This window comes from Camellia sinensis, chromosome 5 (assembly GCF_055761805.1).
Source record: "Camellia sinensis isolate YWXY chromosome 5, ASM5576180v1, whole genome shotgun sequence".
Lineage (NCBI taxonomy): Eukaryota > Viridiplantae > Streptophyta > Magnoliopsida > Ericales > Theaceae > Camellia > Camellia sinensis.
This window is the reverse complement of record NC_138965.1, coordinates 174,147,338-174,219,426: the sequence shown is the minus strand read 5'-3', so window position 1 is coordinate 174,219,426 and position 72,089 is coordinate 174,147,338. Positions and strand designations below refer to the sequence as shown.

Sequence of the window (72,089 nt, the reverse complement as noted above, 5' to 3'; positions counted from 1 at the left end):
CTTGTGCATGGGTGCAAATCCACTTTGTGCATACTTTGTGTATGGGTACAGATCCACTATGTGCTCGGGTGCAAGTCCAACCTGTGCATTAGTGCAAATACACATGCATGTGTGCAAGTTTAATAAGTGCATGGGTGCCACTTCCACCGCTGGAAATTGGGTTTTTAGCGGCATTTAAAAAACGCCGCTATAGATATCAAAAACGCCGCTAATTGTTTTTGTGACGTTTATTACCAAACGTCGAAGATGCGGCCGTCGCTATAACTTGATGACGCTTTAAAAGCGTCGCTATATTTATTATAGGCGGCGTTTTAAAAAACGCTGCTAAATATGCTGCATAACGGTACATTGACGTCACGCAATATTTAGCGACGTTTTGAAAACGTCGTGGTAGATCTTTTTATTTTAAAAATATAACCGTCGACATCATCTATAGTGACGTTTGAAAACGCCATCATAGCTTCAATTTTTTTTTTTTTTTAAATTGTGCTAATTCTGTGAAATTTAACTAAAACAAATTACCTATAATAAAGATGAAAAAATATTCAATATATTAACTAAATTTAGGTAAACATAATACTAGATCAATTCATGCTTCTCAATAAACAAAAATATTTCAATTCCAAGATGAAATAAAGTTAAACTAGTGCCTAGTGATAAGTTGAAAGTTATTACAAAACAAATCAACACAAAAAAAAAAGGGGAAAAAAAAGATCAATCATGTACCCTTTACAGCTCGGCACAAAACAAATTGGCACAAAAAAAATCAAGATATTTAAATTGCATGGATGAATGTCTAGCATAAAAAGAAGGGGGGGGGGGGGAATCAACTGTATGCTATACAATACAATTGCAAGACTAATCATGTACTCTTCACAGCACTGGGAAGCAATTTACAGCACTGGTAAGCAAGTTGAAGGCTTCATCCTCTTCTTCCAACTTCTTTTCCTGTTGACAAAAAAAAAATCCCCGGACTTAGTAAGAACTGATGGTGATAAAATAGTATCCAAATTCACATGTTTTGAGTTCCTATGCTGCCTTGACAAATTCAAAACCACCTTGAAGTGAACAAAAATAGTGCACTCAAAAGAAATGTATGTAAATAAACCTTTACCAGTACAATTGATGGCAAAGGATGATCTAGGATAGAGTGTTTCAGCATTTCCATCTTTTATCTTGAGGGTTAAAAATCATACAATAAGGATACTCTTATGCAATCTGAGAATGAGAACACAAATCAAACCATACATATATATATTATATGGAAAATCTAAAATCAGTTATCTGGATGCTGCTGTAAAATATTCTCACAAGCATATGGATTTTTAATAAGTCATGGACGAGGCAGAGAATATGGATTTTTACATTTAATTTTTCCCTTTTCCAATTTGCATTTATGTTAAAATGTTCACATAGATGGTTCAGGGAATATGAAGTAAATATAGAAAAACATGGAACCAAAGGCTGGATATTCACTTCAGAGACTTGAGTTGAAATCAATCAGAAAATCTGTCTATTGTTTTTTTTTTTCTGTTTTTCTTAGCAAGAAACTAGATCTTATCATAAAAAATGGACATCATAAAAAAACAAAGAAGGCATACCCCTAAGATAGAATTACGTGAAATTGGTCTTCAAAATGTCATAGATTACCCAAAAGGAACTAGCTAGAAAACTCACAGCCCAGACTCATATGACTAAGATTTTCAGCAGAATATTCAATCAACAAGTTGTTCTTTCTCTAAGCCCCCAAAGTTGACTTTATTCCAGGAAAATCAATTCACTGTGATGGAAGCATACCTTCTCACATCAAGAGCAACAAACGGAATAAGCCGTTCTGAAAGAAGCTGTGCAATGATCCGAAAGAAACACAGCATAACTACTCTTAGACAAAACATGATAAACATACATCCGTACATAAACTGCTATCTTTTTTTTTCCTTCTTTTTTTTTTTTTTTTTTTTTGGGGGGGGGGGGTAAGAATCCATAAATAAACTACATTAATAATAGATCCACCATAACAAATGATTTGAGGGGGCACTTACCAATCAGTCATATTAAAAGAAAGGGACTCGTTTGACAAAATTTTCTGCATGATCAAAAGATCCTCTCTAAAACTGCATCATCCAAGAGGGATGGTCAAATGGTCTTAAATTTTGAGCAAGAAACGAGGTCACAATAGCACCTGAGATAATTCTCCTGTATATGTAAAAGGAAAGCTCCATTAACGCAAATCCAGGTCACAACAGATATCATTCCAAGTTTAAATATGCACCCACCCATAAACATAAAAAAACACTTTAGTCGGGTTAGTTGCAAGGCAGAATTTCTGATGCGTTAAATAATAATTTTATTATCCACACAGACAAAAAAACATACACAAAGTCCCATGCAATGGTTGTCATGACAAATTTGAAAGAAGAAAACAACAAGATATATACGAATTAGCAACCAAAACATAATTCAGCTAAAACACAATACAGAACAACATTGGAAAGGATGACTTGGCATGTTTTTCGAAAAGTTGAAAACCACTCAACTGAAAAATAATCCTGCAAACTGGAATTTTAAAGAAACCTGATAGTGAGAAAAGAGACAAGTTAGAGAGAAAAATGTTCTATGGGCTGGTGGCATTTTAAAGAAGGAAAAATGTTCTATGGGCTGGTGACCAATTAACAAGTAAACAAACCTGATAGTGAAGAGTTAAATGCTCTACGGGAGAACTTCCCTTGATTTTGCACAGAGCCTAACAACCTGGTTTAATTAAAAAAAATTAAAAATCTCACATCAATGAAAAACGAAAAATCAAATATCTCAAACGGAAAATCAACATTTGTCCTCATGTTAAAAAAATACATGAATAGACTAATGTTGATTGGGAAGATGATTGTCTGAACGATAGACCAAAAGTTATACCACACAAATAAAGCCAAAAGATCAATGGCTCAAGTAAAAATACTTGTAGAAGGAAAGCATTAAAAACCCTTGGAATACAACCCTCTCTTTTTCAGGGGGTGAAGCAAAAGGCAATAAAAAAAAAATTAACAAGGAAAACTCTCAACCAAACACACTGAGGAACAGCAAGTTGTTGTCAACAAAAGAAATGCCATCAAATCAATATTTTGGGTGGTCTTTCTTATTCTTTCCCTTATTTGGAAAAAAACATTAAGGAGCCACCAAAAAAAAAAAAACATTCACACACAAATCATTTAAACAACATTAAGGAGCCACCAAAATAGGATGCCCCTCTATTTGAGACAAAATAGGAATCTGGGCATTTAAGCCAACTTGATATTCATAATCTCATATGCAATAACCACATTCACACACAAATCCTTTTCCTACCAAAGATCAACTCCACTCATATAGCTGTCTATGTTGAGCACAATCAAACCCCTCAGCATCCTGGAGGAAAAGTTAAAAGGAAAAAATTTAAAAATATGAAATAACAATAGTAATAATAATTTAAAACAACAATAACAATAAAGATCTTAGGTTATTTGAGTTGAAGTACCTTTGGGATTGGGATGTCTTTCCCATCAACTTCAAGCTAAACTTGCCATGGTAAGTCAGCACAAGTTCTGTCCATTATATCCCTTGCACCTTCTTTCAATTAGCAAATCAAAATTGTGTGTGCAAATCAAGGGAGCACACATGATGTATTTATCTAATAAAGGTTTCAAAACATATTTAGAGTATATAAGTAGTGTTATGAAGAATGTAAAACATTGTTATTATGAAAAGATTCAAAACACAAGACATGAAGGATTCAAGAAGTGTCAATAAAGTGTCCGATATTATGCACTTTTATTCTTCTTTTATCTCTTATCCTAGCTATGTTGTAACTCATCAACAATTTCTCCTGCTCCTCAAAAGTCCATGGGAATGGAGTTGATGCTCCCACATCCATGGCATGAGTAGTTAAAGCAAGTGAATGATTTGAAATTATTAGAATCTCATGGTTCAATGGAAGCTTCCCATCAATACCAAGGTCAAGATAACTGCATAGCTCTTGAAGTCGTGCATCCAACCCCTTAAGGGCTGCAAGTTTCCCAGTCACCTGCAACGGACAAAGAGAACAAAGTTTATTTTATCTTTCTTCTTCTTCTCCTTTGTCTTCAATAGTCCAATTGAAAAGGAAACCAGAACAGTAAAGAAAGAATACCTCTATTGCAAGGGTGCTAATGGTTGTATCCTTCACATCCCTCAGCAAGTGCTCAACCCTGTTGAATAAAGAAGCCAGTAGAAATTAAAGATGAAGCTGATACAAAAACAAGATAATATGCACATATATCATACATGTGAATTTTTTAGAGGCACTAAGTAAGTTGGCAACTTGGCATCTTCTTTAAAATCAACAAAGAATGAGAGTAGATGCTCAGAAAAAAGAAAAAGAAGATGCAGGAGAGAGAAAGAGAGAGAGCATCTATTTCAGGTTTCTATCCCAAGTGGCATACCAATTTCCTCAATTTCATGAGCGGCAATTTCTGAAGGCACATGCACAAATACCTTCTAGACCAAACATGGATAGTTTTTTTTCAAGGACAGAATTGAGAGATATGGTGGATGAAAATTAATCGACTTAGGCATTTAAACATGGATAGTTTTTTTTCTTTTCCCTAATGTAAGAGTGGATTAAGCAGTTATAACTCAATTTATAGCTCTTCCTAGACCAAACATTGGACCTCATACTTTAAATCCTATTAACTATTAGGTACTTCAAATAAAGTTAGTGGGCATTAAATCACACCACTTGGGGTAACATTGGCAAACTAATTCTTAATTCTGTGCAGCTAATAGACTGCTTCCAGAAAATAATAGTAGCATAGAAAAGTTTTCTTTGTCCATGATGACCAAATGGGAAGAAAAACCAAAGTAAAATTCATTGAGCCAAACAATAAATAGCAGTATCAGCCACAATAACAGACATTACTTGGAGAGGAGATTGTTGATGGTGGAAAAACTGGCAAAACTGCAGAAGGTACACAAAAAATTAGCATAGCATTTTGCATCAATCATTCAAGGACAAGGACACTACAGAACAACATTCTCTCTAACAAGAAACCTGATGGGAGTGAATAGTCAAAACGAGCCATTGTCTGGAACAGGTCCAGATAAGCCATTGTCACATGATCACTACATCTAGAAAATAATGTAACATTAGCAGTCCACTGAAAATGAAGGATATATTTGTGTATAAAATACCAGAACCTCTGGAATTTACCTCATTTCCTATTTCCCGTAGATATCTAATAAAATTCTGGAACCAATTTTTATACCCGGACACGTAACTGCAAATTCAACAGAAAGCAGGAGAGAGGTTAATGAAACCAAGTCAGGCTACAAAAGACCTATCAGAGTTATAGTTGATGTTATAACTCCACACATCAAACAACAGCTAAGTTAGAAAGCTGACCAAGTCACGTACACGACTACAATTTACTGTTAAATGACCTTAAGCTACCAATGTAATTGGAGAAACAAACAAATTATAACTAAACCCCATACTAGAGCACAGTGCCAGACTTCCATTATAAGAAACAAATCCAATTTAAGCAATCCTAATCTATAGATCCCACCAAGATTTTTGCACAAAATGTTACAAACTTTACAGCTTTATTCCAAATCTAATCCACACCATAGATTCAACTTTGGATTAACAAAACAGTACATACACAAAGATTCTTGTATAAACTAATCCAGAAGTAGAATAGATACTCACGCAAAGGGATAGGGCTCAACAAAGAGAGCAGTTTAGCGAGGCCTGGAAATAACACATGGATATAAAGAGAACAGGAATATGCGACGTATTTATAAAACGTTGTTAAATATTAATAAACGTGGCGTTTAAAAAAACGCCGTTAAAAAAACGCCGCTTAAACCCATTTTAGAAATCACTTATCTTTTCATTATAACATGTTAACAGTGAAGAGCTTAGTTTCAACAATTAAAACTCATACTGCTTGACTAAAGTAGAGAGCACATATGAGTAGGCTTGAAAGAGTACAAACCTGTAATAGTTCAAGACTTCAAAAAATATGGTTTTGTTAATTAAATATTTATTATATGACTTGAATTATTGTCACACATGGATATAAAGAGAACAGGAGACAGTAAACTTTGAGGTAATTTGAACCACAGACAGTAGACTTGAATTAAATAGTACTAATTTCGTAGTATGCAAGTTCAACATGTGGCCATTGAAACTTCAAAATGTGGGTCTGCTTCTTACATAGTTCATTTACTTTAGTACTATTTACCCTTCAGAAATAATTATTTTCTTTGGCACTCCTTTTTAATCATGCAATGTATTGTGCTAGTTTGAAAATGAATTGACTCTATTAGCATGTTTTAATCATGCAGGGGGGGTCCAAACGAACCTATATTCACAAGGCCTCTTGTGTTTTGATGTGGGATGATGGGATCATAACACAAGCTCCTTTAAAAAGACGTTTAAATAAGAAAATGGAATTTGATGCATCAAATTGCACTGGCCATTACAACATACAAACAAAAGATTGCCCTGTAACATAAAGTCATTGCCCAAATAACTTAAAACAGGACAAATATCCAAATAGGTTTGATTATTGATGTCCTATAGTGGCCTTATATGAGTTAATTGACTCATTTCATAAACAAAGATCATCTCCACATCATTACTCTTCACTCTTCAGAATCCTTTGAATTGTAATATGGATGTTTGATCAACTTTAAAAATGGAGGGCCAATTCAAAAAAAAAAAAAACTTCGAAGATGGAAGGGGCATCAATTTAAGCCATTAAATCTGCAAATGGCTCTCTTTGAGACAATTCAAGAACACCAAGAAAAGGGAAAAAAAAATATAAAAAAGAAAAGGAATAGCCAATCTTTGACCAAAATTACATGCTTCAAATATTGTATGTTCACTAAATCAAACGTACAACAGAAAAAAATGTATCCAATCCTTGACATATACACACAAATTTCACATGCACAAACAAAATACATACAAAACACTGATGATCATGGAAGAGAGAGAGAGAGAGAGAGAGAGAGAGAGAGAGAGAGAGGGTACCTCTTTATTCAAAATTATGATGCTGCTCTTCTCACAGAGATTGAAGGCCCTAAAGAACAAAATCCACAAAAATATCAAAACGCCAACCCCCCAAAAAAGAAACGAGAAAGAAAACAAAAGAAGAAACAACAATTGAAAAAATAAATAAATAAATAAATAAAAATTATAATCTTGAGTCACGTATCGATTTTTTCTTTTAACTGGAATCATAGATCGATCAATTTCAATTTCATAGTTCTTGGTTACAATTTCAATTTCAATAACCAAATCGAGAGAGACGGAAGGAAGAGCATGTGAGAGACAGAGAAATCGGTACCTCGCTGGTGCAGATGGTGGTGGCGGTGGAGCTTCGAAATCAAAATCGAAATCAGAGATTCAGATGAAATCGAAATCAGAGAAATCGAGCCGGTGCAGACGGTGCTGGCGGTGGAGATTCGAAATCGAAATCGCTCAGAATCTCAAAGATGAATCTGTGAGAATGATAAGGGCTTAGAGAGGGTTGAAAGAGGCGAGATTTGAAGCCGTGAGGATTCCAAATAAGATGAACTTCGAAATCAAAATCGAAATAGCCAAGATGAATCACCGAGACTGTATCATTCTGAGATGAATTGATCCATTGAGATGAATCGATTCATTGAAAGGGTTGAGAGAGAGAGAGAGAGCGAACCAGAGAGTGATTGAGTAAAAGATTAGGGCCACAAAATGAGTGATTGAGAGATTAGGGCTTCAGAGGCTCGCCCATTTAAGGGAGAAAGAGAGAGGACATTTGAAGGCGCTTTTAAGACGCCTTCTGTTATTGAAACGGTACCGTTTTAATATTTTTAAAAAATGACGTTTAAAAAACGCCGTCGAATATTATAAAACATGGCGTTTAATAAAACGCCGTCAAATAAACGTCGTCAAAACCCACATTTCCTGTAGTGTTCGCTATGTGCATGGGTACATCGGGAGCAAGTTCAACTTGTGCATGGGTGGAGTCATACTAATACAATAAAAATTTAGACTACTTAATTATTATAAAGATAAACTACTTACTTATTATAAAGGTAAACTATTAATATATTCTAATAGTTAGATTTAATTCTCATCAAGTCTTATTGAAATAAGTTTTAGTAAAATCGTCGTTTTTTGTGATAATTTTTTGCATATGTCATTAAAAATTAATAATTAGTGACTTTTTATTCCCGATTTATAAATTGTCGCTAAAACTTACAATTAGTGACCTTTTTCTATAACGAATTTTTTAAACTATCGTTGAAAGTTAAAAATTAATGACTTTTCTTGTGATAATTTTTTTAAACTGTCACTAAAATTTAGTGACATTTTTTATGAATTTTTTTTTAACTATCACTGAAAATTAATAGTTAGTGATTTTTTTTAATAGTGTTTGATAAAAAAACGTCATTAATTAACATAGAACCTATTAGATAATAAGTTCATTCATTATGACCTACGCATAAGTCCCTCTAATTTATTTATTTTTTATTTCTAGATTTTGAAAAAATTACTATATTTCAATAATTAAAAATTTACTGTACTAGTATGACTTCAACCAATGTAAAGAGTGGATTTGCACACGAGCACCAATTGGTCTATGTACATTTGGAGACTGAAAATAATATATTCTATTTAAGTAGTTTTATTATTTTTATTTCATTTAAACTTTAATCATACATCTCATTTTAATTGTTTAAATATTTTAAAATAATGTAATTTTTTAGTTATTTTAAAAAAATTTATTAAACATATATAATATTAATTTTGCTTGAAAGATATCATCGATATTTTCTCGAGGGTATTAATTTTATTAAAATTAAATTTATATTTTACAAGATATACATATTTATCTAAATAAACAAAAACAAAAACAAAAAAAAAAAGTGTTTGCATTGCCACGTTAATGACTTTGGAGCAATGAATAATTCCTGTCCACTGTGGGGTGCCAAAACAAAGAAAGTAAAATATGAAAAGAATATTAATAGTTAAAAAGTATATCATGGTTTTCAAAATTGGATCGGACCGGCTGGTTGAACGGTTTGACCCGTCGATCAGTCCTTTGTCCGGTTTGGGTCTATGGTAGAGCCGTTCTCTATAAAGAACTAGAGTATTTTTTGAAATTCAATTAGATTCGCGATTAAACCGCCGAACTAGTTGACTCTGTCACAATTCGAAAGAACCAGTCCGGCTATGTTGATGTTTTCACTACAAGAAATGTCACTTTTGGCTACCAAAATATTGGTCGCCAAAAGTCCAAAATTTGGTCGGTGAAATAATTTTGCGACTAAGAAGTTTTGTCGCCAAGTTCGTCGTCTATACCCTGTCGGCGATAGTATTGGCGACTAAAATTTATTTGGTCGCCGAAAGTGTAACATTTGCCTACTAAATTTATTTTAGTCGGCAAATGTTAGCTTTCGGCCACTAAAACCATTAGTCGCCGAATGTGACTTTTGGTTAATACCATTCGTGTGGTCGGGGAAGGTGTGACTTTTTGCTACGAAAGAATTAGTCACTGAAACTTAACATTTGGCTATGAATCCGTAGTTAGTCGGCAATCGTGGCATTTCGGCCACTAATGTTTTAGTCACTAAAAGTTGTAAATGGAAATTTTAACCAGCTATTAATTACTTTTTGCTACCAAATGTTTTAGTCGCCAATTTTTTTTGCTACTAAATTATTGGTCACCAAAAAATACCAACTACGTATTTGGCTACCAAAATATTTGGTGGCCAAATATTTTCTTTTTTTTTTTTTCCAAAAAAAATTCTAAACAACCTACATCCATGTTTAATACAACTTGTACGTACATAATACAGGATTCAATACAACCCATATAACCCAATATAACCCATCAACGCTAAATATATTATCAACCATTCAAGCATTCAACAACGTGCACACATTCTAGTTCCAACCATCCAAAACATTAAAAATAAACGTCCAATTCTATATATAATACAAATTCCATACGAACCAAGTCTAATCCAACGTCAAAACTGACATGTCCTAACTTAAACTTGTTTGTCAGAATCTATGTTTTACATACATATTTAAGAAAATTATATGAACAAAATAAATACTAGACTAGGCACAAGTGCAAAAAAATAGTGAATGGTTTCGATTTTTCTCAGCATTATCAAACCAAAGAATCTTTGTGAATCATGGCAGCGCAGCCATCATTGTCCGTTTTGCAGCCTCACGCTTCATCTCTGCTACTTTGCCACTGCCACGGAAGTACATGTAAACATCCTGCAATATTGGGACAAGGGACTGTAAGCATAAATTTCAGAACATAAACCTTACACTTTAAATCATTTACCATGTGTATTATCAAGAAATCAAGACAAAATGACATACCTGAATCCATTGATGAACGGTTAAACGGAAGCGTGATTATCAATGAACTTTTGTTATTGATTATGTTATTGCCTTCTAATCATTTCCCCTTTGGTGCCTTATGTTTCTCCTTGAGAGGATTTAGGAAAAAAATGGCAGTGTTCTTATTTCCACCTGGGAAGGAATGTGGACCATAACCTTTTAAAGGTTGTAATTGGTTTTCAAAACTGAAAGGTTGTGGAAGTTCAAAAGGAATGAAAACCAACTTTAACCATTATTGGTTTTAATTTCTATTTATTGGTTTTCAAAACTGAAAGGTTGTGGAAGTTCAAAAGGAATGAAAACCAACTTTAACCAATATGTTTTAATTTCTATTTCTGCCCCTCATAGAAATAGAAATTATACAACTAGTATCTACACATTAGATCCATAACACATATACCCTTAAGCCTATTAACTAAATTGAATCACTTAAATTGTAGGCTTCTTATAAATGATAACACCACATTTAATTATGTGGTCCCATTGAGACATTATCTAACAATCTCCCACTGGACCACATATGTATCCTGAAAAATGTGCTTAACTTTAGTGAGCTCAGAAATTTGTTATCATAACTTGAGGGTATCCAAACAATCTTGTCCATTAAGTATATTAATATAGGATCAAAGCGGTCTTCGTTACATCAATCGTAACTCGACCCACCAATGGTCACGTATACTAATACAGCTAAATGACATAGATCAATCATGGATGCGTAGCATGGAAATTACATGTGATGTGATCCATACATGCCTATTTCCAACTGGTCCTACTTAACTTTATTGAGATCAATACTTCACAATACGTAACAGAGCGTAATAAACTGAATATTTCATTTCTGCAGAAATTAATCTAATTACATAGATAAAACTCAAGGCTAACATAAAGCAGTAATATAAATACAAACTCCCACTCAACCAGAATGTTCTCAAATAGAACAACACCCATCTGAGCAGTGTGCTCATGAAAGACCTTGGGTGGTAGTCTCTTTGTAAGTGGATCCGCTATTATGGAGTTTGTCCCAATGTGCTCTATGGAAATCTGTCCACTCTGCACTCTTTCTTTTACAACTAGGAACTTGATATCAATATGCTTTGATTTTGTCGAGCTCCTGTTGTTATTGGAATATAAAACTGCAGACTTATTGTCACAATATAACTTAAGTGGTCTTGCAGTGTTTATATTCTTCATTCATGGCTTCTATCCACTTATGAGAGTTGGAACTTTCCATGGCTTGACGAAAGTTGATTGGATCATCTTTCGACATTCCATTTTCTACCTCATGTTCCTGGAGATATACAATATAATCATCTGAAAATGCAAATCTCCTTTCTCTGGTGGATCGCCTTAATGGCACAGATTCTTGAGGTTGAGGTTGTAGAGTTTGTTCCTCAGGAACAATTACTTCATCTTGAATGGGGGTTTGAACTATATTATCTTGAACAACATTGTCTGCTTGAGGATCCGAAATTACTTCTCGAGCAATGACAGGTATAGGAACCTGTGATTGGTCAAAAGTAGTAGTAGGAAGTGGGATTACTCCTGCTTCCTCCTCAAAGACAATGTCTCTAACTGGATTTCTCCCCCCAAACTCAACATCCTCAAAAAATGTTGCAATTACCTCATGTTCACATTAAGTTACCAAACAGATAATCTCTAAATAAATTAATTTAATGACAACATCTCAAGATACCTAGCACAACATTAATACCAAGTCTTTGGGTAGTGATATTAACTGTAAGTGGTATTCTTGTTGTAATGATCAAATATTGACAATAAGTTATGTCAAATAACAAATCTATCTTTTGATGGATTTATTATTCGCATTAGGTTTTCTTGACAATTAGCACATGTTTATCACCACAAAATGTGTGTGTAATTCTGCCAAGTCTTAATCATGTCTTTGGACCGATAAATACCCGCATGAGATACACAGACATGAACTTCAAAACATTCCATATAAAACAATCTAGACAAGAGAGGTCACTTTTGTGACATGTTGTTTGAATTGACTTATATTGAGAGTGTTAGAAAATTAAATTTCTGTAGACGTTGTATGAAATTACATTAAATTTAAAGATTTCTAAATTTGTGACCCCGTATATGTTATATAATCTGCAGCAATTCCAATTATATATATACATATATAAATAGAATTGACGGGTCCAAAACAAATAGTTTTTTTTTTTTATGATGTTCAAAATTAAACCGATCAAATCGCAAGATATATCTATATATATATATATAAATACATGATGTTCATCCATTTGAGAGAAGAAAAAAAAACTGCCCACCGAATCATTTTACAATTCCAGAAAACAGATTGTCATTTTCACAGAACAAAACAGAAAAAAACAGAATTTACATCCATAAGAAAATTCAGAATCTGATTCCAGGAAACTAAATAGAATGAATAAAGCATATCAATTCTGATAAGACACATGATATGCATGCTCTGATACCAATTGTAAGCATAAATTTCAGAACATAAACCTTACACTTTGGATCATTTACCATGTGTATTATCAAGAAATCAAGACAAAATGACATACCTGAATCCATTGATGAACGGTTAAACGGAAGCGTGATTATCAATGAACTTTTGTTATTGATTATGTTATTGCCTTCTAATCCTTTCCCCTTTGGTGCCTTATGTTTCTCCTTGAGAGGATTTAGGAAAAAAATGGCAGTGTTCTTATTTCCACCTGGGAAGGAATAGGGACCATAACCTTTTAAAGGTTGTAATTGGTTTTCAAAACTGAAAGGTTGTGGAAATTCAAAAAGAATGAAAACCAACTTTAACCATTATTGGTTTTAATTTCTATTTATTGGTTTTCAAAACTGAAAGGTTGTGGAAGTTCAAAAGGAATGAAAACCAACTTTAACCAATATGTTTTAATTTCTATTTCTGCCCCTCATAGAAATAGAAATTATACAACTAGTATCTACACATTAGATCCATAACACATATACCCTTAAGCCTATTAACTAAATTGAATCACTTAAATTGTAGGCTTCTTATAAATGATAACACCATATTTAATTATGTGGTCCCATTGAGACATTATCTAACAGGGACAACAAAGCTCAAGAGAAAGTACAGAAGGAAGGAAAGTGAGAGGAGAGGAGAGAAATTGAAGTCATAATTCTTGAAAGCATTCATTCACCCTGCTTCCCAATAATTAAATTTTTTAAGCTTATTTCTGACCTGTAGATGTCCCAGAGCGTATTGTGCACGGGGTTCTGCCATAGAAGCTTCAAAGTCGATGTAAAAGAGATAATCAAAATACCTATCATTAGAAACAAGTTATTTGTACAAATTTCATAGTATAGACTTTGTAAACACAAATTCTAAGTTAATGAAAAACTCTGAACAGACGGAACTTTTATATATAGAACTCCAATCTGAAATAATATGCCATTGGCAATTCGGACTTTACAAACCAACCTGATGATTTTTTTTAGGTTAAAGTGATTGGATTGAAATCAGCCACATTAGATTCAATTCATAAAAGGAAATGAAACTATCAACACCAAGCATCTAGCTTACCTTCTATTTATACAAATATTTTTCTGAGAGGGTTGGCAGGCCTCCAAAGCGTCGTCTATATGATTCTCTTATCAAAACATCAAATATTTTATGAAACTCACATGATAGCATATTTGGCTTCCAAGAAAAAATTAACCAAGTTAAATACAAGTAAAGTCTCACTAGGGTTTGTAGGGTTTATACTTTCTCACGTCCCCAAACAATGAAAAGATTTAAATTCAAGATTCATCCTTCATTTTCCCAACATTCTTTTAGCAACAAAGGAAAGAAGTTCAAGAGAATGACACAAACAATTTTACGCCACTATGAAACATTCTGCAATTAATCTGTTTTGCTTCTTATAGCATTTACCCTAAAAAGATGTGGCCTTCTTTGTCCTTCTTGGGACTTTCGATCAGATTTTTGGTCAAGTTTCAAACTGCAAGTTGGACGTTTTGGAAAATTTGTCAAATTCTAATCCCATAATATTAACCAATGATGCCATGACTGGTTTTACATTTTTCCTTATAGCAAGTAATCACTAATCAATTGTTTCTTCTTCGGTTCTTCATTGTTTAACATTCCATAAATTTTAAATTAAACCAGCAATTTCTCACATTGCATTCATCATTTTTGCAACCAATCAAATACATGAATGTTTGTACAAGTGTCCATGAAACTCCAATGTTGCAAAATTTGTTTTAAAGGAGAATAATACTCACCTTGCACTGCCTTTGTTGGAATCATCAACAACCCTTAGCGGATGCTTTTTCTGTGGCTGGCTTTCAATCTGAACTTGCATTTGAAAGACAAGGCAATGTCCAAACCTTTTCACAAAAAAGAGTAACAGAGTAAAACAGATCAATTCAGCAAAACAGAGCAAAATTTGTTAGAATACCATGGTGCACAGAGTCAGCAAATAAATCACAATTTCAAGTTTAACCATTGCTTCAGAATAGATATAGATAGATATCAATCTAAGGGGCAAAACAGGGGGAGAAAAAGCGAGCCTTCTATAGCAAAGCAATTCCTATATATATATATATATATATATATATATTAGTTTGATAAAGTGAAGCTAGTTCCACTAAATTACATTAGACATGAGATCTCAAGAACATCAAGCAAGGTTTTAAAAAGCAGCCGCAACCGTTACGTAACGCCGTTACGTAACGGTTTTGGAGGTTACCGCCACCCGTTACGGCCGCTTTTGCAGTGTGATTGAGATTCACAGGTGTATCGGCCGTAGCGGCTGCCGTAGCGGTCGTAACGGTGCCGTAACAGCCTGTTACGCACCGTTACGTAATGGTTCCAAATTGTTTCTTCCGAAAAAACACAAAAAAAAAAAGCTGAAAATGGGGAAAGAGGGATAGAGAGAAGAAGAAGATAAAGAGAGAAAATGGAGGAGCAAGAGATAGAGAGAGAAGAGGGAAGATGAAGAACATGTTATTGATTGTTGAAACTATAAGACCTATGCTATTCTATTCAGCTGCTATCACTAAACCATTTTATTTGTGTGTGTCTATCTATATATTGTTTGAAAATAATAATAATAATAAGTGTGGTTATTATCTATTTGGTTTGGTTAAAATATGTATATATATATATATATATATATATTTAGGCTCTTATTTATTCTCTTACTTTTGTCATTATTTATCTTATATATAATAGTTAGTGATTGATTTTTTATATAATATAAAGTCATTAATTATTAAAATAAAATGTAAAAAACTCAGTTTATAGTGATTTAAAAATATGAAATATATTACATCATACTTAAAAATTTACAAAAATTGATCAATATTTATTTTTAACCCAATAAATATGATCATGGAAAAAAAATATGCGTATCGGTAAGTTTTTTTCAAATTGTGCAAAAAATAAAAAAATTCACGGTTCCGGTTACCGCAACCGTTACACTACGGCCTTTACACCCCGCAACCGCAACCGCGTCACCGCCACCGTTACGGCGACTGCAACCGCTTTTCAGAACCTTGACATCAAGACACCCATCCAATGCAGAAAGAACCGAAACATATTTATAAAGGAGTTTTCCAAATTGTATCCCATGAAAAGGTGTCCTTTTATTACCTATATTGAAAATAAAATAATATTGCACTCCTCCTTCCCACCCTCTTCTTTCTCTCTCCATCGTTTGTGAGGCAACCCAAAGTGATCCACTTTCAGCTAGTTCAACCATTCTGTCCACATTCTTTCACAAATGAAAAGTAAATTAACTAGCCACTTCAAACTATTTGTGGTTACAAGCCCACTCCATATATAATTTTTAAAAAAATTGTGCCATATTATATAGATATAAATATTAGAGATTGATGTCAAATACAACTTATCTGTGTTAAAGTATAATAAATATTGTGTAATTAGAAAGAAGTATAATAAATTTGAATCGTATTCTTTAGTCCCTTTGAGATTGAGATTTGTATTTTGAGAAGTTGTATCTCAATTGGGAACGAACTTTCTTTCTTGCCAAAAGCTAATTTCTTACAAAGTTTCTTATTAATTACGAGAACAAAAAATAAATAAATAAATATAGCATCTTACAACATGCTAATATCAAACTCATTATCACTACTACAAAAATAGTTAAAGATCACACTTTGACAAAAAAAAAGATCTCACTTTTGTTGGAAGTGTGATAAAAAAATTAGATTGATATTTTAATCACACTTAATTTGATTGAGTGTGATAATATTTATTTTTTATGTCACTTTTCAATTAAGTGTGATTATATATATATGTTTTAATCACACCTTCTAATTAAAAGTGTGATTATATATACACAACAACTTTTTAATCACACTTTTTAAACAAGTGTGATTATATATATATTTTTTAATCACACATTCTAATTAAAGTGTGATTATATATACACTATTACTTTTTAATCACACTTTTTAAACAAGTGTGATTATATATATATTTTTTAATCACACATTCTAATTAAAGTGTGATTATTTATATATTTTTTAATCACACATTCTAATTAAAGTGTGATTATATATACACTACTACTTTTTAATCACACTTTTTAAATAAGTGTGATTATATATATTATTTTTAATCACACCTTCTAATTAAAGTGTGATTATATCACTACTACAAAAATAGTTAAAGATCACACTTTGACAAATAAAAATATCTCACTTTTATTGAAAGTGTGATAAAAAAAAATTAAATTGATATTTTAATAATACTTAATTTGATTGAATGTAATAATATTTATTTTTTATTTCATTTTTAAATTAAATGTGATTATATATATTTTTTATTCACACCTTTTAATTAATGTGATTGTAGATTGTTTTGAATATATTGTTTTTATATAATAATATATCCCAAACTGGTGCCTTTTTTTCTTCCATTACTCTCAGCTAGAGCTGGGCATTGGGTTATCTGACCCGTCCAAACCGCCCTACCCAATCTGATCCGCACATATATGGGCGGTTTCACAAATACATTAGAGTCGGATGCAATTTGAATTTTAGCTGATTTTCAGGTTGTGGGCGGATTGCGGGTTTGAACCGCACCCGCCCAACCCGCCCCGCATTAACAATTTTTTTATTTTATTTTAAATATTTCAAATTTGGACCGTCTTTTTTTTTGGGTGAATAATCTGGACCGTTCGACCTTTCATCTTCTTCTACACCCAAACAAACAAAAACCCTAATGAATCTAATCTCTCAAACTCAAAACACAGCGCAGCTCTCACTCTCTCTCTCATCTCATCAGTCCCTCTCTCGTTTTTCATCTGGACCGATCAACCTCGCAAGAGATCGACTTTCTCTCATCGCAAGATCGACTGATCGACTCACTCTCTCATCGCACCAATCGACCTCGTAAGATCGAATCTTTCTCCAGCAACTCTTATGTATGCGTCTCTCTCTCTCTCTCTCTCTCTCTCTCTCTCTGACTTTTTGTGGGCATTCAGATCTATGTCTCTCTGACTCTATTTTTTTTTTTTTTGTTCATCAAATGAATCAATGGCTATTGTGTAAATTCTTGATCTAGGAAGAAAAAGAGATTCTGAAGTGTTGTTAGGTCTGTAAAAACATGAATCTTGAGATTGTGATTGTGATTGTGATTTTCATACACTGTAAAAACATGAATCCTCTGATACTGGTTCTGGCTATAGCTGCTGGAAGCAGACATCTATAATTCCAAATCTTGAATTTGAATGCTTTGATACTGATATTCATGAAGATTTGTATAAGCTTATTAAAATAAGAAGAATATTTCTTATTAACTGTTTCTTGAAGCCTGAACTCCAGTGTATTTGCTTCTTTTCTTGTGGTTTCTGGATAACCAAACAGACCATGGATAAGTTTGGGAGATGTTATTTGATTGGTTAGTAAAAGGGTGCTGAAGAAGTAATGTCGTTTTTATTAGTTTCCTGAAAATGATGGCGCATGCTTGTTATTCAAAACAAACTATAAATAAATATATAAATAAATGAGAAAAAAAAAATTGGCCTTTATTTTCTTTTGTTTATTATCTTTAGATTTTGCTTTTGCCTACAATTTGAGTCCAATTTGTTTCTAAATGTGTTTACTTTTTCCTTATCTATTATATGGTGGAAAGCCTGAGGGAATTTGATTTGTTCCCTTGCTTTGTTTGATTTCAGAAAACAGATTGGGAAAAGAAATTGAAAATTCGAATTTAAGATTTCCTCATTATTGAAGACCTTAGAAAACCTCAATCCTCTCTCAAATAACTCTAATGGTAATCTTTTATATGGCTAAGTATTTTAACAGGACATAACTAAATAGAACCTATAATGCAAAATTTCCTTGGTTTTGGTGATTCCGTTGTTTTTCTTATTTTCCTCATAAATGGCTGACATCATAGCCGCTGCAACAACTCAAACATTACTTCAGATTTCATTTTTTTCCGTTGAGAAAACTCAAGAAAAACAGGGATGGGAAGAATAATATTTCTAAAAGATAGATGTTAAATCTCACCAGTGGGAGGCAAAATATTCTTCAACAAAATGAAGATAGCCTCTTCAGGACTGAGCTTAATCCTCTTTCGCACCACATACACAAACTGACTGATAGTCAGATCAGCAGGAACCAAGTATCTACTAATTATTTTATGGTTTCTTCTATAATGAATTGTCTTATGAGGGTGGGATTTCATGTTTTATGCAATATGTTTTGTTTTTCTTTTCAGTAGGGTATTTTGTAAATTTGAACATGGGTGACGCAATTGTCTGCTAGTTTTTTTTATTCAAATACAATTATTATTTATGTAAGAATTAATGGGCTTATTTGAGGTAATTGTTTTCATATTAATGTCTGTATTGATTGAAGTTTTAATCCTTCTAGTCTCCAATTGTCTGCTAGTTTGTGATTCAGGTACAATTATTATTTGAGTGCTCTTTATTCCGAATTTTTTACGGTAGAGGGTACTGACACTGAGTACATTTTCCTGTTAAGAATATTTGGTTTTTATCCTCAATTATCAAATTTTTGAAGTCTCACTTTCTAGTCTAAGATATATGCAATTTACAGATATTGCACTTGTGAAAGAGTATTGGCTAATTGAGTGGGTCCAATTGAGTTTTAGTGTCAGAGTCAGCTCAAAATACTTTTTTTTTTCTCTCCCCCCGTTAATGGTTCTTTGTCATAATTTTACTTCTTGCTCTTTGATTTATTAGTTTTTGCTTGGTTTGTTCATCTTGACTATCAAAGTAATCATTGTCAAGTGAATGTGCATGGAACCAGATCAATGGAGTTGTAGTATTAGTTTGAGCTGAAAGTTCATCAGTTCTTTGTTACTTATCTAGGTTGTGATCTTTACTTATTAGTCTTTTGAATGGGTTTGTTTCAATATTTAAATTTGGTTGTTTACTAAGTATCTTTGCATGCTGGTGCTCTAATTGATTAGTTATGTATGGTGCCTTCCCAAACCAAGCTTTTTAGCCCAGGCTAAAATAGCCAAAAAAGCCAAAAAGCTAACCCACTTCCCAAACGAAGGCTATGTATATCACCTTTCATCTCTTTAGGTGGTTTCTGAAGCCGTAAGTTGAAAATAATACCAAAATTGCCTCAGGATCAAATAGTCATGAAGGCCTATAAATATGAGACTAATGCCCATAACTTTTTTATAATATATATATATATATATATATTATATTGGTGCTATAGTTATGATGCTTTAGGCAACCTTGTGAAGAGATTTTAAATTCATAAGTTCTAATTTGGGGACCAAATTAACAAAATTTGAGTCTATAGTTGCTCTTTAAAAGTTTTTGTTGTAGGATAATTTTCAACAAAATTAGAGCCAAACTTCAGCAGTTTTTTTTTTATTTATAAAAAAAGTGTTTAAAATCAGTTTTTAGAAACATTTTATCAAATTTGACAGAACATTTCACAGTAAATCTATAGTAGTTTTCTCAAGCTAAAAGGTAGCTTTTTGGAAACAAGAAGTGCAGTAGCTGATTGCAGCACTGCAGTGGGGTCTCTGAGCCAGAATTATTGAATTCTCTTTTGGATAGAAAGCTTTATTAGTAAAAAAAAGTAACAAAAAACACAACCCAAGGGACAGACTCAGAGAAGCATGTTAAAATGTTCTGAGGTTCAATCATCATATGACCCAAAAGAGGATGCTTTTGAATGGATGGGGTGGGATTTTCAATTCCAAGGATGTGGAAATGAAAATGATTTCCATAACAGACTTCATTGATGAAAGCATTGTTTGTTTATTTGAAATGGGAATCTAGTGTTCATTTGGTGGCAGACAAGAATTGTAATCTCTCTTATGTACTGTTTGGTGGGGATGAAAAAAAATTTAAAGTCCTATGTAATGTTTGTTTATTTTGACATCTATAAAGTTGTTCTTACCTGGATTTTAATTTATTCATTTTTAGTTCTTACTAAAAAATGCTCCATTTAGATTGATATATAAATCTTGGTATTATTCAGTAATTAGCCTTACTAACAAAAAATAGTTTAATTATAATATTTCATAGTGTCATATATATAATTTCTATGTATCAACAAAAAAATTTAGGTTGTTAGGGTTACTTGAGTTATGAAAACTCATGCGCAAATTGCCAATTTAGTTCCAATTGTATTTTGTTCTTTAATTGCCAACAAAAAAAAACCCAAGTTGCACCCTCACCTCTAGTTCCAATTGTATTTTGTTCTTTAATTTTTTACAAATTGCCAATTTAGTCCAACTGAACAAAAATCAAGCATAAAAGGATATATTTAAGAGAGAATAGACCATTTCATAATAGATGCTAATTTTTAATACATTGGGACATAAGGCTTAGTTTGGTTTGATTTATGCTTTAAATTTACTGCTATTGACAAATGTGTGAATGACTAGATGAATATAATCTTTTTTATTGAAATAAGTTTGCATTTGTTATCATGCCTTTGCTAAGGCAGTCAACTAGTCAATAATTTTGAGAGGTTTCTTTCTTCTCTAAATCATACTCGTAATTACCACCAATTTTTCATCATGTACCTATCATATCCAATAACTATTATAATAATTTTGTACCTTCATCAAACTATAAATGGCTAATCAGTTTACTCAATCATCAAACTATTCAAAAATTCAGAACACCACTCACACCACTTGTCCTATATATAAAGTATACAAGTTATTTAGTGTGAATTATTTGTCACACTCTTTGCATTAATTGATTCAATATTTTAAAACTCAACAACCCTTATTTCATATTTTTTATTCGTAAATTACAAATAGTGTGTATATATATGTATGTATATATGTGCTATTTGTAATCAACTTTTTGGAAGTTAAGTGGAAGATAATGGACTAGCATTGCAATTTAGGGAAGATAAGAAAACTGTTGAAGCATTTCATTAACATGTTGTGTGCATGAGACTTGTTTGGAGAAATTAAGGGGGGCTAGCAAAAACATGCCTTTGGACTTTGCAATTAGTTTTAGATAACACACAAAGTGATAAAAAAAAAGTAAAAAAAAAAATAATAAATAACTAAATACACCGAGTTATAAATGTTTCATAACACAATATCGATGCACATGCTCTTTCATGCACGTTTTGAGTTTTGGTTTTGCTAATGCTGTCATTCTTGGTGTGATGTTTGTTAACATAGTATGTTTCCCTCTTGTTTTTTAGTTTTTCATTTGTTGAATTGTGTTTTGTTGGTATAACAAAACAACTATCCAACACCTTTGATTATAAAAAAAAAAAAAATTTAATGAGTGGGAAGTCGTGTATTTATGTTGACAGATTTGATGATGCAGTGGCAGCGGCTCAAAGAGCAGCACGGCTGGACTTAAGCAGCAAGGAAGTGAACATGGTGGTTAAGAGGACACGGGTGGTGGCAATGGCTCGGTCCAACGGTAACGATTTGTTCAGGGGATAAAGATACTCAGATGCTTGTGTTGCATATGGAGAGGGACTCGACCATGACCCCTACAACTCGGTGTTGTTGTGCAACAGAGCCACTTGCAGGTCCAAACTTGGTCAATTTGAGAAAGCAATCAAGGACTGGACTGCTGCCCTTAATGTGCGCCCATCTTACAGGAAAGCCAGATTAAGAAGAGTCAATTGCTATGCCAAGGTAACTAACTAACTACTAGTAGCCTATCCTATATGTCTATTTGTTGCAACATTTTTTTGAGTTTTTTTGATATTTATGAGCAGCATTTAAAATGAATTGAATGCTCTTCGCACTACTAGAAATATGATGGTCTAAGTGCTTCATGTTTTACATGTTAACGCATCCTTTTTCTATGCTTGAAAATAGGTTATGGCAAGCAAGACAAAGATCTACATTGTGCTCGAGTATGTTGGCGAGGGTGAGCTTTTTGACAAAATAGTAAGGCATTGTTTTTTGAGCTTCTACTCTCTGAGCACCTATAATTTCATTCATAATATAATCAATTGTGTAATGCATTACATCTTAATTTAGGCATTTGCTCATGTCATGCTTACCATTTTGTTGTGGTAATGTGTGTTATATTGAGTCTCATTTATGTAAATCATGTAGGTACCGAGTCTTGTATTTGTCTGATAATATTCCCTTATTGACCCTTTTATAACTAGGCCAAACTAGGAAGACTTAAAGAGGATGAATCTAGGAGATATTTTCAGCAGCTCATCAATGCTGTAGACTACTGCCACAGTAGGGGCATGTACCATAGAGACTTAAAGGTTTAACAAACTTTCTTACATGTTTCATTGATTAATTAATGTATTTATTCTAATTTTTTCCAATAAAAAAGAATTTATTATCTAACAGTAATTTGGTTTCTTTGGCTATTTATTCGACCATGACTCTGAAATTTGCATTACCCTGCATTACATCTTTTGCAGCCCGAGAATCTGCTTCTAGACTCATTTGGTGTTCTCAAGGTTTCAGACTTTGGATTGAGTGCATTTTCCCAGCAAGTGCAGGTAAGTATTATGTGAGTTTGCAACAATTTACTCATCTGAGAGCAGATTTTTAGCAGGTGGGTGTTTAATAAATTGAACGTCAAATTTTTAAAAGTAGCAGCACTGAGTCAATTTTGCAGCCTATTTGGTTTACTAAAATCACGTAGTCCAGAAACTACCTTTCCGGCCAGGAGCAGTGCCCTGTGCTGAAAGGAATTCCTCAGGAATAATGTGGCCATTAGTTTTTCTTCTGTCCTTCAGTAGCTTGTTCATTTCTTGTTTCTATTAATTTGGAAATGAACTTTTTTTTATGATTTGTGTCTTTCTTTTCCCTCTTTTTATATTAGTTTCCCCAAATCAAGGAGGCAGTTTAGTTTTATTAGTTGACTTCTTCATAAGATTCTGTATTATGCATCATCTAGATTTCGACACTTTGAAAACATTCAGTGACTATTTTTTAAGACTTGATCTAATCCGCATTGAGGTTATATGATCTCAATATCATTCAGACACATAAGTTGTGGATTGCCTTAAACCTAACCCTCATTCATCAATATAAGTTGGTGTTGTGGCTTTGCTTAATCAAAGACTGACTACCTTTTTTACTGTAGGAAGACGTGCTGTTTCACACTGCCCGTGGAACCCCAAATTATGTTGCTCCTGAGGTATCAATTATGATGTCATGGAAATGGATGGTCGCTTTGGTGCAATTTTTTTTCCTTTTCTTATTAGTTTCTTGCATTTGTGATACTTCTTTCTTTCTTTTTTTTCCCTTTTCTATCAGGTGCTCACTGCTAAAGGTTATGATGGTACAGCAGCTGATGTATGGCCTTGTGGGTCATTCTGTTTGTTCTTATGGCTGGATACTTACCTTTTGACAAGCCGAACCACATGGCTTTGAAAGCATTCAAGCACTTAATTTTTTAATATATGTAATCACAGTTAATTTTTTTTTATTAATTTATTTGTATATACTTTTGAAAATTTAACTTTCATTTATGAAATACATGATGTTATTTCATTCAATATATGGTTGTGATTCAAAATATAGTATATAGTGTGTATCACATTATTCAAATGCGCGTACAAAAATAGTATTGATTATTTTTCAAATATGTCGATTTTTTTTTTTAATTTTATCACAGGTTTTATTAGTTATTAATCACACTTAAAAGATGTAATCTAAATATTTTTAATCACATTTAAAATGTGTGATCTAAATGTTTTTAATCACACTTAAAAGATGTGATCTAAATATTTTTAATCACATTTAAAAGGTGTGATCTAAATGTTTTTAATCACACTTAAAAGGTGTGATCTAAATATTATTAATCACACTTAAAAAGTGTGATCTAAATGTTTTTAATCACACTTAAAAGGTGTGATCTAAATATTATTAATCACGCTTAAAAGATGTGATGAAATCATTTTTTAATGACACTTAAAAAGTGTGATTAAAAGTATTTTTTAATGACACTTAAAAAGTGTGATTAAAAATGACCTTTTTTAATCGCACTCTCAAAGACCACACTTTCATAAAACTTAAAAAGTGTGATTAAAAAATATACATCACACAAAAAAAGTGTGATCTTTATCTGTATTTGTAGTAGTGTATATACCTGAGGGGTCACCGTGATCTCTTCTAGACAATCCTCATAACCAAGAGGGCTTCGTTTCCTGTCTGAATTTGATGTAGAAGGTTTTGAGAGAGAGTTTTGAGGATGTTTCAAGTAATTGATAAATCATTAAAAAAATTTGACCAAGACACAAGTTATTAAAAAAATATATATTAAAAATAAAATGTATAAAATACTTGGAGCTAGGGATGATTATAGGACAGATTTGGGACGGATTTGTCATTCTCCGCCATCGCCGACAAGCTCCACCCCCATTCCCGTCTCAGCCCCGTTATGGTTGGAATTTTTCAACCTCATCCCCGCCATCGCGGATACCCGATATCTGCAAATATCTGACCACATTTCAAATAGTTAAAAAAATTGATAATCATTTAAATCATTAGCACACTAAATATAATTTTTCTTATTTCTATATATATAAATAGTGAGACTTTTAATATTATCATTTATTTATAAACTTCATGGAAATGCATTTGAAGAATCATAAATTTAAGATAATTTAGACAAAGACACTGAGACCCTGCATCCTCTCTAAAGAAGACAATAAAAAGAATGAATACCATGTTTAACACCAAGGAGAGTATTCCAATAGCTAATACCAAGCTTTATTAAGTGGATATAAAAAATAGGTAAACAAGTGATAAATCAATTAGATAATTATACCCAGTGAAGGATGTACTCTGCTGCAATGATGGCAGTTGCATAGGATCTCATTGAACGATTAATTGTTGATATCAGAGTGGCTCCATCAGAAACAGTTAACGCAGCCAGGGATTTGCAGAATTTAGAAGGATCCGCAACATGCTCAATTACCTGACTAAACGCAAACCATAGTAAAGATATCCAAATGAGTAAAAATGCAAAAATAAAAAATAAAAATAAAAAAATCATGACTTCAGGAACACAAAAAAGTTACTGGTTGCAATCTTGACGAACCGATCATTGAACTCACAAAAAAGCACAAAATCCTTTATATGCAAGTATGCATACAAAATTCATGACTTGGGGAACACAAATTGTAGAAATGTAGCCAGCATTACCTAACAGAAGTTACAATTAACATGATCGTACCTCTAAAGCAATCACAGCATCAAACCCCTTGTGCCCCTCAACTAGTTTTTCTGTCCACATAATTGTATCTGTGAGTTTCTGAATATTAAACTAGAAATTTGATAAATGAGCTTAGAATCAACTAGGTTTTTATGAGAACGGATTTTAAATATCCCAATTTTAGATTAGGTTCCTTCTATGTTTTAAAGAGAAAGACCAATTTCATCAAGAAAATAAAAATTGTAGATTTCAAGTTGTTTCAATTTTATAGCCAAACAAGTCTAATATAAAATTTTAACCCAATTCCTATATATATATATATATATAAAGAGAGAGAGAGAGAGAAGCATACGCGAGACGAAGCATCAATTGAGCAGAATTCATCTCAGCGATGAAGCCTCTAAATCTTGTGGCGGTGGCGGTGGCGGTGGCGGTGGCGGTGGCGGTGGATCTATGAAGATCGGCGGAGGAGGAGGCGGCGTGAAAAGAGCGGCGGTACTCACAATGACGATGGCGATGGCGGAGGAAGAAGAGGTGTTCCGGTTTCCGGCGAAGGCGAGGAAGAGCGGCAGTGAGAGAGGGAGGGGAGAGGAGCAACGCTGAAAATAGAGAGAGAGAGAGAGAGAGAGAGAGAGAGAGAGAGAGAGAGAGAGAGGGGAGAGGTGCTGATTATTTTAGGGTTTGGTTTGGTACAAAATTTAATTATTTGTTTTCATTCGGCTACCAAACGATTTAGTAGCCAAAAGTAGGTCTACAGCGACTAAAAGGAATTTTGTCGCCGAAAATATATTTTTGGCAACCAAAATTTCGGTCGCCAAAGATTAAAAATTAAATTTTTTATTTCATTCGGCTACCAAACAATTTAGTAGCCAAAAGTAGGTCTACAACGACTAAAAGGAAATTTGTCGCTGAAAATATATTTTTGGCGACCAAAATTTTAGTTGCCAAAGATTAAAAATTAAATTTTTTATTTTCATTCGGCTACCAAACAATTTAGTAGCCAAAAGTAGGTCTACAACGACTAAAAGAAATTTTGTCGCTGAAAATATATTTTTGGAAGATTAAAAATAAAATTTTTTATTTTCATTCGGCTACCAAACAATTTAGTAGCTAAAGGTACCTCTACGGCTACTAAAATTTCTTTTAGTCGCCAATTGTGATATGTTTAGCTACTAAAAATTTTTGTAGTCGCCAATTGTAATATTTTTAGCTATTAAATTTTTTTTAGTCGCCAATAATCAACATTTCCCTACTAAAAAAATTAGTAGCTAAAAAGTTGATTTTGCCGACTAATATTATTTTTGGTAGCCAATTCCGTAACTTTTGGCAACTAAATTGTTTTTGGTAGCCAAAAATGGTCGACAAAAATATATTTTCTTATAGTGTTTCCTTGCATTAAAAATTATATACCAACTAGTGCCGGTTAAACCGTTTGACCCGTTGACCGGTTCTTGGTCTGGTCTAGTTCGGATTTATGCTAGAACTGTTTTGTACAAAGAATCGGAGCATTTTTTGAAATTCGCTTGGATCCGAGGTTAAATCACCGAATTGGTTAACCTGGTTTTGAACCAGTCGGTTATGTTGATATCTTCCCTGTATTAAAAATTACTATGGTAGAAGTAACACCTCTGTGACCACTGAGGCACTTTAGTTGTTTGTATATCTATTTGTAATATATTATTTGTGTCAAGAACTTATAATATGTAATTATATATTACTTTTTAAAATTTAAAGAGTGTAAAAATCAAATTTCAATTCATAATATTTATTTTAAAAAAGTTATTTCAATCATTTGTATTTATATATTATTTTTTAAATATTTATGAAATAATTAGGATATCACGTTTTGACTCGACGGTTAAACTAGTGACTCATTCATTCAACCCATTTTTCGATTCACTTATCGATCTAATTTTTAAAACATTGACATATACTCTCAGGAAAAACGTTAACCTAGGTTTAAAAAAAAAATGTGTGCAGATGATAGTTAATTAGGGCCGACTTTGGGGCAAAACCCTCAAAGCAGCCATTTTGGGCACCCAAAAAATACTCAAAAAAAGAGTGCCAAAACTTTAGTAATCCCAAAAAAAATAAAAAAAAAATCCACTTGAGTTAGAAAGATTTAAATTTTTTTATAAAAAGAGACTCAATCTGAATAAAAATGCCCAACATTTTGAGGCCCTCAATTTATATTTTAAATACATTTGAGATATAATTACAACAGGGTCGGCCCTGACTTATTAGGGATCTAGGTGAATTTTTTAAATTGGGCCCTTCATATATCATTATCCAAAAAAAAAAAAATTTGTTTGGATAAAACAAAAAAGATAAAAATTTATTTCTATAGCATTACAATTTAGTAAAATTTAGATAACAAATATATATATATATATATATATATAATAGTTGAATTTCAATTAGTTGAATCGAATCTTTACTTTTTAGCTTACCAATACTATAAGAACAAAAATTAATTGGGGGTAATGATGAGAATTTTCGACACAACTCAAGCAATATATAAAATTAGGAAGTTAAGGTTGACTATTTTCAACATGAATCTAAGTATGACACAACTCAATAACATGTATTATTAGTTATATATTTGAATGTTCACTAAGGAATGCCATTTCATTTTTTTAATCTTTTATTTAACTCTATCTAACTAAATAAAAAAGTATGTAAAATAATAATTAAGGTTAATATCTTTTTTTCATTTAAGATATATATTTTTTTGTTACCTATTTCAGAGTCAATCTAATAAAAAATATATAGTAATAAGGTACAATTTTTTTAATTAGAAAAATGTAATTGAATTAAAATCAAACATTTTATGAATAATTTCATTTAGTTGAAATAAATTTTATAAAATTCAACTTATGAGAAAAATTTTAATCTCTCAATACACTTGCTAAGTTATTTTTAACTAGAAGTGAAAGTTTTCATATTAAACATTAATCGAACACGAATCAAAATAACACCACACGACAACATAAAAATAAATTAATTGAGCTAATCTTAAAATAATTATAAAATAACATGACATGATACACTCCTCTAATTGAGGGCCCTAAATTTTGTTCAAAATTGAAGGCCCGAGGAGACCGCCTCAGTGGCCTCACCCCAGGGCCGGCCCTGAATTACAAACGCATAGTAGTTGGTTTCTGTCAGCAACAAAAATTAGAAGTATTCATCTAATTATTTTTTTTAACTAATTAAAGAACTATCATATTTTTTAGCTTTTTATGTGTTAATTTTTTTTTTCGGTTTTTTTATTTGTTCACCTATGATAGAAATTCTCAAATTTATAATATAAAGTTGGCTTTGAAGAAACAAACTCTATAATAGAGATGAATTCTTATTTTGTTTGATTAAATATTTATTTGATCACCCTCTAAAAATATATATATATTTATTTGATCCATTGATTATATATATATTTTGTCTATTATGATTATATATTTTTATTGTTTTTTATGTTTTATTTAATTGGTTATTTGATTTGTAATGATTGAGAATTAAGTTAGATGTTAATAATTTTTGATAAATTATGTCAAACATGTCACTATTCATAGAAAGTATAATTTTAGACAAGGGAAAAAAAAAACAAAACTTATATTTTAGATTTTTTATTATTATAAATTTTGTTATATATTTAAATAAATTTTAATAATCTTTGTATGAGCACTATTAAATGTAAAAATTTAAAACAAAATTTGATGCATAATCTTTTAGAAATTGTTTGGAATAGTCTATATAAGTTTATTTTTTGAATTTTTAGTTAAAAAAGGAAAGAGAAAAAAGATATATGTTTGAGATAAGTTTTTGACTCTTTATAAATATATATATATATATATATATATATATATTTATGTAATAAAATATTATATTAAATATTAAAATCACTCTTGTACCCTTCCTCACACAAAAATGCTTTAGAGCTCTAATATAGGAGCTTTAATAGCTCTAATGGGTAGGTGAGTCCCACCCTGATGTGATGTTTGTGCCTTGTTTTGTTTTTTTATTTTTTTTACTTTAACACATCATTAGAGCTCAAATTAAAGCTCTATATTTAGAGCTCTCTATCATTTCCCCTTCCGCACACACACCCTGTGCATTTAGTGCATTTCAAAAAAAAATTGACTGTGGGAATTCGTGGCCTACATCACGTCAGTGCATTTGATAAAATGTAAAAAGTACACATGACAAGACTGACATGCACTTTTGACTGTTGAATTCAAAAAGGAAAAATTCATAATTTTGCCATTTGTCTATTCCGCATTTTTTTCAGCCCAAATATGTAAATAGTGTTAATTTTTTTATTTTTTCAGTAATTTTTTGACTTTTTTAAAGAATGTCAAACATTCACTTAGGTCTCATTTAGGAACAGGTTAATTTAGTAATTTTTTGACTATTTAACTAAAATATGAGCTAAAAAAAATTAGTATGTTTGGGATGACTTTTTAAATTTTTACGAAAAGATGTGCAAAAATTACAGAGAAAAGAGAATCTTTGGCCTTATTTGGTTTGTGTTTCTCAAAAAATTTTGGAAAAAATTCTCTACAAATAAATTTTCAAAAGTAATCAAATTAAACAAATTTTCTCAAATTTTTTTTTCCAAAACTTGTTTGGTTTACAAGTTTTTCAAACAAATCTCTCTCTCATACACATCAAATCAATCACTTTTTTCAAAACTCTCTTTCAAAATAATTTTTCAAAACATCTTTTGAAAAAAAATCAAACCAAACAAATTTTCGTACTTTTATCTCAAAACATGTTTCTCAAATACAAACCAAACAAGCCCTTTGACTTTTTGGTATGAATTGTTGATTTTTTGACTAATTTAGTAACTTTTTGATTTTTTGACTAAAATGAAAGGTTGCCAAACGAGACCTTAATCAAAATTTTGTTTTCTGATATATATGAAGAGTTTATATTTAGAATTCAAGTCTAGTTTGGAAACATATTATTTTAGTAATTTTTTAATTTTTTATAAAAAGATGTATAAAAAATAGAAATAGTGACGAAATAATTTTTAATAATTTTTTATTTTATTTTATTTTATTTGATTAAAATGTATAATGGTTCAACGAAATTTTAATTTGAATTCCGGAAAAGTCAGAGCTGCAGTTAATCTTTCACTATCATAATTCTGCAAATGTCAGATGTTTTGTTTTTGTTTTTTTGTTTTTTTGTGTGTTTTGTGTGATCGGACGCATATGTCACAAGTTGATCATTCGCTTTTCGTCCAACTTTTCTCTGTGTAATGGGGTACAATATTTCAATTATAGGTTTTTTGACGGACTGATAGATTAGCACGTGGGTTTGGGGTGAGGTTAGAGCTATTTTAATAAAAATAAAATAAAATAAAATAATTTTTTTAATTAAATAAGATAAAATATTATATTTAAATTATAATTATTTTATTTTTGTTTTATAAAAATTTAAAAAGTTAAAAAGTTTATTGTAAATGATACTTTTTAGTTCTAGAATAAAATATTTAAAAAATTAACTTACATTTCAAGCGAACCCCAAATGAATTGTGAATATAAGATTGTTACGATACTCATTTGGTTTGTGAAGGGTTAGGTTAAAATAGTTTATCAAAAGTAAAATAAATTAAAATAATTAATAAGATAAAATATCATATCAAATTTAAAATTATTTATTTTTTCTTTTACAATCATCAAATCAACTTTAAAAAAAAAAATTGACCAACTTTCCAAACACATGGCCACACTAAAATAGTTAATGACGTGGGTAAGCCCATAAAGGCCATAACCCACTATGAATAACCCAAGCCCATCACTTGGAGCCCAATACATAACCCAACTGGTGAAGTCCAAAATAGCTGAAATCCAACATGGCATAAAGAGCCAATGACATTCAAACATACGACAGGAAAAGGACAAGCTATATCAGCAGACAAAGATTTGCAAAGTTATCACCACTGCACATCACCATTAATGCAGCCCATCACAGCATTTATTACGACAACACCTCTTCGTCAGAACAACAACCCCTTACCCTGAACAAGGTAAGCTACAACATAGACTTTCAGCCAAGATGGCAGGTCGGAAGGGATATCGAAATGATGACCAAAGGATATAAGCAAACGTTGAAGACAATAAGAAGGTTAAGTTTTTCTATCTCTAATTCATATCGCTACATTTCACCTCTCTCTCTCTCTCTCTCTCTCTATAACTTGCTCGTCGAAGGGTTCGCTGGGGGACTCTCCGTTCCCCGTTGAACTCCTGTTCAGGTTCTCAAGTGGGCTTGGTCATTCAGATAACGGTTGAAGAAGCGTGGACCAGTCCGACCCATTCTCTTCGGAACCCGTTGTATCGTAACTATACTATCAGTTAAAAAGTCAAATAACCAATTAAAATTACCAACTTCCCAAACAAGGCCATTGTCATGTGTGTAGGTCCAAAATATATATATATATATATATATTTTGTCATGTGCGGGAAATGTTGTGATGTATATTATAAAATTATATAAATTTTTACGAACTTACGTAAATGATTCATAAAAATCTATAAATTGAACATAAATTATTGTAAATTTGTGAAAATTTAAGACTTGCGCAAATTTGTATTCAATTTACACATTTTTGTGAGATCACAAATGTAATTTCATAAAAACTTATGTAATTTTGCAGTAAAATTGCATATGGTATGCATTGCACATAAAAAAAATTTCTATCATGGTGAGTATGATAAAATATAAAATTTTAAAAAAGTAAGTAGTACATATGGCTGAAGAAGATTGTAAAAAATATTTATTTTTAATTTGAAGTAATTTAAAATTTGTTAAAAGGTTTAGGTTGTTATGATCCAACTTATAATAGTACGAACTAAAATTAAATATTATTACATTAAATTACTTACAAATTATAATTTAATTTTAAAATCATATTAAATACAATAATAACGAAAAAAGTCTAATAAAACTAATTTAACCTTTACATTAGAAGAAAATACTATTTTGGATGATGTACGACTTGAGTATATACCAAATACGTCTATGATAGGATAAAATTAAAAAAGAAAAGAAATAGGTATGTGTTTTGTGTACCTAGTACTTTTGTAGAAGCACCATACAAAATATCAATATCCGATACGGGTATAACATGTTTATCAAAATATCCATGCTATATAAAAAAGTTTTTCCTACATGTTAAATACATGAGTTAGAAATGTACTTAATCAATTTAATAATGTCTAGATAATGTTGTGTTATCTAATCAATCTTGGGTATTATTTATTTGATTTTAATATTAAAATTATAAGAAATCCAATACTGTACGAAAAATTAGAAGTGTTGCAATAATTGTGGCAATTAGAGCTGGTAAGGGTTGTGCCGACATTGTGTTGAAAGTTAGCAAAAATATTTTTATATTTGAATAATAAAATTTTACTGCACATTTATTATTTTTATCTTATCAATAAAATTGAATCATTGAAAATTGTTTCACATGCATCTTAGGGATGTTTTGAAAAGTGCAAAAAAAATTGATTTTTTTTTAAACTTTATTATGGAAATATCTGCATTTCATCATTTGCGTGGTGGTTGGGCAGATGATGGGTTGTAATTGGCTAGAGAATGGGGTTATGGTTGGGAGGTGGCTGGGCTATGGTTGAGAAGGTAGGCTGCACTGGGAGTTTGTAACCAGCATGAAGTTGTTGCCGCAAAGTCTTAAGGTTGGGGCTATATAAAGTATCACTTAATTTGTTAAAATTGTATTGATCTGTATTAATTTATACCGCTCTTATCTCTAACCACGCTTTAAACTTTAAAATTTATAATCCGCCAACCGAACTGTTTCGCTCCGCTATAGTTAATATCAGTGGCGGAGGGAAGTGAGGACCACGGGTCACGTGCCCCCTGGGTTTTTGGCTTCTTTTTATTTATTTATTTGTTTAATTTATTTTTTTTTACAAATATAAAGAAAATATTTTAAATAAAAAAATTACAAAAATATTATTAGAGTGAAATGTCAATGAGATTTTAAAAATTATGAGAACAATAGTAGTTATTTTGATTGACAATGAAGAGATTATTATAAACCATATTATTTATGAAAATTTTATAAAATTTTTTGAATGTAATGGTGATGTCATTATTATTGACGTGCAAATATAAATAATCTCACTATAAAGATATGTAATTTATTAGATTGTTAGTTACATTTAACATGTAAGGTTTACTTTCTATATGTTTATTTACTATTAGTTGGTGATATCACATATTAATGGTGATATGGTATTACCATTATATTGAATTTTTAATCAAATTTTGTATAAAAAAATAATTTATCATTATATAATTTATTTTAAGACTTATATCTATATTTTTTTATATTATCCATGATACATTAATTATAAATAGCATTATTTTTTTGATGTTTCTCAAAATCAATCGTAAAAACTTGCGTGAAATATTTTTATAAAAATTTTCGATATTATAATTAATAAGTGCCCCTTCTAATTTGATTTTCTGGCTCCGCCACTGGTTAATACATATATATTTTTTAACTTCCAATGAAATATCAATGTAAAAATGAGTATAAGAGAGATTTAAGATATGAAATTTATTACAAATTAGTGGTTATATATATGAAACATATTATGTAAAATTATTTTGTGTTATATATTTAAAAAATATTATACAAATTAATGTTATATATTAAATAAATGTATGATTATTAGTTAGAATATTCTACAATCCGCTAATCCGTCAAAAACTGTCCAAATCATAATTTGTCAATCCGTTAATTCGTCGCCATTCGATTTGTAATTTTATTCTCAAACTGTCCGAACTGCACCGCCTATACCCCTATTTAAGGTAAACAAGTTAATAAATAATAAAAAAAAGAATATTTGTAATAGTAGATTTTGCGTGATCTCTTAATGTATTTAAACAACGTTCTGTAACTGCAAGTATAACAAAGAGAGAAAATAGGTATTTTATTTTTTATTTTTTGTTTTTTTATTTTTTTTGGTAATTGTACAAAATTTTAAAGCATAAAATAAAAAAAATGAAAATAGTTTTTTTTTGTTTATGAGAGGGTAATTTATGTGAAAATTGGGCCGAGCTAGGTGATGGGCCGTTATGAGCCACAGTATAAAGGGCCGAAGTGAAACGGCCATGTAAGATACTCCGGTCGTGCGATATTGTGGAGTTAGTCCGGTCCTGAGGACGTGGAGCTAGACCGGTCCAGGAGAAGATCGAAGTTAGATCGGTCTAAAGGTTCCTTGGAATTAGACCGGTCTTGGAGTTACACCGGTCTCGAAATATTAGTTCGGTCTGACCATGCCATGGGTTGTGCATAAGGAGCCGCCGTAAGAGCAATAAATGGAAGAGTTAGTTCGGCTTACTCTTCGACTGTACATAAACATATTTACTTTGGTCATATTGGAGTTCGGCCATGATAAAATCATCTCACTTGGTTTAAGCAGTGAGGGGGGTGTTAAAGGATAAGCATTATCCTTCGGGAGTATGAGTCCTAGGAGAACTTTGCATGGAGGAATAGAAGTCCTACTAGGATTGTGCCACACGAAAGCTATAAAAGCTCACAAACATCACCTTTGGAGGGGTAGCACACAACTTTGCTTTCTGAATACACAGAGCTTTTGTCTATTTGTCAAGTTTACTGACTTAGGCATCGGAGAGGTTTCCGGCACACACCCGCCGGCTAGCTCGCGTTTGTGTTTTCAGGTGATAAAGCAACGACGTACGGAGGAGAGTAGACTTGGTCAACAGGATTATACGAGAAGCTTTATTTCTTTCCCGTACAATTGGCGCCGTCTGTGGGAATTACAGACAGAACAAAACCTCTTGACTAAAAGCTTCTCCTCTTTACAAACAATGGCGCACATTGAAGAATTGCCACATTCTGCCATCGACGGGCAAACTCCAAATGGGGGAGTAAGGTGTGAAGGATTACCTTCTATCCCTCCTATGGCAGATTTGGAGCCCCAACGACATAACCCCAGGAGAGATACTAGGGGAAGACGGACTCACAGCCCCCGTCAATCTCGCTCGCAAAGTCCTGACAGGCAAAGACGGAGGATTGATCCTCAAGCTCTGGAAGACCGCGTGAAGGAGCAAAATGAATTAATAAGGAAGATGGCGGCGGACATGGAGGCCTTAAAGTGCCAGATGAAGAGAAAAGAAGTGGCGACAGGAGAGGGGCACAAAAACAAGACGCCCCATCGTCACTCAGAAAATCGTAGTAGGAATACCACACCCTCGCAAGGAGAGAGTAGAAGCCTCAGGACAGACGATACTCAATCCTGGTCTTCCAGAACTCGTCACTCCAGGTCTAAGAGAACGAGATCTGAAAGATCATACACCGAAGGAAGCACGTATTGGCCCTCACATACGCACCAAACCAGATCTAAACAGACGGAGTTACCCAAATCATCCGACTTATGAACCGTGCTCGAAGAAAAAGCACGATGCAAGGAGGATGCCAGGGCACGGGATCCACACAGAGTTTCTGCCTTACAGCGGTTGGCTCCTCGGACGCATGGAAGCGTCGAGGTTGGAATGCCAATACCGCGCCTTGCCTACGAACCAACGGACAAAGTATTGGCAAGGCTACAGACTTCGCCATTTGTTCCGGCGATTGAAAACGCGCCCCTACCATCAGGCTTCCTTCAGCCAAAATTCACTACATATGAAGGGAAGACGGACCCCCACTCACACTTGAGCCACTTTCGCCAAGTCATGGCCGTATATAGGCGAAACGAGGCCTTAATGTGCATACTCTTCCCATCTAGCCTTGGCGACCTAGGCTTGACTTGGTTCGAGAAACTTCCAGAGGGCAGCATAGCCTCTTGGGCGCAATTGGCAGAGGCCTTCGTAACAAGATTCTGAACAAACACCAAAACCCCAGTGGAGATCGACCAGCTACTCTCCATCGACATGGGCGATAAAGAGACCCTAAGATCTTACAATAGTCGCTACTGGGAGACATTTAATCAGATTGGGGACTGCCCCACCAATCTCGCCATTGCACAATATAAGAGAGGCCTTCCAGTCGGGAACAGACTAAGGGACTCAATCACCATGACGCCGCCCCTCACCATGGAAGCCTTGATGGAAAGAGTGCACCAGCACATCAGGGTAGAAGAGGATGTCGCACGTGTCAAAGCAAAATCTGGGGCAACCACAGTACCAAAAAAGAAGACCTCAGCAAAGGTCAACACGGTAGATCGAAGTAACAGAAACGGACGTGGCAGACGAGATAACGGAGAAGACCTGGATAAAAGATGGTTGAGAATCCGCACTGCCATAACCACGGTGTTCAAGAAACCGATATATCGGATTCTGAGCGAAATAAGAGATGAGCCTTTCGTCAAGTGGCCAGCCAAACTAGGGGAAGCACAGAAAGACTATGACGAAAGATCACGGTGCACCTTCCATAAAGAAAAGGGACACCGCACTAAGAATTGCACACCATTGAGACAACACCTGGAGGAGTTGGTGGCAGCAGGCCACTTGGATAAGTACATTGAAGGAGGGACGCAACCAGCCCCCCAGGATCACAATAACCCCAGCGGGATGACAGTCGACGCCCCACCTCAAGGCGTTATCAATGTGATACATGGAGTCTTTGAACCTGAGCGTGTATGCGAGCTCAGAGGATCAATCAAAAAGGCTGAACACTTAAGAGAGGTGCTAAGTGCCCAACCTGCCACCAAGAAGGGGAAGACAGAGGCAACAAACGTCATGTCTTTTTCGGATAAAGACTTAGAACGGATATATTGCCCTCACAATAATGCACTGGTCGTCACTCTCCGAGTCAAGGATTTTGACGTCAAGCGGATTCTGATTGACCAGGACAGTTCATGTGAAATCATGTACTACGAAACATTTAAACAACTAAAGCTACAAGACAAAGACTTGGCGCCTGCTGTATCACCCCTAATTGGATTCAACTCTATGCCAGAATGGCCCGTCGGCAAAATAATTCTTCCAGTTAGAGCAGGAAGCGTGACGAAACAAGTGGAGTTCAGGGTATTAAAGGTCCCCTCCACTTACAACATCATCTCTACATGCCATGCGATCGGTAGCGTCATCCTACCACCAAGTAATGCGGTTCCCCAATGACACCGGTGTAATTGAAGAGGTCTATGGAGATCAGATCATGTCGAAGCAATGCTTCGTCATGGTGAATGGCAGCCGCACTGCCAAAGGATACGTTCATTCGGTGGAAGAACCCGAGAGTAATGAGCTATTCGCAGATGTTGGCAAAGCGGCGGATCAGAAAGTAGTGGAGGACTTGGTAGAGGTAAAAATAGATGAAAAGAACCCGAATAAGTTCTTTTTGCTCGGTTCGTCGTTGTCCAACACTGAGAGATTAGAGGTCTTGGAATTCTTGACCTCTAACATCGAAGTGTTCGTCTGGACACCCTACGACATGCCAGGCATTGATCCAAATTTCATCTGTCACCAACTCAATGTCCACCCATCCGCCAGGCCAGTCATTCAGCGCACTCGCAGATCGGCACTTCACCATGCCGAAATAGTGGCGGAAGAAGTAGGTAACCTACTGGAGGCAGGAGCAATTAGAGAGGTGCACTACCCAAAATGGATCTCCAACACGGTCGTAGTACCAAAGAAGAATGGCAAATGGCGTGTCTGCGTCGACTACAAAACAGTCAACAAGGCGTGCCCAAAAGACAGCTTTCCTCTACCACGGATAGATCAACTGGTAGACCTAACGGCGGGGCACAACCGATTTAGCTTTCCGGATGCATACAGAGGCTACCACCAAATCGCCATGCATGAACCAGACCAGGAGGTCACATCCTTTACAACTCCAAAAGGACTATACTGTTACAAGGTCATGCCCTTTGGCCTGAAGAACGCAGGGGCAACATTCCAGCGAATGGTCACCAAGATGTTTGAACCATTGTTAGGAAAAACGATGGAGGCTTACATCGACGACATGGTGGTCAAAAGCAAGGATGAAAATAACCATCTCAAGGACCTAGGAGAGATGTTTGATATCCTGAAGAAGCACAAGTTGCGCCTCAACGTATCTAAGTGTGCATTCGGTGTAGGATCTGGCAAATTCTTGGGCTTCCTTGTGACCAACCGGGGAATAGAAGCAGACCCCTCCCAGATCAAAGCAATTCAGGATTTGGAGAGACCAAACTCAGTAAAAGAAGTACAGCATCTCACCGGCATGGCGGCCGCGCTCAATCGGTTCATAAGCCGATCATCAGACAGACTACGACCTTTCTTTTAAGCTTTAAAAGCCAAGTTCGAATAGGACGAAGAATGCGACCAAGCACTGGAAAGCCTGAAACAATACATGTCCTCTCCACCATTACTGGTCACCCCAATACCAGGAGAAGAACTCTTCCTATACCTTGCAGTCTCTCAGCACGCAATTAGCGTAGTGTTGGTCCGTGGGGAAGGAATTCAACATCTGCCTATCTATTATGTTAGCAAGACATTGCTAGGAGCCGAAACAAGGTACTTGCCATTGGAGAAACTTGCATTGGCCCTAATGATGGCCTCCAGGAAATTGGCACACTACTTTCACGCCCACACCATAGTTGTCCTCACAGCTTTTCCACTAAAAGCTTTGTTTGAAAGGGCGAACTTTTCTGGGCGAATTTTGAAGTGGGCAGTAGAGCTGGGACAATTCGACGTTAAGTTCCAACCTAGAACCGCAGTAAAAGCCCAATCTTTGGCAGACTTCGTCGCAGAGTTTACTCCTGGAAGTCATCATATCTGTCCAGTCGACCTAACTGACACAACCGAACTAAGGATGGAAGATGACGCCGGAATAGCGCAATCCCTAGCAGAAGGTACTCAGTCAGACTCAAAGGCAGACCAAACTAAAGACAGCAAGGAAGAAACAAACCAAGCTTCAACAAACCAAGACTCACCAACAAATAAAGACTTGGTTCAATCAGATAGCGAGGGGCAGACAGCAAGCATGGACCTTGAAGAAAACACTAGCAACGTTCTTGACCCCACGACATCATCCGACCCCTCCACCTGCTGGAAGTTGTTCGTTGGTGAGATGTGGAAGCTCTTTGTGAATGGAGCATCCAACCGGCATGGTGCAGGGCTTGGCATAGTCCTCATCTCATCAGACGGCTTGGTTGTGGAGCAAGCAACCAACCTTGGCTTCCCAGCAGCAAACAACGAAGTGGAATATGAAGCACTTCTAGCAGGACTCAAATCAGCATACCATATGATGGCCACCGAATTAATGGTCTACAGCGACTCACAGCTGGTGGTAAACCAAATTTCTGGCGACTATGAAGCAAAGGATAACAGGATGGCCAAGTACCAAGAATTGGTCAGAACAGAAATCAAGAAATTCGAAGTAGTAAGGATAGAACAAATCAGCAGGGAGGAAAATAATAGAGCAGACGAACTAGCAGGCTTCACCTCAATGGCAGACACCTCCATCCCTCATCCACTACTAATCGACTACCTACCTAGACCAAGCATTGAGGACCCCGAAGTAGAAGATGTATGTTGCACAGAACTAGGGCCCTCATGGATGGATCCCATCATACTATTCTTGAAAGATGGCGTCCTACCGGGAGAAAAGAAAGAAGCCAACAAAATTAGAGTAAAGTCACAGCGATTTTGGCTCTCCCCATCTTTGGCATTATACAAAAAGTCGTTCTTAGGACCCTATCTAAAGTGTGTCCACCCCAGTAAAGTGGAAGCATTCTTGTATGAGATACACGAAGGGGTGTGCGGAAGCCATCAAGGAGGAAGATCGCTAGCTTACAGGGCCATTTCACAAGGATACTGGTGGCCATACATGCAGGCAGACTCAGAGAAATACGTGAAGAGGTGTGAAAAATGCCAAAAATTCGCACACCAAATACATCAACTAGCAAGAGAACTCCTACCATTAACTAGCCCATGGCCTTTCGCAATGTGGGGCTTGGACATAGTAGGACCACTTCCGACAGCACCCGGCAACAGAAAGTTCTTTCTCGCAGCAACAGACTACTTCACAAAGTGGGTGGAAGCAGAAGCATTGGCATCGATCAAGGAAAGAGATGTGAAGAAATTCGTCTGGCAAAATATCATCACTCGGTTTGGCATACCAAAAGCCCTTATCTCAGACAATGGCACTCAGTTCGACGGCAGAATCTTCAGAGGCTTTTGTGAAGAATACAAAATAGAGTTCTATAATTCTACACCGGCATATCCCCAAGCAAATGGACAGGCAGAAGCTTCAAACAAAGTAGTCCTGGATGGGTTGAAGAAAAGGTTGGAGAAAGCCAAAGGCAAATGGGCGGAAGAACTTCCTCATGTGTTATGGGCTTACCGCACCGCACCTCGACGATCAACAGGAGAAACACCATTCTCCTTTGCCTATGGAATGGAAGCAGTAATCCCACTGGAAATTGGCCTCCCCACAATTCAAAGCGAAAATTTTGATCCCGACTTAAATGGAGAGGCCATAACCTTTGAGCTCGACCTCGCCGAAGAAAGAAGAGAAAAAGCACTAGTCCACATTGCCTCATATCAACAAGAGTTATCCAGGAAATACAACAAAATGGTGCATCCAAGACAATTCAAGATCGGAGATTGGGTACTACGCAAAGTGATGGGAAACACCTTAATACCAAGAGATGGCAAGCTAGGACCAAACTGGGAAGGTCCTTACAAAGTGGTTGGGTTAGCAGGCAAAGGGGCATACCACCTAGAAGACAAGGACAGCAAAGCAATCCCTAGGCCATGGAACACGGCCAATCTCAAGTTATTTTATTTTTAACTTTCCTCTTTCAAACATGTGTAATTTCCTTTTCCTCAATAAAACAATCAATTCTATTCAGCATAGTTGTTCTCTATAAAAGTTAGCTTTAGTAAAGTTTAGGTATATTGCAAACATTATTCTAAGTTGGCTGGAAAAACTAACTTAGAGGGTGGCTGGATTAAACCAACACCCTTCCTAAGCCCAGGATAAGGATCCAGGCTGCAGGACGTTTGGTCGGAATAACCAAACATTATTCTAAGTTGGCTGGAAAAACTAACTTAGAGGTTGGATGGATTAAACCAACTCTTTGTACTCTTCAGCCGAAGTAAGGGTATGGCTGAAGAGTGGTTAGCTGGATTAAACCAACTCTTTGTACTCTTCAGCCGAAGTAAGGGTATGGCTGAAGAGTGGTTGGCTGGATTAAACCAACTCTTTGTACTCAAAGTAAGGGTATGGCTGAAGAGTGGTTAGCTGGATTAAACCAACTCTTTGTACTCTTCAGCCGAAGTAAGGGTATGGCTGAAGAGTGGTTGGCTGGATTAAACCAACTCTTTGTACTCTTCAGCCAAAGTAAGGGTATGGCTGAAGAGTGGTTGGCTGGATTAAACCAACTCTGTGTACTCCTCAGCCGAAGTAATTATGTCGGCTAAGGAGTGGTTGGCTGGTAAGCATAGTTAGTTTGACCAGCAAAAACCGAGATAAAAGTTAGAAGTGAAAAGATCATGGAAAAATCAGTACAAACATACAGATCAACCGAAGTAAGAGTTCAAGAAAATTTTCATTCATCAAAAAGAAAATACAAAGGAGGGGCCATAGCCGGTTACAAGATTAAAGAAGTAACAAAAAAGAAAAGTACAAAATCAACTGAAAAGGTCTTCAATCTCGGTGTCAATGTCAACGTGAACACCATTTGCAGATGGAAGATCAGTCCAGTATCAACTGGCAGAACGATATCAGTCGATGGCTCAACAGTCAGGTCTTCGACCTTTGCCTCCAACTGAGTTGATTGATCGTTGACTTGCTCGTTGACTACCGGAATAACAGTTTGTTCATTTTCATCGTCTTCATCATCTGAATCCTGCAAAAATTGTTCTTGGACCGAAACAGCATATTCCGCAAGCGAGGCCGGAATAAAGTACTGAGTAGCATTGTAAACCTCGGTTTCAGGCCCACAGCCGAGCTGCTCCACAGCACTTCTCCAGCCGCACTTGAAGAACAAATCCTTTGCCCCCTCGCATTGCGGAATGTATAGGCCCTCCGCCTCTTTGAAACCTTGGGCGTTGGCATCACCGACCTTCTTCTTGAGATCAGCTATTTCGGCGTCTTTTTTGCCTTCGAGTTTGACCAACTCGCGCAAGTACTTGTCTTTCACCGTTGCTGCAATTTTTTGTTTTTCAGTTTCAGCCGAGCTAACAAGACCGGTCAAGCGACCATTCTCGAACTGTAGCTCGGCTATCTGCTTCTTGGCTCGCTCAAGCTCGGCTGTCTTTGCCTCGGCTTCCGCCATGGCATGCCTGGTTGTCTTATGGAGCTCTAGCACTTTCTTATGTGCGATATTGTTCTTCTGAATGGCCTGCAAAAGAGTAGTAACTCTCTTTAGCCGGACTGATAGTTGGGAAAAGTTAGACAAAGAAAAGGGAGAGAGCCACTTACCAGGATCATTGATTTTGTTGAAGACCGGATGGCCTTCAGCTCGATGTTTAGTTGCTTGTTGTGGTGCTCCATATCTTTCGGAAGGCAAACACTCTTGGCTAGATTGAAAGCCATTAAGTGATCCTTCTTAGCAACGACCGAGTCAATCTCCTGGATATTTCAGTCTTGAAAGGTGAGAACTAGAGCCCATTTGGAGGAGTCAGCTCGGTCAGATTGCTCCGGTTGAAGGATGGGTTGAGGACTTGGTGGAGGGATGGATTCGTTCTCATCCACAAGTTGTTGTTCGGTCGGGGTAGATCGGGCGCGCTTAGAGGGGCGTGATGAAGAAGGCTGTTGAGAAGGGAGGGCCACAACGGCAGGCTGCGTTTGGCTTGGTTTCGGGTCTGTTAGTTTCGGTTAGAAGCGCCCTTACTCTGTTCTTTTTAGCCATTTCCTCTTCTGCAGTTAGTAGGATTAGTCTGATTTCTGGCAAGGTTAGGTCCCGTTCTAGGGCCTCCTCAAGCAGAAAATAGGTCACTCTCGCTTTTTGGCGACCGCTGTATCTATAGGTCGGCTCGAATTTTAGCAGCTTGGCCCAACTGCGTTCTGGATACCGTAGTGCGGCACGCAAAGTCGCTAGGTTTAGGTAGCTGTATAAAGAATGAAGGTGGGCAGAATCTACGAAAGAAGAACTGTTAGACCGGCTGAAAGATTAAAAAATCGAAATATGAAATAGCACGCAAGAAAACCGAAGTAAATATACCAGGTTCTCCTTTTTTCCAATTGATACGTCGGCCAGGAATCTGGGCTTGATGATCCTCAAAGTTCCCAAACACCCAGAAAAAATCGTCGTCATTTAAGTCTTTATCCGGTGTATTCTTTATTATTTTCTCACGACGACGGCGTATTCTGAGATAGTATACCCAGCCGTCTTCCTTCGAACCAATGGAGTATTGGTGAAAGATTTCGGCCAGACCAAGGTTGAGACCGGCTTGCCGGTTTAGTTCGGCTATTCCCATTATTATACGATATGAATTGGTAGATAGTTGGGTTGGACATAGTCTGGTTTGCCTAAGAAACTCACAAATCAAGGGTTGGACTGGAAATCGTAGTCCGGTTTCAATAATTGACAAAAGGGTGAAGGGGACAAAGCCTTCATTGCCCCAAGGTATGACATCCTTTTCGGCTAAAATCAGGTGGACGTCATCAGGTATATTGTAGTCTTTTCTGAATTCGTCTAGGCTGCCCGAAGTGTCTACTAGATACCTATACTTCCCCATTTATTGTATAATTTACGAATAAATTAAAGTTCGGTCCACAAGATTATCTCAGTAGCTCGGTTGAGCACGCAGAGGAGTGCCTGGGCAACCTAAGTCTGCAAAGTAGAAAACAAAGGGGTTAAGCACAGATCATTGGACCGTGCTACAAAACAAAAGTACAAAAAATAGGAGCCCTGCTTTGGCTATGTGGATTCTACAGATTCTAACTCGGTTTCTGCAAGGTGATTTGTAGCTCGGTTTGAGCAGGGCTTTGCTAGTTCGGGCACGGCAAGCGTCTAGATATCTCGGTTGAGGAAACAGTTCTGTTTGACCGGTTGATCGCCTAGGGGCAGCTTTCTGAGTTCCATCTAAAAAAACTAAGAAAGCTGGTTTAGCCCCAAGGCCTAGATCGGTTGGAGTTCAGGTATCTCGATATGCTAAGTGCAAACCTAGTTCGGTTGGTTACCTCGGCTAAGGTCTATCAAGAAGTGGTTTGACTTATTCAAAGCTACTGGTGTAAACATAAGTGTTAGTCCAGTTGTATGTTGACTAGACTTTTACCTAGCTTAAACAGTATCCTAGTTCGGTTACATCATTATTTTGGATCAAAAATCTGTTTTCTACAGGGTATTTCATATACTCATATGTTCTACTGTTAAGTTTTTTCCATAGAAGTACAGAAGCAAAACAGAATGGACAAATATGTTTCGCAAAAACATAGAAAGCAAAATACGAAAACAAACAGAGCAAGTAAGATGTACAATACTAACCAGATGAGGGAGCAGGAGCTGAAGATTGGAAACAAAAAGCAGCAGTTCACGAGCTCTTTCAGAAAAACGAAGAACAATGAAGAACTCGAAGGAAAAGAAGAAGATGGATGGCAAAAGTGGAGGGACTCTGGCCTCAGGGTTTGTTTTTGTTTGAAAGCCCAAAAATTGGGCGAGACTGTTCAAAAAACACGAAGTACGAAGACGGCGTGACAGCCGTCCTCAGTCAATCAGAGCGTGCCACGTGTGATTAGAATGGGAAGCGTTACAGTCACTGTGATTGAAGAGACGTTTTGACCGGACAAGCAGAGCCCGGAGTGAAATTAGCTCGGCTGGAAAGGCTTTAAAACTTCAGCTCGGCTGATAGACAGGTAATCCCTATCATGCTATGCAGATGGAATTAAGGGGCAATTGAGAGGGTAATTTATGTGAAAATTGGGCCGAGCTAGGTGATGGGCCGTTATGAGCCACAGTATAAAGGGCCGAAGTGAAACGGCCATGTAAGATACTCCGGTCGTGCGATATTGTGGAGTTAGTCCGGTCCTGAGGACGTGGAGCTAGACCGGTCCAGGAGAAGATCGAAGTTAGATCGGTCTAAAGGTTCCTTGGAATTAGACCGGTCTTGGAGTTACACCGGTCTCGAAATATTAGTTCGGTCTGACCATGCCATGGGTTGTGCATAAGGAGCCGCCGTAAGAGCAATAAAAGGAAGAGTTAGTTCAGCTTACTCTTCGACTATACATAAACATATTTATTTCGGTCATATTGGAGTTCGGCCATGATAAAACCATCTCACTTGGTTTAAGCAGTGAGGGGGGTGTTAAAGGATAAGCATTATCCTTCGGGAGTATGAGTCCTAGGAGGACTCTGCATAGAGAAATAGAAGTCCTACTAGGATTGTGCCACACGAAACCTATAAAAGCTCACAAACATCACCTTTGGAGGGGTAACACACAACTTTGCTTTTTGAATACACAGAGCTTTTGTCTATTTGTCAAGTTTACTGACTTAGGCATCAGAGAGGTTTCCGGCACACACCCGCCGACTAGCTCACGTTTGTGTTTTCAGGTGATAAAGCGACGACGTACGGAGGAGAGTAGACTTGGTCAACAGGATTATACGAGAAGGTTTATTTCTTTCCCGTACAGTTTATAATGTCAACAATTTATGTTCTTTTTTTTGGGTAAATTACATTCACCTTCTATGAGGTACGAAAAAAACATAATCATTCCTACACTTTGGACATAATTACACGATCCTAATGTTAAAATCATGTTAAACATTAAAAAAAAAAAAAAATTATTCCAGCTAAGATACGACTTGAGTATATATTAGGTAACTCTAGGATACAACAAAAGTTAATAAAAAAGAGAGGATAAATTACCAATATGTCCTAATAGTTTGAGTTAATTCCCATCAAATCTTATTAAAAATAAGTTATAGTAAATCGTTAGTAAAAATAATTTTTATGATATTTTTTACATATGTTACTAAAAATTGACACTTAGTGATTTTTTTTGCCAATGTTTTTATAAATTATCGCTGAAACTTACAATTAGTAACATTATTTTTTGACTAATTTTTCAAACTTGTTAAAAGGTAAAAATTAGTAACATTTTTTGCGATTATTTTTTAAACTATCACTAAAATTTATAATTAATGACATTTTTTTGGTAAAATTTTTAAACTATCACTGAAAATTTATAATTAGTGACGTTTTTTAATAGTATTTAATAAAAAATATTATTAATTATCATATAATTTATTGAACAATAAATTCACCTATTAAAACGTACACGTACGACTCCTTCAAAATAGTAGATACATGTTTCGTGCATATAATATGTTTGGAAACGTACCATGCAACGTACTAGATCCCAATAGGTATCCAATAGCGGTAGGACGTGTTTGTTGAAATTCATAGCTGACAATCAAAAAATTTAAAATTATAAAAAATTCTATAAAACACTTTGGTTTCTTCTCCTGTAGTTTTTATCACCATGTTAGCCACTATCCTTCATCTTGCCTCCATCGGCTTGTCATAGAGGAAGTTTTCGGATCTAGGCTCAAATTTAATTTATGATCAAAATCCGATGTTATTAAATGTTATACACTAGGAAACCACTTCAGATTCAGAATATTTTATTTTATGACATAGAGGTGGGGATTAAAATGTCAAAATTATTTGTTGTGATGATTAACGAATCATGAAGGTAATTTATATTGTTTGTTTGGTGATCTTTGATCTTCTTCTTCTTTTTTTTTTTTTTTTTTTTTTTTTTGTAATAATATCTCCATATAGAGGTTTCCTTCTTTTATGGTGATTTTCTCCTGCCTGCATGGACATTTTTGTTTTTCTCCCTATGTGTAAGTTCGCATCCTTCTTGTGTGGAGGTTCTTTTGGGATCTATTTTATACTCTAATATATTTTATTGAACGACTTATTATCAAATGTATAATATATTAAGTCTTGTGTTTTCTTATAAAAAAAGGATTATTTGCATATCTGAAAATAAAAATTAATACTACAAACTTGTTTGACACACTATTCCTAATATAAAAATTTCTAAACTGTCACACAAAAATAAAAATAATATGAAAATAATTATCTTTAAAATATTATGGGAAGTGGTTTTTCTTTAGTAATTTTTTAATTTTTTACAAAAAAAAAAGCCATGTAAAAAACAATTAGAGAGAATAAATTAACTTTTTTTATAGTGACTTTTTAAATTTTTAACTATTTTAATCACTTTCCAACAATAGGCTTTAGTCTCAAACAATACGAAAAAAACAAATATAAAAGAGGAAACATCCAATTTCTATTGTTTGTCTCATACCATGTGACATTATATTTTTTTGTGATTAATTTCAATTGTGTCCCACACCAATATAAAATAATTACATTTGGTTTTATGATTAATTTTTGTATAAATAGAACTAGTATAATACCCGTGCTATACACGGGTAAAATAAATAATCAAAATTTTAAAATTAAAATTAACTAATAATAAAATTAAACTTTATATATAAATTATATCATTATTTTTCAGTTTGTGACTAAAGGAGTTAGTTTAGAAGTTTCAATATTGGATTAAAATACTAAAAGTAACTTAGAAATTAAGTTTAAGTCGATTATTATGCCAACAATCCTTTATTCAAGCCTAATCATTAAAGAATTGGTTCATATCTAATTAGTAAATTACCTGGTACATTTATTTGTAAAATTTTTAATTGATAAATACATTGGAAAATATTTTTTTATAACATAAATAGGAAATATGACAATATATATTTTGTTATATATATATATATATATATATGTTAACATTCTTTGAACTTTAATAAAGACAATATATATTTATTTTTAAAATATGTCTAATATATCTATTGTACTAATATCAAAACATATTTACATCTAAAAAATTATTTAAGACTAGATCAAGCTAATCCCTTTTTTTTAATTTTTTATTTTTTGTGATATCTCGAATCCTTTAAAGCAAATTGAGTGTATTAATCGGTAATTTCCGTCTCCTTTAGTTGTCTTCATCACTGTTGAGCCTTTGGAATCTCGTGTTGTTATCTATTCTTCCTTGCAATTGTTCCTGTATGTATATTTTGGTGTGTTCTAAGATGTCTTTTTATACTTTTGGGTGTTGGAGTGAACTCAGGGAGGTGGGAATGTTTTGAGGTTGTTCTGTCTCACTTTCAAGTTGAGACCACTCGAGCAGTCATTTGGTCGCTCAAGTGGTGACATCGAGCTTTCAGTATCTCATTTTGCACTTTGAACTTCTGAGAGTAAGTGTTCTTTGCTCGAGTGAAGTTTTCATCGCTCCAGCGGTCTTTTGCAGGGGGGAAGAGATTCTGGGAGTTAGCATTCTTATTCTTCAGTCGAGCTCAATTGTTCGCTCTAGCAGCTCTCAATTTTAAATTGTTCGCTCTAGCGGTCTGTCCGCAATATGCTTCGAAAAATGTGTCCAATCACTCAAAAGTTGAGCCTTTATACACTTTTCACTTCTCTCTCTCTCTCTCTCTCTCTCTCTCTCTCTCTCTCATCTCTCTAGAAACCCTCCACCCACTTCATTTACTTCAGTGATCTCTCCTTAACCATTGAGATTTTGACCATAGTGCCTTCTTTAATTTTTGAGAGCCCATCAAGAGCTACGTTGTATACGGTGGAGATCGGATTTTGACACTATTGATTTCGAAGCCTTCCATATTTTCTTCTCAAAAGCTTGAGGTAGAGAGTTTCTTTGAGTTATATATATGATTTTAGCATGTCTTGTTCATTTCACTGCAATTTCAAGTTTGGGTTTTGGGTTTTAAAGTGTTGAATCTACAAAATGTTAGAGAAATGATTTCTTTCTTATGAATTTTGTCCAAGATAAATCATTTTTTGAACTATGAACTATTTGGGGATGCTTACAAGAAGATATTTCAAAAATGAAGGAAAAACCTTTTTCTGATCAAACTCGATAATTTGGGAAAATGTGAAGTTTGTGAAATATCCATAAAATTGATGTTAAATCCTTTGAGAAATTGAAAAAATCTTCCTCATGTTGTTGTGTTATTGAGATACTCATGAAAGGGATAAGAGTTGTGGTTGAGCAATTGTGATAATATGTTATGTGTATGTTTAGATTATGGAAAATGAAAATGAATGTTGATTGTAAATGTGAGGGAATGTCATATGTCACATGGAGTTGTATTTTGTCATTTTATTTATTTATTTATTTATTTATTTATTTATTTTTGGGAACTATTAAACAATGGAAGTTTACTTGAACAAATGTTGAGAATTATCGAGACACCTATATGTAATTATCTCTCATTTCATTCATTTGCATCATTTTGAATATTGTTTCATTACGATTGGAAATTAATTCATTATTTTGAGAAAACAATTGTTGTTATGGAAATGTTTTGGGGTAAATACATTTGGTAAGTCTGGATATGAGGTGTAACTGGTATTATTTAAGTTGGTCTGAGTGTCTGGGGTGAAAGACCGAAAACATATGCGGAGGAAGTACGACGTGCCTTCTGGTTAGGAGTCGATAAAGTAGGGGATTGGTAGTGCATGTTATGCATACTTATAGACACCAGCCTGGGGATTACCTGAGTCGTATTTATCATTCCTTTATCATTATTTGAATCTCATGGAGAAAATGAACTTTTGAACGAAACATTGCATATATTTTCAAAAGAAATGAAGAATTTTGACATTTGAACATGGCATGGCATTGCATTCATGTATATGAGACTACTTAAACATATATACTTTGTTAAGATATCTCTATTGGTATAACGATTTCGGTTTAGACCCGATCCATTTCTTATTTTTGAATCTAAGAATCCATATCCTTAACTATTGTTCAGTTCATTTTCACCTTGTTGACAATTAAGTTTGGTTGTTTAAGAGTTGTATTTGGAAAAGGTTGGGGGTTAGTTTTCAAAGAGTTGCTATCCAAATTTTTACTTATTCGCTTGCGTTGTCTTTCTTGTACTCGAACGGTCGTTTAGAAGTTTGAGTTTCTGGGAGGGGATCATTGTGCGCTCGAGTGGTGTTTTTGGTTATTCGAGCGGTGTCATTTTTTGTATCTAACGCTCAAGCGGTGTTTTGGTCGCTCAAGTGATCTGCGCATATATTAGTTCGGGAAAAGGATTTTTTGAATTAATTTTCACTTTTTATCTCTCTTTAAAACATTCCAAAACTCTAGTTCTTCATTTTCTCTCTCTAGTTCTTGCCTTAAAGTCCCAAATACTCCATCATCCATTAATTTCTTCACCCTACTCTTTTGGAGAAAAAAAGTAGAGCTTGTTTCAAGCTTTATTCTAATTGGAGAAAATCTTGTTTTCGGCTTTGCCAAACTTCAACACTTGCTCTCTCTTGTCTTCTAATCTTGAGGTAGGGATTTTCTTCAACATTTGGTATGATTTTTACCTCAGTTATTTTTCCATTGAAAGAATCTAGTGGTTTGTGGATTTTGGGTTAAACTTAGGGTTTGATTTTTAATTGTAAAAGAGGGGTTTTTAAATGGATTATTGAGAAACGTTATGGGGATGTGTTTATGGTTGAGATATGTTAAAATGGTGAATTTCTTTACTTAAATTTGATTTTTGAAAGTAAATGGGTTTTTGTTATAAAATCATAGATATAGCGATCCCGGTTTTTCCTTTTCGTGCTTAACTGTAATCCGGATTCGATTTCGTAAGGGTGCTGTTGTCTTATCCTCTTTCTATCCCTTTCTCTTTGTGTTTGAGCTTGGAGTTGTGTTGGGCAAGTTGGGAATAAGTTGGTTGCGTTTTAAAACGTAAAGTCTTTGCCCAGTTTTTGGTCTTTCCGCTCGAGCGGCTATTTTGACGCTCGAGCGGGACTCTGTTGTTGCTTGTTCGTTCGAGCGGGGGTGTTGCCGCTCGAGCGGGGAAATCACCCATCCAGTATTTCGTCTGCAGTGGTATACGCTCGAGCAGGGGATTGGACGCTCGAGCGGGAGTATGTGTCTGACGCTCGAGCGGGGAGTTTGACGCTTGAGCGGGCTTCATGTCTGTAAACGTTCTGGGAGCGTGCATCCGCCGCTCGAGCGGAGGATTGGACGATCGAGCGGGGATCTGTGAGTGACGCTCGAGTGGGGAGTTCGACGCTCGAGCGGGGTGACTTTTATATATAGCTGAGATTCGACCTTTTTGTTCACTTTTCAACATCTTTTCTCTCTCTTACTTTTCCAAAAAGGTATTTTGAGAGCTCCTCTCACTAAAATCCTAACTTCTCTCTTAGGATTGATCTAGTAGGAGTTATTTTCTCACCTTGGGCCTTTACAAAAGTTGTGTTGATCGTCGAGGGCTATCTTCTAATCTGAAAATTTCGGGATTTGGAGCATTTTCGTTTCTTCGTCTCCGTTGTTGAGCCCCATCATTCGAGGTAGGGATAACTTACTCCATCTTATGAGCTTTGTCTTTAAATTTTAGCATTTTGTTATGTTGGTGGTTGTTGGGTAATTTTTTTAGAAAGTTTGGGCCTTTGTGTAATTTTACAAAAGTTGGGATTTTAAATATATAAACCTATATGCATGATAGGCATAGAGAAATGAGATTAATGTTGGGACATTGATGGAAATGGAACCTTAGGGTTGTTTTGTAATTTATGGTAATTTTCCCTAATTGGTTTAATTAATTAATGCATATAATTAATTGAAGAAAGCGAGGAATTAAATTGAGAACGTTGAAATTGGGAATGTATGGGATTAAAGAGTGTAGACAAATCATTTGTTGCTCACCTAATTGGAATGTTGATATATTATCCATTTGTGCATTTATTTCCTGTTTAGAAATAATTGCCTTGGGCTACCGGTGGAGGGTAGTATTGATTGTTGTAGACAATGCATGATGATTAGGCAAACTAAAACTAATCAATCGGATGTGTCATAGAGTATGACGGTTGATAGAATACATTAACTTTATGTATTGAGTGATTGTGTATATGACCAATGTGTTTATATGCATTATGTGTAGACGATTGGTAGAATACATTAATTTTATGTATTGGTTGATTGTGTATAGAACCTTTGTGTTTATATGCTTTGTGTATAGAGGAGGAGATGGGGGATGTATTCCGCGGTTTAGGGGAAGATGGGGGATGTACCTCTAAACTGGATAGGATTGGGAGGAGATGGAGGATGAACTCCGTAGATACAGCTCATATGCTTGTCTAGAGAAGTGAAGACACAGCTCATATGCTTATCTTTGTGAAGTGTAGATACAGCTCATATGCTTGTCTAGTGAAGTGTGGATACAGCTAATATGCTTATCTGTTGATGTGTAATATGCGTATCTATTGGAATGTTGATATAACTCATATGCTTATCTGTTGTAGTATTGATATAGCTCTTATGCTTATCTGTTGTAGTAGTGATATAGCTCATATGCTTATTTATTGAAAGGTTTGTTTGATTTGATATAGCACTAAAATGTATATCATCATCGTTTGTGAAGTATGTAAGTAGTTTATGTGTTATTGATACAACACCAAAATGTGTATCCACCGTGAATTTTGAAAATGTTCTAGTGATGAACTATAATCTCATCAAAATGTTTTGGCCAGAGTACTGAGCCCTGTTTTCAAACCCAAAGTTGAACAAGAAATGAAAAGTGAATTGTAACGTAGGCTTGGTTGTCATGGAATTGAGATAAGATGTAAATGGAAGTGTAAGCATCGACCATCTATCAGTTGCTAATCTTTTAATCATTGTTCATAGTTGGTTTAGTATATCTCTGCTGGGCTGTGGCTCACCCTATATGGGAACATCATTTTCAGGTACAGGTAGCATGCCACCTCTGAGGACATAGCTTGGGAGGCTAGGGGCAAACATACTTTTATTGCCTTATTTTCCTTTTGATGTATTACATGTAAAATTCAAGCCAAGGGCTTAATGTGTAACCGAGTCAATACTCTCTTTTGTAACCAAGTGTTAACTTGGAAAGCTGTAAGCCCGTAGGGCATTTACTTTTGTTGTTGACGTGTAATACTTTTGTAATGAAGTACTCTGATGAATTGAGGAAATGTGGATCTTTTGTATATAAATGTATGTTTATATTGATGGGTTTAATGTTATTATTTTGAGGGCGTTACAACTTGGTATCAGAGCGTACCGGGTTCGAATACTTTGGGTACGTGGGAAGTGATTAGGATCACAATGGGTTTGTCTCGCTTGATAGAGACTTAGATGTAGTGTCATATGTTATGTGCTTAATTGATAACATGCTTATGTGACTATGTGGGTATTGGGTTTAGTCTCTAGGATGTTGATTGGATCCTTGGGTTTCTGGGAGTCCTGTTGGAAAGGCACTTGATCAATGCTGTTTCTGACCGGAACTCTAGCAACGCCTCGGGACTATCATTATCCGGAAACAAAATTCGTAAATGCTTATGTGTTTATGTGCTTACGTGGAGTGAATTATAGTTGTCCATGTATTAGGACGTGAGTGTTTAGCTTCGGCACATGTATGAGTGTGCTAACGTGTCTCTGTTACTTTTACTAGGATGCCTAAGCGAGGAAGTTGTGATTTCCCTCCTTCCGCTCGAGAAGAGTTGCGGAAACAGTTTGTGGAGTTACGCTAAGGTACTACACCTTTGGTGCGGTTCGAAAGGTGGTTTGCTAATCTGTCGAGGTTTGCTCCAGAATTGGTGGAGACGGAGGACTTGCGTTGTTTCGAGTTTGAGAGTAAGCTGCGTGACGACATCCGTGTAAGGATAACGGGGTCTTGGCTTAAAAGATATAGTGTGCTTGTTGAGGCGGCGGCTCATGTTGAGGCAACGGTGATAGCTATGGGACAAGATAGGAAAGAGCCCATGGTGATGGGTGTTGGCCAGGTTAGGAAGGAAGCCATTGTGGGGACTCCTACGGTTTATAGGGACTCTAGGCCCAGTAAGAGGCAGAAGGGTTTTAACCCACTACAATTTCAGAGAGCTCAGTCTGGCTCTACTCTTCTAGTACCAAGTCTAGATTCGGGAAAGGGTGATCGAAAGGTTGTTACCTGCTTCAAGTGTGGCCAGCTGGGCCACAAGTCTCCAGCTTGCCTGCAGAGGAAGAGGGCAGGGTTGTTAGTCCGACCAGTAGCTGCACCACTAGAATCCTTTAGCCAGCCGGGTATTGGGCCAATCGAACGTATAGTGGGGAAGCAGTCATTGGGGCCTTCATCAGCCCAGATTCTGAACCAGTCTCGTACTCATGCACCGCCTACTTGTTGGACGTGTAATCAGCCGGGTCATATTCGACGTTTTTGTACTCAGCCGGGGGCTTCTTTAGGGGTTTCGCAACCTAGCCAGGCTCAGTTCCATTCGACTGGGCAGGAACGGTATCGTTTTGGGGGACTAGCAGGCCAGATTGCGAGGGCCTCAGTAGAGTCGAGTTCCCAAGCCCCAGTTGGGGAAGTTTGTAGTTGTTCCAGGTGTGGACAGAGGGGGCACGTCAGTAGTTCTTGTCCGTGGTTAGTAAGCTCGTAGGTTGTCTTGTGTTTGGGGATGACCAATTTTGGCGGTCCAGCGAGGGACGGCAGTGGTGGTAATACCGAGGGGTTGGTCTTGTTCTGACTAATCCGTTTTGTAATCGGTGGATTATTGTTTTGTGATCATTTGGTTCCGTTATGTAACCAATGTGTTTTGGGAATGTTGAAACATCTAAACTGTTTGTTTATCTATATATATACATATATGCTTGGTTTGTGAATTTCCTCGGAATGGGTGGATTGGAGCATTGTGTAGCTTTAAAGTTTTATTGGTGTGATAAGTTGCTGTAAGACCATAAAATTTTTGATAAATGCATTCTTGTGCGTGTGTTTTAGTTTGGGAAAAGTGAGGGCCGTTGAACTGTGTTTTCAAATTTAGAAGGATCACAGAGGGATGCGTATTTTAACCAGAAGTGCAAAGGGGCGAGAACAGTTATACTTATCGGTGTTCAAAATTTCACCATTGTTATCTAATTGATTTTACGTGTGTGAAAGTGATGTTAGTCTACTGTCGCGGGAACTCCTCGAGAAGATGTGGAGTGTGAGATTAATACTAGATATAGTATGAAATTAACATGGTGTTTTGCAAGGGCATAGCGCATAATCTTGTTAGGATTAGACTTGTATTTTCGTGGTGGGTAACGTTGCCAAATTGGCATGTGTTGTGATTGGTCATTCGATAGAGGGAGCGTTAGTCCCTATATAAGGGTGTGACTGTTAATATCGGGAGTGGTGCGTTTTGAGCAGCTGGTGCTATATCTCGAGTAGTAGCTTATGGACGCTTCCTAAGTTTCTGGACTTCCTTACTTTGATCGAAAGTGGTAGGTTTGTACCTTAACACTGGTTAGGTCGGGAGGTGCTGTCGTGAGGATTGATTGGGTGTATAACCCGTAGTTTGGGTGTGGACCGTGAGTCGAGTCACCGTAGTAAAGTCTTTGCGGAAAAAAGGTTTGGGAATATTAATGAGAGGGCTGGGGGCTTTTTGCTCCTCTGGGAATTTAGAGTAGTACATCTTTGAAAGCCTTGTCGGCAACATGCGACAGTGTCGGGATTGGTTCATGGTGGTTGTCTAGCGGTAACATTGGCTAGTGGTGTGGCACGGAGACTGGGTGTCTTGATGGTACTCTCGAGATGAATGACGAGTAAGATGTAGAGTAACGAGTGGACCCTATGAGTTGTTGGGGGACTCGGTGTGGGAGTGAGAGGGCTTGCAAAATAAGGAGGTTTTGCCTAGTACAGTTGAATGTGTTAGATGTGATGGTTTTAAAAGTTGCATGGTGTTGGCAAGATTATGTGAGAATGTTCGAGGGAATGTGAGATTTGTATCTCGAGTTAGTGGGAATGGTACCTGTATGTTGGTTCGTGTTTTGGGTCTTGCTAGTCAGTGAGTCCGTGGTGACCCCATTGGTTGTATGGGGGTAGCGTTCGTGTTGTGATTGGTTATCAATCGTTGGGTTTGGGTTGTGAGTGGATGCTGGCAGCATTCTTTGAAGGAAGAGCAGTTCGTGTTCTAAAGTAATGAGTATAGCGTTGGTCAAAGTGGTCCTTCGTGTTTGGGTTGTTGTAATTGAGGGTGACCATGTCGGTCTTTGGTCAAGGAAGTGAGCAGGCTTGCTAGATAGCCATGGTGGGGGATGGTGATTCCCTTAGACGCGGTGTTGATGCGGTTCAATTTTAAGAGATCCGGTGAGATTCCAAAATTTTTGGTTTGTGTAGAGAATTTCGTGGTTGGGGTCAGTGGCTAGAGTGGCACATCAGTGTGTGGATTACTGAGTGTAGAGTTTATTGAGTTGATTAGTTAGCTTGTCGGTATCGGGCTTTGGGTTGGCATTAGTCACCTTGAGTTTAGTCTCGTTTGTTGTAAACTTTGTATGTTGATTAGGGAAAACTGAAACTAATCGAACATGTTTTGTCGTTGAATCTGACGGTTGGAATAATACATCTAATATATGTATTGATTGACCATTGTGAATGATTGGCTTTTTATACATTATGTATGTATGATGTTTGGTGTGATATCGATACAGCACTATAATGTGTATCATTTGTGTATTAAAGGGAGACGGGATGAAAATTGCAAAACCATGATTTTCTTATGCCTTATGTGTTGTTAGTACTGTTGTTATTTCTATTAACCATCATTATAGAAATGTTATATTCTGTGTCGGTTGTGGCATCACTGTGTGAGTGATGGTTGTGGATAGTGCTGTTTTGGAAAGAAATGGAAAACAAAATTTTCCCAGTGTTTGGGCCATCTGAGGGCGTTGTTGAAAAGTTGATTTAAATTCAAAGATTTTAAAGAATTCTAGATTAATCTTTTGGGCAAATAAACTGTGAATAACTCTGCATTTTGGGTAACACTGTATTGGTGAAAAAATGTTTACAAAGCTTTTGAGTTTTCGTATGGAAAATGCAAGATTTATTCTGGAACGTTAACGTTGAAAATTTAAACATCTTTGAGAAATGCCTCTTGAACAAGAAAATGTTTTCTTATTATCTACTCTAAAGATTTGCTTTGGTCGTGTTGTTGAGTAGTGACTTAGCTTGGGGTGCTAGTCGGTTGTTGGTGAATTGTTTCGGGGGAGGTTTGATTTGTTGAGGCTTGCGTACCTAAGGTGTGGTCGTTTAGAATGTGTTCCCTTGGTTAGTATCTTCCTTGGTAAGAGTGAGTCCGAGGTTTGTTGTGAAAGTAATTTCTTTCCTTGGGGCTCGGTTGTTGAATGCTCTGTGATCAATTGGCCTTGTGTTTTGGCGTACCCTTAATTTCGGGGACGAAATTCTTTAAGGGGGGAGGTTATAGCGATCCCGATTTTTCCTTTTCGTGCTTAACTGTAATCCGGATTCGATTTCGTAAGGGTGCTGTTGTCTTATCCTCTTTCTATCCCTTTCTCTTTGTGTTCAAGCTTGGAGTTGTGTTGGGCAAGTTGGGAGTAAGTTGGTTGCGTTTTAAAATGTAAAGTCTTTGCCCAGTTTTTGGTCTTTTTGCTCGAGCGGCTATTTTGACCCTCGAGCGGGACTCTGTTGTTGCTTGTCTACTCGAGCGGGGGTGTTGCCGTTCGAGCGGGGAAATCACCCATCCAGTATTTCGTTTGCAGTGGTATACGCTCGAGCAGGGGATTGGACGCTCGAGCGGGAGTATGTGTCTGATGCTCGAGTGGGGAGTTTGACGCTCGAGCGGGCTTCATGTCTGTAAAAGTTCTGGGAGCGTGCATCCGCCGCTCGAGCGGGGGATTGGACGATCGAGCGGGGATTTGTGAGTGACGCTCGAGCGGGGAGTTCGACGTTCGAGCGGGGTGACTTTTATATATAGCCGAGATCTGACCTTTTTGTTCACTTTTCAACATCTTTTCTCTCTCTTACTTTTCCAAAAAGGTATTTTGAGAGCTCCTCTCACTAAAATCCTAACTTCTCTCTTAGGATTGATCTAGTAGGAGTTATTTTCTCACCTTGGGCCTTTACAAAAGTTGTGTTGATCGTCGAGGGCTATCTTCTAATCTGAAAATTTCGGGATTTGGAGCATTTTCGTTTCTTCGTCTCCTTCGTTGAGCCCCATCATTCGAGGTAGGGATAACCTACTCCATCTTATGAGCTTTGTCTTTAAATTTTAGCATTTTGTTATGTTGGTGGTTGTTGGGTAATTTTTTGAGAAAGTTTGGGCCTTTGTGTAATTTTACAAAAGTTGGGATTTTAAATATATAAACCTATATGCATGATAGGCATAGAGAAATGAGATTAATGTTGGGACATTGATGGAAATGAAACCTTAGGGTTGTTTTGTAATTTATGGTAATTTGCCCTAACTGGTTTAATTAATTAATGCATATAATTAATTGAAGAAAGCGAGGAATTGAATTGAGAATGTTGAAATTGGGAATGTATGGGATTAAAGAGTGTAGACAAATCATTTGTTGCTCACCTAATTGGAATGTTGATATATTATCCATTTGTGCATTTATTTCCTGTTTAGAAATAATTGCCTTAGGCTACCGGTGGAGGGTAGTATTGATTGTTGTAGACAATGCATGATGATTAGGCAAACTAAAACTAATCAATCGGATGTGTCATAGAGTATGACGGTTGATAGAATACATTAACTTTATGTATTGAGTGATTGTGTATATGACCAATGTGTTTATATGCATTATGTGTAGACGATTGGTAGAATACATTAATTTTATGTATTGGTTGATTGTGTATAGAACCTTTGTGTTTATATGCTTTGTGTATAGAGGAGGAGATGGGGGATGTATTCCGCGGTTTAGGGGAAGATGGGGGATGTACCTCTAAACCGGATAGGATTGGGAGGAGATGGAGGATGAACTCCGTAGATACAGCTCATATGCTTGTCTAGAGAAGTGAAGATACAGCTCATATGCTTATCTTTGTGAAGTGTAGATACAGCTCATATGCTTGTCTAGTGAAGTGTGGATACAGCTAATATGCTTATCTGTTGATGTGTAATATGCGTATCTATTGGAATGTTGATATAACTCATATGCTTATCTGTTGTAGTATTGATATAGCTCTTATGCTTATCTGTTGTAGTAGTGATATAGCTCATATGCTTATTTATTGAAAGGTTTGTTTGATTTGATATAGCACTAAAATGTATATCATCATCGTTTGTGAAGTATGTAAGTAGTTTATGTGTTATTGATACAGCACCAAAATGTGTATCCACCGTGAATTTTGAAAATGTTCTAGTGATGAACTATAATCTCATCAAAATGTTTTGGCCAGAGTACTGAGCCCTGTTTTCAAACCCAAAGTTGAACAAGAAATGAAAAGTGAATTGTAACGTAGGCTTAGTTGTCATGGAATTGAGATAAGATGTAAATGGAAGTGTAAGCATCGACCATCTATCAGTTGCTAATCTTTTAATCATTGTTCATAGTTGGTTTAGTATATCTCTGCTGGGCTGTGGCTCACCCTATATGGGAACATCATTTTCAGGTACAGGTAGCATGCCACCTCTGAGGACATCGCTTGGGAGGCTAGGGGCAAGCATACTTTTATTGCCTGATTTTCCTTTTGATGTATTACATGTAAAATTCAAGCCAAGGGCTTAATGTGTAACCGAGTCAATACTCTCTTTTGTAACCAAGTGTTAACTTGGAAAGCTGTAAGCCCGTAGGGCATTTACTTTTGTTGTTGACGTGTAATACTTTTGTAATGAAGTACTCTAATGAATTGAGGAAATGTGGATCTTTTGTATATAAATGTATGTTTATATTGATGGGTTTAATGTTATTATTTTGAGAGCGTTACAATAGATGTTTGGTTTGTGGAATAAAATGGAAATGACGTTAAGTTTTGCAAGAATGGAACGAATGTATATGTTAATGATGATGGTGGAGTTTGATATGTAATATCACTCTCATTTTGAAAATGATGAGATTATATCTTTTATTAGAAATTATCTGTTGAACAGAAATATCTGTTTTGGGCTATCAGTGGAGGATAACTTTGATTGTTGTAGAAATTACATGAGAATTATGTGAATTGAAACTAATTACTTATACATCTTGCATTACGCATTCTTTCATACTTACACATTGAAAAATGTATTGTTTTTGAGAAAAATTGGTGAATATCTTGGTGAATCTAATTAGGGAGTGTGGTTGTGGTTATTATGTTGGCTTGTGTGTCCTTGGTAAAAGTTTAGAAATCCGCACGGTTAAGTGTCGATCCTTTCGGTTAGTACTGATAAAATTACTTTAGTAGTGTTTGTATAGCCCATTGGCAGACACGTACCTAGAGATTCCTAGTGTTTTGCATGCATTGACCTGTTTTTTGTTATAAAAGGATTATTTTCATGAATTAATATATAATCTGGCATTGCATTGTTTTGAGATGGAAATGTGCAACGTTTGACAAATGGCATGCATATACACTCACCTCATGACTTTGTTAAAATTCATATATTGTATTAAAATATCTCTACTGGACTTTAGCTTACCATATGTGAAAAATAACTTTCAGGTACTGATAATATATCTCCACCATGGACATAGCTTAGAAGGACTTAAAGCCAAGGATTTCATTATGTTTATTTTGACGTAATTATTTTTGTATAAGCCTTGGATTTTAATTGTATTGAGATGAACTCATTTTGATAGTATTGACTTGGAAAGATATAGCTATTAGGGCATATAATTACTTGAGTTTCCCTTTATTTCAATTCATGTATATACTCGCATGTTATTTTTTGTATGATCAAGGACTATGAGTGGAATATTAAATATGATGTGTAACAACCTGAAAATTTAAGTTGTCCCTTAAATTTTATATTAGTATTATTTAATTATAAACGAGAAAAATCTTAAATGTTTAATTAAATATTCCGTAAAACTAAAATAAAATATTGAATGTTATGGGTGTATGAGATAAAGTGTAATTAAATTAGGGATTATAATTATCAGAAAAAAAGGATATATAATTAGGGGTTGTTTGGGATGTCCTAAATAAGTACACTTTTTAGACTAAAAAGTTGAGAAAAAAAATATGATTGTTTGGGTTAACTTTTTGACTTTTTATGGAAAAATATGTATTAAAAAATTGTATAAATTAGTGTGTAGGAGAAAATTAAAATTGGGAGTTGTGCAGCCGTAATTTTTTACTTTTGGTGAATAGTAATAACTTTTTAACTTTTTGGTTTTTTGGCTTTTTGGCCACATGCCAAACTTGGCCTTAGTTTAAGATTTGGACCAAAATAGAATTAAACCTAAACTAAGCAATTGAGATAAACATGAATTAATGACATATTAATGGACTGAGACACGTGGGCAGTCGCGTGGCTTGGTGCCCATGGTCCTCTTTCTATATAAAGGATGGGGAAGTTGCTTAGGAGGGGGGGAAAGAGGAAAAGAAACTAAGAAAAGGGAAAGAAAATACTGAAAGTCGAAAGGGTTTTTGGTAGTGAAAAGAAAGAATGAGGTATTAATTTTAAGGTGACATGTCAGGGCCAGTGCGTGGGTAGGCACAAAGCACTTTGTACACACAGTTCAGCTATGAAAAATTAATTAAATAGAAGCTCCAATGATTATTTCGGTACACTCACTTAAATATTTTTTTCTGCTCACGTTTAGTAATTTGTTTAAGAATTGGCCGGAGGTAACTTCAGTTACTGGCCATCACGATACTTAACCCTTGGGTACGGGGAGCAGGTCGTGGCATGATATTAATCAATTGTAAGGAATGTTATAAGATGGGTTATTGTTATTATTTTGGGGCATTACAACTTGGTTTTGTGCTTACCCCTAGTGGATTTGTGCAGGAAAGAGTGTGGTGATTACGTCTAGTTGAAGGCGTGGAGTATTTTGAGAGCAAGAGACTCCCTTTTTTTTTTTTTGTGATTTTATTTGCAAGCCAAGGGCTTAATGTGTTTGGGAGTTGACAACCTTTTGTATAACTAATCTTAAGCCTTGGAATTTGTAACCTCTGGCATTTACCTTGTTGATTATTTCTTTTACTTTCGTGTTGTTACACATGCCATGGATTCATCTTTTTAGGAGATTGAATATGTATTGTATGTGAAAACTTTAATAAACCTCTCTTATAAAATGGAATACAAATTGAGGGAGTTGATTAATCAAGATAGGATCGTGTATTAGAGAGAATTATCATGTCTATTATTTGGGGGCGTAACATTTTTATCTTAGAACATGAACAAAGAGTGATGGCTTAGTTTAAAAAATATTTCATAATTATAAATTTAAATTGTATCATTTTTTTATTTAATCTTTTTCTCAATAGAATTATATCGTTTGATAATTATAATTTATAGCTAATTTTTTTATATTTTCATTTAAATATTTTTAAATTATATATAATTAAACATTCATTTTGATTTTTCTTTTAAATCTCAAATAAGATGTAATTTAGACATGGCTAAAATTTTATTTTTGACTTTTCATTTACAAATTTTTTAATTTTAAAAAATAGTTAAGCCAATAGTTTAATATATATATATATATTATATGCTACTTTTTAAAATTTTAAAATTAAAAATAAATAAAGACTTAAATATGAGTAAAAAATGACATAATTAAAAATATATGTATTTTTTAGGCAAAGAATATGTATTTTTGGACATGGCATAAAAATATGGATTGCACGTGTATATTTTTTAATTTTTTTATACATGCTATAAGAAATTTCCTTTTTGATTAATAAATGAGTCATAAATATTTTGACGTTTAAATAATTCTTAGTTCTTTAGGAGCTTTTTCCATAAATCCATCTTTAATTACTTATGTTCCAATTAGTCTAAAATTATTTTAATATTCCACTTAGTCCTGTCCTAGGTAAAAAGACGATATTACTCTTATGTTCATATCAGATCATAGGCGCCTTTTTTCTTTCAACTCTACAATTTTGTTTTTCTCCAAATTAGAACCCTAACGTTGAACTCCTTCTTGTTTGACCAAAACCTTACGATCGGCGAGTCTTGTTCATTCCAGCAACAAAACTCACGAAGTACTGTTCATTTCGGCAACATTGATTGCCAAGAACAATCCATTCCGGTAACTGAGATCGCTGATAACTGTTCATTCCGGCAACTACGATCCTCACTCCAATTGATATCTACAATGGTGAACAAAAGTAAGTTGTTTTCTTTAATTTTATACTATTTTCTGACATTAAATCCATTAGCTCATATTCTTTCATTAAAATCTGAATATTCGCATTTCAATGTTTAATGTTTAATATTTATTGATTCGACGTTTAGCCTTTGAAAATTACAAATTATAATTTTCTTCTTTATGAATGCTTTGTTTTTCATGTCACATTTATGGATGCTCTGTTTTTCAGCTTTAGTGTTTAGGGACTCAACATTTAGGAATGTTTATGAATGCTCTGTTTCTCATTGTGAATGTTTGAAATTCTGTCTTCCATCGTTAACATTTTATGTTTCAAGTATGAATGTTGACATTGTAAATGATTGGAGCCTATTTCCATTGCTAGAACAATTATGTTGAGTCATATTGTTGAGATTACAATAGACTCAAAACACCATTAGTATTTGGAATTTGTTTTAACATTTCATTCATTATGTTGAGTGAATTGTCACATTGTTAACATTGTGTTTGAAATATGAATCTTCTCATTGTGAATATTTGGAGTTTATTATCCATGTTACATTGATTATGTTGACTCACATTGTCAAGGTTTTCATTTGACATTCATGATTGAAGTATAAGTCTTCCCATTGTGAATGTTTAGAGTCTAATTTTCATGTTACATTGAAAATATTCAATTATATAGTTGATATTCCAATATTCACATTTTTCATTCACAATAATGTGCTAATTGTTATTTAGTAGAAATTTTCTCATTGTTAGTATTTTGAGTCTAATTTTCACGTCACATTGATTATGTTGAGTGAATGTTCACATTGTCAAGATTCCATTATTGACATTCGTGTTTGAAGCGTGAATCTTCTCATTGTGAATGTTTAGAGTTTGTTATCCATGTTACATTGATTATGTCGAGTCACATTATCGATATTCCATGGTTGACATTTTGTGTTTCAAGTATGAATGTTCACATTCTGAATATTTCGAGTCTAATTTTCATATTACATTGAAAATGTTCAATCACATAGTTGATATTCTAATATTCACATTTTTATTCAAAATAATGTGCTAATTGTTTTTTAGTACAAATTTTCTCATTGATAGTATTTTGAGTCTATTTTTCATGCCACATTGCTTATGTTGAGTGAATGGTCACATTGTTAAGATTCCATTATTGACATTCGTGTTTGAAGTATGAATCTTCTCATTGTGAATGTTTAGAGTTTGTTATGCATGTTACATTGATTATGTTGAGTCACATTATCGATATTCCATCGTTGACATTTTGTGTTTCAAGTATGAATGTTCACATTGTGAATATTTGGAGTCTAATTTTCACGTTACATTGAAAATGTTCAATTGATATTCCAATATTCACATTTTTCGTTCACAATAATGTGCTAATTGTTTCTGAGTAGGAATTTTCTCATTGTTAGTATTTTGAGTCTAATTTTTCACATCACATTGATTATGTTGAGTAAATGGTCACATTGTCAAGATTCAATTATTGACATTCGTGTTTGAAGCATGAATCTTCTCATTGTGAATGTTTAGAGTTTGTTATCCATGTTACATTGATTATGTCGAGTCACATTATTGATATTCCATGGTTGACATTTTGTGTTTCAAGTTTGAATGTTCACATTGTGAATGTTTCAAGTCTAATTTTCATATTATATTGAAAATATTCAATCACATAGTTGATATTCCAATATTCACATTTTTATTCAAAATAATGTGCTAATTGTTTTTTAGTACAACTTTTCTCATTGTTAGTATTTTGAGTCTATTTTTCATGCCACATTGCTTATGCTGAGTGAATGGTCACATTGTTAAGATTCCATTATTGACATTCGTGTTTGAAGTATGAATCTTCTCATTGTGAATGTTTAGAGTTTGTTATGCAAGTTACATTGATTATGTTGAGTTACATTATCGATATTCCATCGTTGACATTTTGTGTTTCAAGTATGAATGTTCACATTGTGAATATTTTGAGTCTAATTTTCATGTTACATTGAAAATGTTCAATTATATAGTTAATATTCCAATATTCACATTTTTCATTCACAAAAATGTGCTAATTGTTTTTAGTAGGAATTTTCTCATTGTTAGTATTTTGAGTCTAATTTTCACGCCACATTGATTATGTTGAGTGAATGGTCACATTGTTAAGATTCCATTATTGACATTTGTGTTTGAAGCATGAATATTCTCATTGTGAATGTTTAGAGTTTGTTATGCATGTTACGTTGATTATGTTGAGTCACATTATCGATATTCCATCGTTGACATTTTGTGTTTCAAGTATGAATGTTCGCATTGTGAATATTTGGAGTCTAATTTTCATATTGCATTGAAAATGTTGAATCACATAGTTGATATTCCAATATTCACATTTTTATTCAAAATAATGTGCTAATTGTTTTTGAGTACAAATTTTCTCATTGTTAGTATTTTGAGTCTATTTTTCATGCCACATTGCTTATGTTGAGTGAATGGTCACATTGTTAAGATTCCATTATTGACATTCGTGTTTGAAGCATAAATCTTCTCATTGTGAATGTTTAGAGTTTGTTATGCATGTTACATTGATTATGTTGAGTCACATTATCGATATTCCATCGTTGACATTTTGTGTTTCAAGTATGAATGTTTACATTGTGAATGTTTAGAGTCTAATTTTCATGTTACATTGAAAATGTTCAATTATATAGTTGATGTTCCAATATTCACATTTTTCATTCACAATAATGTGCTAATTGTTTTTTAGTAGGAATTTTCTCATTGTTCGTATTTCGAGTCTAATTTTCACGCCACATTGATTATGTTGAGTGAATGGTCACATTATCAAGATTCCATTATTGACATTCGTGTTTGAAGCATGAATCTTCTCATTGTGAATGTTTAGAGTTTGTTATGCATGTTACATTGATTATGTTGAGTCACATTATCGATATTCCATCGTTGACATTTTGTGTTTCAAGTATGAATGTTCACATTGTGAATATTTTGAGTCTAATTTTCACGTTACATTGAAAATGTTCAATTATATAGTTAATATTCCAATATTCACATTTTTCATTCACAAAAATGTGCTAATTGTTTTTAGTAGGAATTTTCTCATTGTTAGTATTTTGAGTCTAATTTTCACGCCACATTGATTATGTTGAGTGAATGGTCACATTGTCAAGATTCCATTATTGACATTCGTGTTTGAAGTATGAATCTTCTCATTGTGAATGTTTAGAATTTGTTATGCATGTTACATTGATTATGTTGAGTCACATTATCGATATTCCATCGTTGACATTTTGTGTTTCAAGTATGAATGTTCACATTATGAATGTTTGGAGTCTAATTTTCACGTTATATTGAAAATGTTCAATTATATAGTTGATATTCCAATATTCACATTTTTCATTCACAATAATGTGCTAATTGTTTTTGAGTAGAAATTTTCTCATTGTTAGTATTTTGAGTCTAATTTTCACGTCACATTGATTATGTTGAGTGAATGGTCACATTGTCCAGATTCAATTATTGACATTCATGTTTGAAGCATGAATTTTCTCATTGTGAATGTTTGGAGTTTGTTATGCATGTTACATTGATTATGTCGAGTCACATTATCGATATTCCATGGTTGACATTTTGTGTTTTAAGTATGAATGATCACATTTTTAGATGTTGTCATATTATTTAATTCTTTACATATTATCTATGAGTGATGCTATGAAATTTGGTCCTCATCAATATTCATTTTAATAGCACTGTTAATTACTCATTCCTCTTAATGTCTTGTCTCTATTTTTGTTTAACATTTTGTTGACAGATGTTATATCAACACCAAAGACAAAAATAAAAAAAGAAGAAACCCATGAGGAGGAGACAGCTCCAGCTGATGTGAATCCCAATGTCGATGTGAACAAAGTGAACTACCGTCCAAACATGACTGGCTTGGTAAAGTTGATGTCAACAACGAAGTTCACTGATGGGCAACTGAAATATTTGAAGAGAACTCCATTTTGGATGATGTTTGATGCACTACTAAACACAAAAATTGAACTATCGTCATGCATGAAATATGACGATGTGATAGCAAAGATCATAGAGACATATAACCCTACATCAAATTGTTTCAAAATTGGCCCCAAATCTGTCAAATTGTCGGCACATGACATCAAATTAATTTTTGAAATAGACTGTGGATCTGTGCCAATGGAAACTGCATATGGTTCGAAGCCAACATTTGGACTTACAGACAAGAAGTGCAAGGACACACAGAGGCTTACATAGAAAAATATCTGATCTTTGATCGATAATGCATTGGTTAGGAGAAAGAAATCAGATAATGAGGAGGTTGCTAGGTTGATAAGTTTGTATGCTTGTTTAAAGCTCTTATATTCCACAACTGGCGAGATAATTGGATGGGCATACTATCAACACATGGAGCATTTGGACAAGATGAGGGAATATGATTCGGCAGAAACCATCAAGTCCACATTAATGAATTCCATTGAACTTCATCATCAACGTCCAGAACGAGTGACTGGCTATGTTATGGCTTTAATGGTATGTAATACTGCATTCACTCACATAACTATTAATGTATACGTCTGAAACGATACATTCACATTAGTTTATAATCATAATTTTTTTTTGACATGCATATTAACTGATTATGTTGAGTCACATTGTCAAGATTTTGTTTTGACATTCATGTTTGAAGTATAAGTCTTCCCATTGTGAATGTTTGGAGTTTAATTTTCATCTTACATTGAAAATGTTCAATCATATACTTCATATTTCAATATTCACATCACATTGATTATGTTGGGTGAATGGTCACATTGTCAAGATTCCATTGTTGACATTTGTGTTTGAAGTATGAATCTTCTCATTGTGAATGTTTAGAGTTTGTTATCCATGTTATATTGATTATGTTGAATCTCACTATTGATATTCCATTGTTGACATTTGTGTTCCAAGTGTGAATCTTCACATTGTAAATGATTGGAGTTTAGTTTCATTGTCACATTGATTATGTTGAGCCATATTGTTAATATTCCAATAGACTCAAAACACCATTGTAAGTATTTGAAATTTGTTTTGACATTTCATTGATTACATTGAGTGAATTGTCATATTGCTAACATTTGTGTTTGAAGTATGAGTCTTCAAATTGTGAATGTTTGGAGTTTGTTTTTCATATTACATTGATTATCTTGAGTCACATTGTCAAGGTTTTGTTTTGACATTCATATAGTTGAAGTATAAGTCTTCCCATTGAGAATGTTTGTAGTCTAATTTTCATCTTACATTGAAAATGTTCAATCATATAGTTGACAATGTGTTACATTTTATGTAGTATTGGCTGTGTGAGCGTACCAAAATAGTGGAACCAATTTTGCAAAATGCAGCACCTCGATTTCTCAAATGGAATCTAACAAAACTTCACAAGAATGTGAAGAATTTGCCTTTCACATCAATCAATGATGATGAGGTTAGATACCAACATTATCCAATGTGAATAATATTATTTATTGTACTAAAACTAACAGTAATCTCTATTACCAGATTTATATAGAGAAACTCATACTGACAGATCGTGAGAGCACACTGTTGGCGCAAACAATAATTCGAGATGAGGAGAATCAAAAAGATGCACCTGAGAGTATTATTCATCATGAAGTCAAAATTGTGGAAGAAATGGACATGAGCATACAAGAGGATGACATTGATGAGGCATTTGATACAGAGTTTGGCAATGATGCAGAATTTCAGAGCAATGAACATGATGAAGCCAATATTGAGGAAGGTGCAGAGACTCTTGCATATCTACATGCACATGGAGTGCATCAAGTCATTGTGTCAAAAGTTGCTTAGGACAACATTATAGAGAAAATGGTCGCTGACCATCAAAAAGCGTTAGACCTCATCAAGAAACTACAAATTGAGAACCAGAATCTGCAGGCAGCAAATGACATGAAAGACAAAATCATCTTGGAGTTGGAAACATTAATATGTAACCAGAAGGAGAATCCAACAGTTCAGAATAAGTTGTCCACTGTCAAACATACAATTGATAATAAAAATGCAGAGATAAAAAGGCAAAGCAACTCCATAATTGACCTCCAAATTGAGAAAACTATGCTAGAAGATAAAATTGGTGATGATGCAGTACATGCTATAACACAACAAATAAACCAGGAGACTTTGGATGTGGAACTGAAGCAAAATTTGAAGAAGAAGACCCAAAAAACTCCTACATCTTTGGTGAAGCGCATCAAAATAAAAAAAATTGAAAGAATTGAAGTTGCCTGATTTTGAATATTAAGACAAAAAGGGAGACAAACAGAAAAGGAAGTTGGAAAATTTAGAACAACATGACATTGAGAAGCAATGTGAAATTGTAGATCCAGCTTTTGAAGGCTATTTGCACAAGCTTCGAGACTTTAAGCGTCCTAAGCATAATAAGCTTAGGCTGTCCAACAAATATGAGGTTTGGAAGATCATATCTGAACAGGACAAGCAAAAGATAATGAATATGCATAAAAATGGAGGTTACAGGTAAGCATATTTCAAACAACTTCTATATCTTTACATACCATCCTTGTCTTATTATATCTAAACTCTAAATGTAGGTTAACTGTTTGGCAAGGAACCACCAAGGAGACTTATGTTTTCTATGATGATCTTGAGTCAATAATTCAAGACAAATCCATAACAAACAATGTATGGTGCTTTGTACATTGTGAATTAAAGGTTATATATATTAACATTCACATCATAATCACATTAACATTGAATATATACAGGTCATAGATGCATATGTAGAAATTTTAAGAAGAAAGCAGGAATCAATGATGACAGATTCACAATAATTTGACAAATCATTCATTTTCAACAGCTTGTGTTTGGTATAATTTGTTATTTTATTTTTTTTTATCCTGAATTAAAAACAAGTTTGATCCCTTATTCATAAACTCATTACTCACAAAGTGCTGTCAATGTTTACAGAGCATGATTAAAGATGAAAAAGCATAACTACAAACCAAATTCATTGATCCTCACATCAAACAAGAAAATCAGTACCAATATCTGCACTTTCCACTCCACTTTAAGTATCATTGGACCATAGTAGTGAGCGACATGGATGATGGAGTGTGGAAGCACTACAATTCAATGAGGCCCAGAGATGATTTTGAAGACATACACCTAGCTCAAGCAAACATAGTGGTAATTTCAATATTTCATTCAATAATATGAAAAAATGTACATGTTGAGTTACATATCAACGTAGTTAAAATATTATCTATTCTACACATCTAATCATATTCACAATCACAGAAAACATATATCGAATCACAAATTCAGAAATTGCTCTCCACATCGGATATGGTAAATACATTAACACCCTCAGATTATGTCAAGCCATTGCAATCAGTTGATGCATGCCCTCAACAAGACCCAAATTCGTGAGTATTTACAATTAATATTCTCATTGACATAGTAGCTACGACCAATGTGAATATAACAAAATATTGATTCTTTCTTCTTTCTTTTTTTTCTCCTGCAGTCTTAATTGCGGAGTTGCACTTTGCTACATAATGAGGCAACATGCCCTTCGTGAACCAATTGAACTTGTGCTGGACAAGGAAGCTTGGCTTGCTATGAGAGCTCTGTTAGTTGAAGCATTCCTGAATGATCCTGAAAGAACAAATCATCCAAGTTTTGTTGTTGACACTAACGAGGATGCATCTCAGAACTAAACTTCATATTTTCACACCCTACCATTTTCTTTTGATGTATTGATGAAACAATGTTAACATCAGCTTTTGTCCAAGTGCAATATGTTTTGTATATAATATACCACTCACTAACATGTGAACTTGGGTATTGTTAGTTGTGGGAGCCAATAAATAGAAGAGTCGGAAGGTGCGTACCCCAGAAATCAGATATTATTCGGCTCCATATTGCGTGACTAGGATGCCGAATACGTTAGGAAGGCCGAATAGCTGGAGATCAGTAGCTCCGAATAAATAAAAAG

The 72,089-nt window shown here is 34.8% G+C and overlaps 1 protein-coding gene and 2 long non-coding RNA genes across 7 annotated transcripts; 1 reads left to right on the top strand and 2 right to left on the bottom strand.

Moving 5' to 3' along the window:
• Positions 1-568: 568 nt before the first annotated feature.
• LOC145790994 (uncharacterized) lies at positions 569-2,030 on the bottom strand. Its single transcript, XR_014330516.1, has 2 exons — positions 1,115-2,030; positions 569-948 (listed from the first exon to the last, which is right to left on the bottom strand). It is a non-coding gene; the product is annotated as an uncharacterized LOC145790994 (long non-coding RNA).
• A 162-nt stretch (positions 2,031-2,192) lies between these two features.
• On the bottom strand, positions 2,193-7,974 carry LOC114257377 (uncharacterized). Of its 2 annotated transcripts, XR_014330517.1 has the most exons (8): positions 7,368-7,974; positions 7,052-7,100; positions 5,222-5,288; positions 5,063-5,139; positions 4,931-4,969; positions 4,163-4,220; positions 3,512-4,057; positions 2,193-3,402 (listed from the first exon to the last, which is right to left on the bottom strand). It is a non-coding gene; the product is annotated as an uncharacterized LOC114257377 (long non-coding RNA). The 2 variants fall into 2 exon arrangements; XR_014330518.1 differs by lacking the exons at positions 7,052-7,100; positions 7,368-7,974 and adding an exon at positions 5,720-5,797.
• Positions 7,975-17,581: 9,607 nt separating this feature from the next.
• On the top strand, positions 17,582-24,382 carry LOC114291739 (CBL-interacting serine/threonine-protein kinase 9). 4 transcript variants are annotated; one of them, XM_082870475.1, is made up of 7 exons: positions 17,582-17,847; positions 22,222-22,541; positions 22,728-22,779; positions 23,027-23,134; positions 23,297-23,377; positions 23,968-24,021; positions 24,141-24,382. In XM_082870475.1, exons 2-7 carry the CDS (start codon positions 22,534-22,536, stop codon positions 24,255-24,257), a joined length of 420 nt encoding a protein of 139 aa, XP_082726601.1. In that variant the 5' UTR covers positions 17,582-17,847; positions 22,222-22,533; the 3' UTR covers positions 24,258-24,382. The 4 variants fall into 4 exon arrangements, with proteins under 4 accessions (XP_082726601.1, XP_028091404.2, XP_082726600.1 ...); XM_028235603.2 differs by having other exon boundaries at positions 17,622-17,847; positions 22,208-22,541; positions 22,728-22,799; XM_082870474.1 differs by having other exon boundaries at positions 17,668-17,847; positions 22,728-22,799.
• The last annotated feature ends 47,707 nt before the right edge of the window (positions 24,383-72,089 follow it).

What these genes read in the sequence shown, in the direction of transcription:
- LOC114291739 (XM_028235603.2), top strand. Translation starts at nt 22,731, where the DNA reads ATGGCAAGCAAGACAAAGATCTACATTGTGCTCGAGTATGTTGGCGAG. An exon ending in GTGAGCTTTTTGACAAAATA is followed by an intron (nt 22,800 to 23,026) that starts GTAAGGCATTGT and finishes TTTTATAACTAG; the next exon opens with GCCAAACTAGGAAGACTTAA. An exon ending in CATTTTCCCAGCAAGTGCAG is followed by an intron (nt 23,378 to 23,967) that starts GTAAGTATTATG and finishes TTTTTACTGTAG; the next exon opens with GAAGACGTGCTGTTTCACAC.